Here is a 71,506-nt window from a genome sequence, read left to right on the forward strand (position 1 = left end):
GTAGGAGGAGAAAAAGAAGAGGGGGGAGATGAAGGGAAAGGGTAGGGAGATGGGGAGGAAGGAGAGAGAGGGAAAGAGAGAGCAACTGAGACAGGGACATATGGCCTAAGATCCTTAACCATCAAACTATTGTATTTAGGGTGGTTTAGTCCTGGGGAAGTGATACACACAGAATCCATTGCTGATGACTGGTATCAGGGGACTTGCCTATGACAGTTCTTCAAAGCAGAGGACTCTGGACAATCAGGGGAAAGGGAGTGTCTACTATAGGAAAGAGATTCAAGTCTGGATCAAAAGGCATATTCTCCTTTAGTTTTTGTGTAGGCTTCATTTGAACTCAGACCTAGGGTGCCAGGTTGTACTGGTGTGTGGTCAACAGTCAGGACTTTGTCCTGGTTCCTCCTCAGAGTCAGATTAACATGAGGTGGCACTGGGTGAATGTCCATGACGTGGCTCATGGGTCCCAAGTCTAACTAGATTTTCCTGCTTCCACCCCCTGAGTTTACGCAACTCAGCTGCTTGTGTTTCCAGCCTCACAGCCTTGAAAATGAAAGACTCCAGTCCTCCTCCAACTTTCTCCCTAAGTTATCTGTTCATTGCCACTCTCCTTCTGCCTTACTGCTGTTTCCCCTTGGCCATCCTTTCCCTCTCCAACTCATCCCACTTTTGATTCATATGGGGGAGGGAAAGTGGGACAATAAGGAACCCAAGGCTGAAGTTTTTCTTTTAAATCATTTTAATTTTTATTCTGAATTGAATAAATACTAAATAGAATGGACATGTACATATGTGCAGTAGAAGAAAAAGAGGCCAGGTCTTAGTTCGGTGCAACTTGCTTTCCTGGCTGAGGTTATAGGGTGCTGATGTGACTGAGCAATACTCGGCAAACTGTGTGCCTACTATGTGCTTAGTACAAATAGAAATATTCCATCCAATGACAGACTATTTTTGGCTCACTCCTGGTTCAAATTCTTCTTCTTTTTTTTGCTTGCAGGGCAATGCGGGTTAAGTGACTTGCCCAGGGTCACACAGCTAGTAAATGTCAAGTGTCTGAGGATGGATTTGAACTCAGGTCCTCCTGAATCCAGAGCCAGTGCTCTATCCACTGTGTCACCTAGCTGCCCCCCTGGTTCAATTCTAAGAACCGTGCTAGACTCTTGAGACTCTCAGTCTTCAGTTTAACCAAGATACCACAGAAATCAGTGTCAAAGAACGTCAGAGCTTGAAGATGCCTTAGGGATCACCTCGTCCAAATCCTTCATTTTACTGGAGCAAACTTTGTCCCAGAGAACTCAAGTGACTTACTCATGGTCACATAGCAGGTTGCAGGCAGAGACAGGCTCTGGAAACCATTTCCTGACACCTGGGTCAGTGTTCTTTACACCACAGCATACTACCATCTTCCACACACCTTCTATCCCTTCAGTTCCAACAATGAACTGTTCCTTAGTCGCCATACTCCCTTCAGTTCTACCCTTACATGCATATTCTCAAGCCCAAAGATCCTTTCCTCCATGGGTTGGAGCAGAAGGAAGCAACTTCCTGGTTGAGAAGCAAACATATAACCCCTTCCTGGCAATACCTGGGGTGACTACACTACTTACCCCACCCCAACTATTGTTCTACAGCTAAGCCTTCAAAACTCCTTTAAACCCATTAATAATTCTCAATTGTAGGACTGGGCTGGGAGGCCTCATGTTATTTTGTCCTTGTCAAATCACTTGATCTCTATTAGTGACTTCCATGCTGGTTTGGCTAGCAGTTCCCACTATATTATTTCTTTTTCTTTTTTTTTTCACCATCACCTACTTTCACAAATCCTACTCTTCACCATTAGAAACAGTGGGAAGGACACATTCAAATTTAGCACACCAAGTTGGGTCTTCTACTCCAGGGTCCTCCTGGGAAACTGGCTTTTTTGCTTCTACAAGTCACAATGATTGAAAAAAAAACCCAAAAACCCTAAAAGGGTCACTTTCTGTCAGAGAGAAAGCACATTTTAGAGACTGAAGGTAGACAAATCTGCAAATTTGAAGTAAATCAGTTTTTGTCCACACAACTCAGTCAACTACAGCTTTCTCAGAACCATGGTTACTTGGGGCTCAGTTGAGGTGCATCAAGGCCAACCACACTAAAAGCTTTTAGTGTCATAGAAAGAGCACTGAATGGAAAGTCAGAGGACCAGGGTTCCAATCCTAGATCTAGTCATTATGTCCTTTTGTCAGTTCAAGTAATTTTCCCTCCTTAGCCTCAGTTTGCTCATTTATAAAGTAGGACATTGGGCTACATGACTTCTAACATATTTTTCAGTTCTATCTACTACTTGTCAAACTACCCCAGGAAAGAAAAAATAAATAAAAGAAGTTAACTATTCAGAAATCAATTATACTAAGAAATTAACTATTTAGTTGGAGAGACAAAACATCTGTGAAAGTGAAGAACAGTTTTACAGGTAGCTCATCAACAAATGCAAACTACTTTGGGATACTAAGTATGAAAGAATGAACAGTTGAGGGGGAAGGTTGGTAATAGAAGGCCATCTAGAAAAACTGATCTCTGAAGATGAGGAATGTACAGTAGGGGGAGAAATTTGGGATGCTTGGAAAGCTAAGGCAAGTAATTTTGATTTTAAGATGGGCAGGAAAGAAGCTACTGAGCTACTAGAAGTCAATGATGAGTGAATGAATTGAGAAGACGTTATGCAGGCAACGTGTATCTGTAGGTTGGGTTGATATTTGGGACTGTAATAATAAACCAGGTTCAGGGAGTTGTGGGGCTAAAATAGGGCAGCTGTTAAAGCAATAAACTTGTTTGTTTGTCCTTCGTTTTGAAGAGAACCAAGGACTCAAGCATGAGTTGGATTTAAGGGAGGCAGAATTGCACACCATCATTAGCCTCTCTCTCTTCCAGAGTCACCCAAATCCAATGGCATGACAAAAGTCTGGCTGACTGGTGACAGCCCAGGATGTAGTAGATGAACTTGGCATCTTCAATGTCTGACCAAGCTCTACAGAGCCTGCTTCAATCATCTTCATGGCTGTTGAAACAGATTGTTCTCGTCTACCCATTCTGCTGGGGGAAATTTTCACATGTTTGAGGTTGACAACTCCTAACCCACTGACAGGCTTGAGGCCTGTTGGTTACCCCTCAACCTGGTTTAGCCTGTCTGCTGAGATGGTTTCACTGGGGTGTGGCTGCTGCACATGTTACAGCTTCTTGGTGCCACAGGTGAGAGTTGGGTGAAGGTGGACACCAAAGGTGGATGAGTAGCCCTGAAAAAGGCTTAGCAAGCTCTCACAGCATAGGTGCTAGTCCTCCCTGAACTCCCCATATACCCCGAGAGGCATTACAAAGAACAAATTCAACTCCTTTGGCAATAAAATGGATATCAGAGATGAAAAGGGAGTGTAGTTGAAAAATAGTGGAGAGAGAAGAGTCAAATTCCCCTAAAAAAAATCCTTCTCCAAACAGACCTATAAAGTGCAACACACTCAATCCTGATGGGAAAATCCAGAAGAAGTCACAGTGAGTCATTTTTCCAGTCCAAGTCAGCATAGGGAAATCAGTCAGAGGTCTGTGGACAATTGGGAACAGAGTCAGGTGAGGAGCTGGGCCAGGCTCACAGAATCCTCCAGAGCCAGAAAGAAGTTGTGAACCTGGCAACCAGAGGTTGCCCCCTATCAGGGACCCTGTAACAAACACAGGCGCTGAATAGTAGTTTTATGGCCCACTATCTAGTTCTAGGTCACAGATCCAGAGTGGACTGAAAAGGGGACCTGGTTCTAGGGGTGGTGTTCACTGATAGAGAGACCCTGGGCAGTCACTGAGAAAGGAAAAAGTTCAGAAGCAAGCAGCACCAGTATGACTCAGACTCCCCAAGAGCAGAGTGGGGTTCCAGCATCTAACTCAGTCTAAAACCTGCAGAGAAATAACTAGGTTAGGAATCCCAGAACAAGGGGAAGCCTACAATTATATCACTCTGAACCAAGAGAGTTTTCCAGTTGGCTGATGTGAGCTGAATTCAGCAGTGATTTACTGTTGCTAAGCCCCAAACCCAGGTAAGGAAATTGCAGAGCTCAGACAGAAGGGGAGGGGTAGGGCAGCAGACTATGCCATAGATCATACTTTAAGAGCAATTAAGTTTGCAGGTCCCCATCCTAAGCAGTTCCTGAGATCCTGGAACAATACAATGCACTCACTACTCCAAGAAAGCAGTAACAGGAGCAATCCACATCTTCCCCACAGAATTTTGGCAGAGCCCAGTCCTAACATTAAGTCCAAAATCAGGAAGCAGGATGGAATAATGAGCAAACAAAAGAAGAATCCCACAATAAAGGGCTTCTGTGGTGACAGGGATGCTCAAGACACAAGCCTAGTGGAAGAGGATGACTTCAAAACATCTATAAGCAAAGCCTCAGAAAAAGATACAACCTGAGTACAAACTCAACTTTTAGTCCTGGAAGAGATGAAGCAAAGATTTAAAAAAAGTTAAAAAAAATTTTTTTAAATGAAATGAGAGTACTTAAGGGAAAAATAGGAAATGAGAGCAGTGGAAGAAAGAATTGAAAAGGGAATTAACAGCTTGGCACTGAAGCACAAAACCTTCAACAAGCAACAAACTCCCTGAAAATTTGAATGGATCAAATAGAAGCCAATGATTCCATGAAACAAGAAATTAAATTAAATCAGAGTCAAAAGACTGAAAAAAGTAGATGAAAATGTAAGGTATCTCTTAGAAAAAAACGACTGGGGGCAGCTAGGTGGCGCAATGGATAAAGCACTGGCCCTGGATTCAGGAGGACCTGAGTTCAAATTCGGCCTCAGACACTTGACACTAGCTGTGTGACCCTGGGCAAGTCACTGAACCCTTATTGACCCACCAAAAAAAAATCTTAAACAAAAACTAGCCAGATCCCTTCAAACCAGAGGACTAAGTAGAAATGGAAAGAATCCATTGGTTACCTCCTGAAAGAAACCCCAAAATGAAAACTTCTGGGAATTTTAGCTAAAATCCAGAGCTTCCAGGTAAAAGAAAAAAAATACTACAAGAAGCCAGAAAGAAAGAATTCAAGGATTGAGGAGCCACAGTCAGTAGTATACCACTATAAAGGAATTCTGGAATACAATATTCCAGAAGTCAATTGATATAGGCTTATAGCCAATAATAATTTGCCCAACAGAACTGAGTATAATACTACAAGGTGAAAAAATAAAACTTTAATGAAATAGAGGACTTCTAAGCATTCCTGATGAAAAGCTCGGAGCTATGTAGAAACTTTGACATTCAAACATGGGAGTTTAAGAGAAAAATAAAAAGGTAAACATGAATGAGCAATGATAAGGAACTAAACAAGGATAACTTGCTTATACTCAAATATGGAGAAATGATGCATGTGTCCTCTCTGAACATTATCACCATCAGAGGTCATAGAGGGAATCTAATTAAACAACCAATAGTTATCCAACATCTTTTCTGTTAGCACTGTGCTAGAGACTGATGGAAAAGCAGGATCCCTACATAAGGATCCCTAAGGGCTACATAGTGACTTAGAAAACCACTTTTTTTGGGGGGGGGGGCAATGAGGGTTAAGTGACTTGCCCAGGGTCACACAGCTAGTAAGTGTCAAGTGTCTGAGGCTGCACTTGAACTCAGGTCTTCCTGAATCCAGGGGCCAGTGCTCTATCCACTGTGCCACCTAGCTGCCCCCCTTTCTTTAAAAAAATTTTTTTTTAACATATAACTTTCAAAGTTATCCTGCTTGTTTGTGTTTCCTTCTGGCCTTCTTCCTATTTTCTTCTGTGATTTTCTACAATGCCTCAATGATCCTTTCTTCATTTTGGCCGCCCTGTTGGCATCCTCCTTTTCCCTACAACATTCCCCTCTGGCAACAGAAAAAGAAAACAACTTTGGTAATCAATATACATAGTCAAACAAAAGAAATGCCAACATTGGCCTCATCTAAAAATTTGTTTCTCTGTACCTTGAGTCCATCATCTCTGTCAGGAGGTGGGTAGCATATGTCACCATCCAACCTGTGATATCATGGTCAAAATTCTTCAGTCTTTCAAAGTTACTGGAATAGTAGCCTTATTAGACTAAGCAACAAACCACTGAAGTCTGGCAGTGGGGATTAAAGGGGAGAAAGCAGAGGCAGCAAGACTAATTAGGAGGCTACTTTTAATAGCATAGATGAATGAGAATGAGAATGCTAGCCAAGATAATAGGGAGAGGAGGACAATTGAGATTCTGTAAAGGTACAACAGATAAGATCTGGTAACAATGGTTTCTACCACAGATCAGTTGCTGAATGGTATTATTACCCTAATAGTGAAACCACAATAAAGGAAAACAATATTGAGAGATACTAGAACTCTAATCAATGCAATTCAGGGCTCCAGAGGATTGACAATGAAATGTGTCTCCTTTTTTCTTCTGGCAGAGAGGTAGAGGACTACAGGTGCAGAATGAGGCATACCAAGTCAGGGAGATTGTGATGTTTTATTTAACTGTTTCTGGAGAGAATTCTGTTGGGGTGGGGATAGAAAAAGTGGAATGGACTTTGGGGAAGCCATGATATAGTAGAGTACTGGACTTGGAGTCAGGAAGACCTGTATTCAATTCCCAAATCAGACACTAGTTATGTCACCCTGGGCAAGTCATGTTAATTTCGATGGACTTCAGTTTTGAGTCACTGAGAATTGACAAGTGATGGTTATTTTTTACAAATATTTTTTATCCTCCCATTACATGTTTAAACAATTTTTTTTTAACATTTTAAAAAAAGTTTTGAGGTCCAAACTCTATTCCTCTCTCCTTCCCTCCCCCTCCCTGAGACAGTAAGCAATCAGATATATGTTATACATGTGCAATCGTGTAAAACATCTCCATATTAGTCATTTTGTATAAGAAGACTAATAAAAGAAAAAGAATGAAAGTAAAAATAGCATGCTTCAGTCTGCATTCAAACACTATCAACTTCCTCTGAAGGCAGATAGTATGCAACATTATTAATCCTTTGAGATATTCTTGGATCACTGTATTGCCGAGTTGCTATAAATATTTTTTGTACATATAGGTCCTTTCCCCTTTTTTTGATGTCTTTAGGATATAGACCAAGCAGTGGCATTGCTGGATTAAAGGATATGTACCATTTTATAGCCCTTTGGGCATAGTTCCAAATTGCTCTTCAGAATGGTTGTATCAGTTCACAACTCTACCACAGTGCGTTAGTATCCCAGTTTTCCCTTATTGCATCTGTTATGGGCCCATAGCACCCCAGAAGTTCTCTGGGGCACATCAAAGAACCTTCTCCTTGAGAAACTAATCCAAAGGACAAACACATCTAAAGAGACAAGTGGAACCAGATCGGACTGAGTTAGCTTCGGGATCTCTACCCTTCATTCTAGTCTCCCTCAACCCAGGGGAGATAAGATTAGGTGTGGCTGCTTCCTTTGTGTCCTGAGGAGATGGCTGGAGATCTGCAACCACCCAATTCCTCCAGCCAACACCAGTGAGGGATGGTCCTCCTTCACTAAAGGAACTTTCCACAGTCAGATGGTCACCCCCATCAGTCCTCTATAAAAGTACCTGCCAGTCTCTTGCTCAAGGAGATTGGTATCTCAGAGCCACACTCTGTGCCATGCCTTCTCCCCATGAGAAGTCCAAGAACTTCTTTCATGGTTTCCCTTCCCTTCCCCTTCCTCTAAATAAACTACCATCTTATTCTAACTACTTTTGTGTGCAAGAGGGTGTAATTCTTTAAAGAGGAATACCTAAGGACCCCAAACCCCAAACCCCTACCCCTACTCTATTTTCCCCATGACACCCTCCATTTATCATTTTCCTTTTTTGTTGTATTAGCCAATCTGATAGGTATGAGGTGGTACCTCAGAGTTGTCTTAATTTGCCTTTCTCTAATTAATCATGATTTAGAGGATTTTTTTCATGTGACTATAGATAACTTTGATTTGTCTGAAAACTGCCTGTTCATATCCTTTGACCATTTATCAATTGGGGAAACATTTGTATTTTTATAAATAAATTAGATTCAGTTCTCTATATATTTGAGGAGTAAGGCCTGTTTAAAAAGGATCAACACAACTTTTTTTAAAAGAAAAAAATACTTGTCATAAGGAGGAAAAGATTTAGGAGATTAAGTCTTGGATGAATCGAGTGTGAGGTGCTGGTTAAATTATGTAGATGTGGAACTTGGGAAAATATCCTACTGCTTGAATAATCGTCCTAATCTATCACCAAGATCATGTCACTTTTCTGTTCAAAAACCTTCATTTACTTTCCATCACTTCCTAAAGAGTCAGATTTTCCTTATCCTGATACTTTAGGCCTTTCACAATCCTCCTCTCACCCACCTATCCATTCTTACCTTACACAACTGCCTTTCACCTTATACATCCATGAAACTGTATTACTTTGTCTCTACCCACTTGTCATTATGCCCTCTTCCTTTCTCTTTCCTTTGCATGAATGAAATGAAACCATCCTTTCTATCTAGGTTCATAATCTACTGAAGCCTCTCCCTTTCTACAAGGCCTAACGCAGAACTCACTTCCTCCAACTTTGACCTTCCACTAACCCAGATTTCTTCCTCTTCAAATAATCCAAAGTACTTTGTCTGGATCTCTCCTTTGAATTTATCCTATTCTTCCTTATATCAGTTATCTTTACCCATTATGAGAAGCTTCCCTAAGATCCTAGAGAGCAGATTCTGTATCATATGAAACATCATGGTATAATGGAAAGAGTGCTGAAATTTGAAATTAGAGGACCAGTGCTCCAAAGCAAGCTTGGTTACTGTGATCTTGGGCAAATTACTTAATCTCCACAGGTTTTGATTTCCTCAACTATAAAAAGAGGGAAAGGGACTGGATAGTTTCTTAATGTACTTTAGAGCTCTTAGTCTATGATCCCCATTACCTTCTAAGGGTAAGCAATTAAGATGTATTTGTTCAAAATGAAATAGATATTAGGGATTGTCAAGGTGAAAAAAAATGTATAAAGGGGGCGGGATAAGGCCAGGACTGGCAGAAACAGAGTAGATGTTGGATAGTTATTTGTTGGAATTGAAGTATAAGGAATGGTAGGCCATCAAACCCCTTAAAAGTTTATTTAGCAAGGTAATTGGATATGTCTAGTTTTTACAGACATCAGGTAAATTGTGTTTTCTCAGAGACAACAGAAAGGACTGTATCGAGAGTCAGAAGATCTGGATTTCAAGAGTCAGCAAAAGGAAGGAGGTAAATAAGGAGATAGTATGGTATACTGGAAAGAACTCGGGGTTCGAATTTTGACTCTACTTAATATCTGTGTGACCCTGGGCAAGTCATTCCCTCTCCTCTGGTCTTACCCGCAAAAATTAAGAGGTTCGTTTAGGTCATGGGTCTTTTTTTGTGTCATGGACGCTTTTGGCAGTCTGGTGAAGCCCTTTCTCAGAGTAACGTATTTTAAATAACTGAAGGAAATGCTAACTTTCGGAGAGAGGTTAGTGAAAATAGCAATGTCAATTCCCCAGCCCGGGTTCACCCACCCGTGGATAGCTATGTCCGGGTCTGTGGACGCCGGGTCATGTCCCTTCCAGTTCTAATTCCTCTAACTAAGCCGAGAAGCAGGAGTAAAAACAGAACGACATGGATGGCTTCCACCGAGGCCGAGCTGCAGTCCTCCTCCCGCGAACAGATGCCCTTCAAGGGCCTGCGGCTCCGGCCCCCCGGCACGGGCTTGGGGACCAGCAGCATCAGGCTTGACGAGAAAGGACTTCCGAGAAACGGAGTCGGCCGGCCGCCGGACACCTCGAGGCCCAATGCAAGCGGCCCACGGCATCGCGGGGCCCACGTGGGCGAAGGCATTGCCTCCTCGGGCTTCCGAATCCATCCCCTTCCCTCTCCTCCCAAACTTCCCAAGGCAGGAATCTCACGGACCACACGCTCACCGGAAGTCACCTCATTGACACTTCTTTCGCTACAGGGTGGGGATGAGGGGAGGAGTCCGTGACGATTACGGAGACGCGGTCCAGTCAGAATCCAACACGAGGGGTTTCCTGAGCGCAAGCGCCACTCGATACTTCAACTAGGTCTCTCCCTTACCTCACCCTCCCCATTGCCACGTTCTACAAGGAAACGGTAAAGGGCGCGTGCGCCTACTAGCCAATCAAACCCTTCAATATCCGGGTTCCCCCCCGAACGTGACAGCCAATCAAGAAAGAGAAGGTGCCGGTGAGAACTACCAGTCAGAAGTAGGGAAAGAGAAAGTTCTCTCTTTAAGCCAATAAGAAATGTGGGCAGGGCATGAGCGTGATAGTCTTAACCAATTACAAGCGGATAAGGGCCAGTTCCACTTTGCAGCCATTCAGAGGCAGACCATAGACCTAACGTAGCAACCAATCCGAGGAAGGAAATGGCAGGTGCCGGAGTCAGGTTGCCAATCGGTGCAGGGTGAGGGGCGGAGCAAGCGCGCGCGCGGAAGCCAGTGAGAAGTGGGAGGTAGCCGGGCGCGCACTCTGGGGGACGGGATCTATAAAGGCAAGGCCCCAAGACCGAACGCGCGCTTCAGTCCTTTTCTCCGTCCCAGCGAGGTAACCGTAGCACCTCCGGCCCCATACTCCCCTTCGCGCCCGACCCTTCCGCGTGCCTACGGCCTACAGCCGCTCGCCGGGCCCGAAGAGAGACATGCTGTGCCGTGCCCTGCTCTGCCTAGCCCTGGCCGTCACGGCCGGGGTCCGCGCTGATGCCCCTGAGGAGGAGGACGATGTCCTGGTTCTGAAGAAGAGCAACTTCGAGGAGGCGCTGGCGACCCACGAGTATCTCCTGGTGGAGTTCTGTGAGTGCCTACCCCCCCGGCCCGGCCTTGCCCCGCCGGCCCCGGCCCCCGGAAAGCGAGCGGGAGTCCCTGTCTCCCGAGGCTGTCGGGGAACCGGCAGGCCAAGGGCGCTCGTGTGACCCCCGGGGGCCTCACTCTGGGGTGGGCGGGGGTGGCTGGGTAGGTGTAGGTGGCCGCGTTCACATCCGTTGAGATTAGCAGGAGTGGGGGACCCCGGGTTCTCTGTGAATGAGGTTGTCTTGGCCGCAGTGGGCGCCGTGCTGCTGTCCCCGTCCTCTTCTCGATCTTGAGCTGGAAGGGTCTGCATGGATAAGCCTTCCCGGCTAGGTCTAGTTCTTCGAGGACTCGGGAATTGACCCCGTCCTCCCCGAGGTCTTTGTTTCTGTGGCTTGGTGGTTGGGTGGGGGAAGAGGGGTTATCATCCCTTTAGAAACCCCGAACTTCCAAGTGTACATGAGATCTTGGGTGTTACAGGTCCTTCATTTATAGTTGGAGATGTCTTCGGTCTTCAGGCCACCTCTGGGGGAAAAGGAAAAGTCACACAAAAGCCACTTTTTTGGCGGGGGTGGGATAGGGGGGAGAGCAAGAAGCATCAGTCCTCCCTTAAAGGAGTGTTTAAACTTAAAGCCTTCTTTTTCTGCCAGCTACAGTTTATTCTTAATGACGAAATTGTTGCATTCAATAACTTTTAAGGTTGACTGATGGGCCAAGTTAAGTGTCTTTCTCCATGAAGCCCACATGACAAACTTCCTCTGTAAGCACAAAAAGAAAGAGGATTAACTTGTTTAGGGAAAAGCAAATAGAAAAGAATTGTTCTATGGTTTATGCTCCAGTCTCACCTGGATGCTTCTGCCCATGTTAATTTACGATGTCTATCTTAATAGTGAAAACCAGAACCTGAAAGTTTGTGTTGTCATTTGAGCATTTAGCAATCTCTTCAGCAGCAATCCAGCGTAAATAGTTGCTAACTTTGGATACAAAACAATGAAACAAAGTGTGAGGGTAATAAACTTGAATACTATGCCAAAATTAGAGTTTCAAGATAATTATTTCTATTGGGTGTTACATAAAACCAATGAGGAACTCTGAAAAAGAATAGGAATAAAAGATGTCATCAAAGAAATATATGATAGTCAGGTGGCAAGGGAATACTAGGTGGACAATTGGAGCTCTAGTGGTGCCCTCACAATGTCCGAGGAAGTCCTTTGGTATGTTAAGTAGACCCCCTGTGGTGAATTTATGGGAAGCTGTGGACAAGAGTTTCACAGAATGTAACAGAATTGGATGAGTTGGGATCACAGATTAACCTCAAATATCATGGCTCATTTGAGCACTACTGGGTAGTGAACAATTGGTGTTGATGACTGAATTTTTTAGGGAATGGCAGTGATTCTAGGTATAATTTTTCTTTAATCACCTGTTGATTGAGGTTCAAGTGTTGCCTCTGGCACATACTGGCTCAGACCTGGGCAAATCACCTAACCTCTCAAGTCTTAAAAGACAATAAATTGCGGAGCAGACACAGAACTGCATTGGTATTCTCACCCAGAGTCATGGGGAGGTGGGGGGAGTGTCCACAGGTTTGGAAAGACAAAACAACAAACCTACTGGTTAAAAGCTGGTAATGGTTATTAATTAGTTAAGGTTTAAAAAGTCACCAGGAGGCTTCAGTAACAAAGCAGATTAATAGTGTAATTTTGTTTATGGTTTTTATTTCATGTGAAAAGCTAATGTCCTTATACTGGCTGAAGGACTCTAAGAAGTCATTTATCAGTGTGTTAGATTTCTGGTGAGTTTCTATGAAGGATAATCTGAGTGGTTAGGGGCGCTGTCAAAAGAAACAGAACTAGATCAGGTGCCTCCTACTTAATGCTTTATTTTTCTTTTCAGATGCTCCTTGGTGTGGCCACTGTAAAGCTCTAGCACCTGAGTATGCCAAGGCAGCTGGAAAATTGAAGGCTGAAGGTTCTAAAATCAGACTGGCCAAAGTAGATGCCACTGAAGAGTCTGATCTGGCACAGAAATTTGGGGTTCGGGGGTACCCCACTATCAAGTTCTTTAAAAATGGAGATACAGCTTCTCCTAAAGAGTATACAGGTAGGTCCTCTTCCTAGAACTTCTTTCAGCTAGGGGTAGATATGCAAGAGAAAAAATAACCGAGGATATAATGCCTTCAATTTGTTTGGTATAGGAATAACTTTTCTTTTCTTTCTTTCTTTCTTTTTTTTTTTTTAGTGAGGCAGTTGGGGTTAAGTGACTTGCGCAGGGTCACACAGCTAGTAAGTGTTAAGGGAATAACTTTTCAAAGTATTTTGGATATTTAATTTTGTTCTTCCAACAACTTGGTGAAGTAGGGCAGGAATAATACCTTACCTATGTATATATTAGCCACTACTGAGGAATTCAAAGTAAGTACTTCATAGATCTGATCTTTACTATAGCCCTGTGAGGTTAAAAGTCTAGGTTGATATTAGCCCCACTTGACAGCTGGGGAAAGTCTTAAGTCAAGAGGTTGACTTGCCCAAGACTCTGTGATCTGGTGACAGGAACTGCAAGTTACTTTTGGACTAGGCCTAGGCTTTGCTGATCCTTGTATCCTTTCCCCTCCTTTCCTACTTAGGAAGTTCATTGTTGGCACTCCACAAATGCTTGTTTAACAAATGAACCTTCCCAGATGCCAAAGTAAATCTGAACTTTTTTGGGGGTGGGGGATACAGCTGGCAGAGAAGCTGAAGACATTGTGAACTGGCTGAAGAAACGCACTAGTCCAGCGGTCACTGTCCTGGCAGATATCGCTGCTGCTGAGTCCTTGGTGGATTCCAGTGAAGTTGCTGTTATTGGCTTATTCAAGGTAGATCTTTTAAAATTCTTTGCACAGCTAGAGCAAGTTGATTGCATCTTATCCTGTTGTTCAGGGCACTGGCACATGCTACACAAGGAGCCTTCATTGTGTATGGACCACAGGATCTGATGCCTTAATTGTTTATAAGTACATACTGGCTGTGCCGAGCCAGTAAGTCAGTAACCCTTCTCATTTCAATCTTCCTCTCCTAGGATTTGGAGTCAGAACTCGTCAAACAGTTCACATTGGCTGCAGAGTCCATTGATGATATACCATTTGGAATCTCTTCCAACAGTGACGTGTACTCCAAATACCAATTTGATAAAGATGGCATTATCCTCTTTAAAAAGGTGAGTTGTTTGACTTGTTGAACTCTAAAATGACATGCAGTTCAGCTTTGGTCTGAGTCCCCCAAATCCAATTAGCCATTTTCTTCATGAAATAAAACTACACCACAATTTTTTTTTTTAAAGCCCTTAGTGTGGGGGGCAACTAGGTGGCGAAGTGGATAGAGCACCAGCCCTGGAATCAGGAGTACCTGAGTTCAAATCCGGCCTCAGACACTTAACACTTACTAGCTGTGTGACCTTGGGCAAGTCACTTAACCCCAATTGCCTCACTTTAAAAAAAAAAAGCCTTAGTGTGATGCTTATTATTACATAGCTGCTATTTCCTGTGCCATACCCTTCCCTCATGAGAACCATCCCTTTGTAACAAAATTCTGGTTAAGCAAACCACTGACACGGTCCAACAGCATGGGCTTTGTTGTAGATGTACTTGTAGTTGACCACTTTTCTCATAATATGTGTTATGTAAATTTTACTTTACTAAAGAATTCTGAAAGAAATCTGCATTCCAAAAAACCTCCCTATTTTAACTTTACAGTACTGTGCTTCCCCTTCCCTCCAGAAAAAAAACAAAACCAAAATAATTCCAAGTGAAAGCAGAAGGGACTTGCAAAGTCCTCACAACTTGAGGACTTGACTTCAGGACTCCCCTCAGGGGCTGAGAGGAGACATTTGCCCCTATCAGGTCTTGTCTCCCAGCAGTCCAAACTCCAGTACCACCAAGTATCTGTCCCCATGACAGGGCTTAGCCTCTCCTGTCTGTGTCCAGGCCCCACGTGTCTGCCACCTCCACGTGTTTTGCTCTGTTTGGTCAGGCAGGCCCCTATGTACTTGGCCCAGTCCACGTGTTCCTTCTCCTGCTCTTGCTTCTCTGTCCCCTGTCCCATGTGTCCTTGAACCATGTGCCTCCCCCAAAACAGACGTGGTCCCCTTCCTGTATCTTTCTTGAAAATTCGAATTACATTTTTAAAAATCACTCTGTAGAATGATTGCTCCACTTTGGTAAAGCAAGAACTGTCTGTAGTATTAAATTAGACATAGAAAGATTTATTTGGGTGAGTTTCAAAAGAAATAAAAGTTCTTTGAACACTTTGAAGTATCTGGTTTGGAGAGCTTTCTCCATTGACCAAAGTTGGAGGAAAAAGTACTGAAGTTGACTGAAAAGGATAAGCAATTTTAAAGTAGATATAATTATCGTTCATTAATGAAAAGGGGAAGTCCTTGTGTGATTCGAGAAGGAAAAGTTTTGGTTGCAGGTAGAATCTAGATCTAGGATTTTTTTTTTAATTTTAAATTTAAATTTAAATTTAAATTTTATTTTTTTTGTGTGTGGGGCAATGGGGGTTAAATGACTTGCCCCAGGGTCACACAGCTAGTAAGTGTCAAGTGTCTGAGGCCAGATTTGAACTCAGGCACTCCTGAATCCAGGGCCGGTGCTTTACCCACTGCGACACCTAGCTGCCCCTAGGATTTTTTTTTAAGTGGCATAATGGGGGCTAAATGAAGTAAATTTTTTTCATAATCGAGATTTTGAGCATATAAAAAGTATATTAACACAGGCACTCTGAATAGAATTTTGTGGCACAAAAGAGTGTAAGGTATGGTCCTTCCTAAAAGTACCATAGAAGCTATTTACAATAAGAATGAATTTTTTGTGATTTGAAGACAATTTGGTTTAGTAGTCCTACTATAATTTTTGTATTTCTGTTAGACCACTTTCTTAAGGAGTTCTGATATTATTGTAGAGACAAACAGACAAGACTCATGGCCTTCCTAGAAGACATTGCTTGATATAGCTACTGATTGTTGGGAGAAGAGTGTTTAGGAAACATAAATGGAATTTAAATACTTAAGTCTAAGAGGTATACTAAGTACCAGTTAAAGAATTTGGACTGCAGTGTGGTATTAAAGTCTCCCCTTATGGATGGAGTAAGGAATTGTGAGGAGAGATCAGTATGATTCAATGATGTTTTTAAATTTAACAGGACAAAATACTTTGGAGGTCAAAAGATTCTTCTAAAGTCTAGATTGATTCTACTGTTTGAATTCTTGAAAAAAAAATATGGCCTATCTTTATATAGGTATAATGGAAACATTAAGAATTATGATTTCTTCAGAAAAGTCTAGTGAAAATTTCCTGTGTTACTTAACCTGACTCATTTCTTTTAGCGTCTAATCACTGACTTAGATTTTCTGTTTTGTGTTTACAAATCTCCTTAAGGAGATTGTAAGCTCTTTTTTTTTTTTTTTTTGCAGGGCAATTGGGGTTAAGTGACTTGCCCAGGGTCACACAGCTAGTAAGTGTTAAGTGTCTGAGGCTGGATTCGAACTCAGGTACTCCTGAATCCAGGGCCGGTGCTCTATCCACTGCACCATCTAGCTGCCCCTGATTGTAAGCTCTTTTAAGGCAGGGACCATTTTTTGATGCTCTTTCCCATCTGGGCCTAACAATGTAAAAAACACGATAGGCTCTTGATAAATATTGTATCTAATTCTGAGACTGACCACTCTTCGGGTATGATCATGAGGTTAATTAGTAAAAACTGCTTTCAATTCATGTTAGCAGATGACTGAATTACAGATAGCTGACTTTGTCCATGAACCATGAAACAAACAGCATTGCCTCTTGGCAGCATTTTTCAAAAGGATCTGGGCCATAAACTAGTTCCAGTGAACTTTGTCTGCTTAATTAGTTAAGATATCTTGGGGGCAATAGGAAAACAGACCTAAGGTCAAATTTTCTTCCTGTAGGAAAGAAGTTTAAAATTTTGAAGGGCATATAATAGTAGCTAAATTACTGTTTCATATGTTCTTCCAACTGTAAGTATTTCTCTACCAATATAATCAGATTTTAGATCTTGTTTTGTAGGTGTGGCTAAGAATGCTAATATGAAATAACAACAACAATAATAGCATTTATATAGTGCTTTAAGGTATACAAGCACTTCTGTTTGTGATTTATTTTCTTTTATACCTGCCTATGCCCTATTGGCCCTCTTATTTATTCTCTGTCAATCACGTACTGTTTTTAGTTTACTCTGGTTTCCTTAACCTATTTATTTAGCTCAGGGATTTCGTGGGTCAGGACTTCAGTTGACACACCTTCATTCATTGAGTCCCCAGATCCAATTAGCCATTTTCTTCATGAAATAAAACTACACTACAATATTTTTTTTAAAAGCCTTAGTGTGTGGGGCAGCTAGATGGCGCAGTGGTAAAGCACCAGCCCTGGATTCAGGAGTACCTGAGTTCAAATCTGGCCTCAGACACTTGACACTTATTAGCTGTGTGACCCTGGGCAAGTCACTTAACCCTCATTGCCCTGCAAAAAACAAACAAACAAAAAAACCCAAAAGCCTTAGTGTGATGCTTATTATTACATAGCTGCTATTTCCCTATGCTATACCTTTCCCTCATGAGACCCATCCCTTTGTAACAAAATTATGGTTAAACAAACCACTGACACAGTCCTACAACATGGACCTTGTTCTTATAGATGTACTTGTAGTTGACTACTTTTCATTTGAGAGAAAAGAGCTGTGTTTCATCATTCCTTTGGAATCAGGATTGGGCATTGCATTGATGGAGAGTTCTTTTGCCATTTGGTGGTGGTGTTTTTCCTCTGTCATATTATTGTAATATTTCTTATTTATGCTATTGTAATTGTTTTATATGTGTGTTGCTCTGCATCAATTAATACAAGCTTTTCCAAGTTTTCCAAATTTTTCATATTCATCACTTGTAATGTAATAATACTCCATTGCATTTATATTCTACTGTTTTGTCAGCCATTTCCCCAATTGGACAGAAGCATTTGTTTCCATTTTCTTGCTACTGCTAGAGATGTTTTGGTAATAAAGACAGGAAGAACCTTTCTTTGATCACTTTAGTATTGCTATCAGTGGGCCAAAGGGGATGAAGTTTAGTTACTTTTCTAACATGATACTAAATTTGTTGTCTAGAATGCTTAGTCAAATTCCTGGTTCTATCAACATTATATTTGTCAATGTTGGAGACACTGAGAAAACAAATGTAATAGTTTCATCTTTTATTACATTTGCCATGTTGATGAGACTATACTTACAATTCATAATAACTGTAACTGTAATCTTCAGAGCTGCTTGGAATAAAATATTTTTTAAAATCTTTTTTATTTTTTATTATATTCCACGAAGTGGCTCTTTCAGTTCACTCTCATTCTTCACACTTTCAGCAGATAACTAACCCCCTTTTTACTGAAAGGCGGGAGGGGAAGAGAAGTAGAAAAGCACTTATGAAGTACCTACTGTGTGCCAGGCATTGTGCTAAGTACTTTACAAATATCACATTTGGTCTTCACAACAGCCCTGTAAGGTAGGTGCTGCTATTATCCCCATTTTAGAGTTAAGGAAACTAGCAGCCAAGTTAAGTGACTTGCCTAGGGTCACACAGTTAGAAAGTATCTTAAGGTTGGATTTGAAATTGGCTTCTTAACTCCAAGCCCAGTTCTCCATCTACTGTACTACCAGCTTCCCTATAGGAATTCTATAGCTTCCTCCTTTTGTAATTTAGAATCTCTCTTATCTTCCCATCTCAGAGGAAGAAGTGGTCCACCTTGTTGGCCTCTATGCTTGGTTTTTTTGGCATATGTTTTCTCTTGTTCCATCACTCCAACTCCCTTTGTTTTCATTCTATCTCTACCAGCTTCTTCCCTTCTGTATTCAAATATACTCAAATATAACTTATTCTGTAAGACTTTTATTTTGATCCTTTTACAGGTTCAAGCAAGATTCTTTTTTTCTCCCAGATTCCAGTGCTGCCTCCCCAATTGCCTTGTATCTATTTTGTTTATTCATATCTCTACACACACAAATACATGTTTGTGCATATATGTTCATATCATATGTGTACATACACATGTACACACATTTATTGTGTTTCCCTGGTTAGAATATAAATGCCTTGAAAGAGCGGGGTCTTTCTGTCTTTGTATCTCTAATGCTAAGCAGGCGCTTCAAGCAATGCTTGCTACTCTATTGATATGTTCCCTAATTTACTTCTTCCAAGAGTAGTCTATCCACTATTGTTTCAGTGCCTGTCAGTCTGGCTTTTGCCCTTATAATTCTATAGATATTGGTCTCATTAAGGTATTCCCTAATTGCCAAATCCGATTATTGTAGTTCTCTTTCTTGCACCTCTTTGCAGTATTTGACCTTAAGAATTAGCTACTCCTGGGGCAGCTAGGTGGCGCAGTGGATAGAGCACCAGCCCTGGAGTCAGGAGGACCTGAGTTCAAATGTGGCCTCAGACATTTAACACTTACTAGCTGTGTGACCCTGGGCAAGTCACTTAACTCCAATTGCCCCCCCCCCCCCCCCAAGAATTAGCTACTCCTTGGAATTATCTTACCATAGTTTTCATTACCTGACACTGCGGTGGTTATTGTCATTCTTGTTGATATTGCTAGAGACCTGGTCTGCTTTGTAGAAGTAATCCAATTCTATCTTCATTTGCTGGCTTTTCTTTATCATCTAAATATAAGTTTTCCAAGATTTTGCTTTCTACATTTTCTCTTTACTTTCTACTCAGTTTCTTGGCAATTCCATACAGTCCTATAATTTAAACTATTGTCTCTCTAAAGATAACTTTAGAGGTTTTTTTTCTACACATGACCTCATCTAAGCTCCTGTCCCACATTGCTAGCTTGCCTGTTGGATGTGATCATTGAGATGACCTGAAGCTGAAGTTAGCATTCCTTTCTACTGGTCCTTAAAACTATTTCCTTATTTTCCCTTTTCTGTTAATGGCATCGATATCTTACCTGCCACTTTGGTTTTCTGGCCTCAGTACCTTTATGCGTATTCTCTTTGCCTGGGTGTTCTTTCTTGTCGAAATCCTGTCTGACCACACATCCAATTAGTTGCCAACTCTTGTTATTTCTGCTTTCACCTCTCATCTGAGATTCTATTCATATAGCCACCACCTTAGTTCAGGCCTTCATCACCTCTTGCCTAGATTATTGCAGCTACTTCCCAGTTTGTCTCCCTGCTCCAGTCATTTCTACATACTGCTGCCAAAGTGGTTTTCCTTAAATGGAAATTTGACCATATCACTTCTCTACTCAACCAACTCCAGTGACTTTCCATTGTATTTCAGATACAATAGAAATTCCTTTGTTTGGGTTTTAAAATCTTTCACAGTCTGGCTCCAACCTGTCTTTCCAGCCTCACCATCCAGTCACATTGGCCTTCTCTGTTCCTCCATCTCTATCTTTATACTGGCTGGCCCCTGTGCTTGGAATGTACTCCTTCCTTGTGTTTGTCTTGTAGTCTTTCTTTTTTTTTTTTTTTTTTGCAGGGCAATGAGGGTTAAGTGAGTAGCCAGGGTCACACAGCTAGTAAATGTCAAGTGTTTGAATATTTATTTTTAAGACTATTTAGAATTTTTATTTTCCCAAATTACATGTAAAAACAAATTTTGATATCAGTTTTTTAAAACTTTGTGTTCCAAATTCTCCCCCCACCTAAGAACTCTCAAGAAATTCAATATAAGTTATACATGAGTAGTCATGCAAAACATTTCCACATTAGTCAGGTTGTGAAGAAAAACAGACAAAAACAAAACTTCAGATAAAGGAACGGACAAAAAAATTATGCTTCAATGTATATTTAGATACCATCCATTCTTTCTCTGTAGCTGGATTGCATTTTTCATAAGTCCTTCAGAATTGTCTTAGATCATTACATTGCTGAAAATAACCAAGTCCTTCACAGCAAATCATCTTACAATGTTGTTATTTTGTATACAGTGTAAGGGCTAAAATTCTAGCTAGTCTGTCTAAAATATCTAATGAGTAGTCGCCAATAAATTATGTTTTAGCAAGAGTTTAGACTTTTAAGCATTTATGAAGGAGAATAAGAATTAGGTGAAGAGAGAGAGAGGGAGACCTAGATTCAGCTGTCTTATGTCAATGAGCTAATGTCTCCTGCTCCTCTCCCCACTGAGGTCCTCCAGAAAGAGTTCGAACCACACCTTCCTCAATCCCACAAGCCTCTTGTGAAAACTGGAAATGTCCTGTCCCCATACACATAGCTCCAAGCTAATTGGTTGATAGCTTTGACCAACAGTACCCACAAGCAAATGTCACTTCCTGATGCCAGGGACCTGACCCCATGGCTTGCCCTCAGACTCCTCATGGTGGAGCTTTCCTACAGTAGCCATCCAGCAGGTGGCGTCATTCCAATCATTACAACAGTAAAATGCCAAGTGTTTGAGGCTGGATTTGAACTCAGGTCCTCCTGAATCCAGGGCCAGTGCTTTATCCACTGAGTCACCTAGCTGCTGTAGTCTTCCTTTAAGATGCAGCTCACATACCATCTTTTTCCTGATTTCTCAGAATTTCCCAGTTTCAGCTACGTACAAACTACATTGTGCTTTAAGTGCTTTGTATCTGTTTTTATTTTTTAATTTTATATTTATGCTACAAATATTTTTATATGCAGTTGTTTTCCCTGATGGAATTCTCATTGGCACAAAGTAGCCATTTAATGTTTATCGAGAAGCCCTTTGAGGCCTACCCTTATTTCTCCTTCTACCTGAATGCAGTTGTTTTTGTTTGTTTGTTTTTGGGTTTTGAGGCAATTGGAGTTAAGCGACTTGCCCAGGGTCACACAGCTGGTAAGTGTCAAGTGTCTGAGGTCGGATTTGAACTTAGGTCCTCCTGACTGCAGGGCTGGTGCTCTATCCACTTAGCTACCTAGCTGCCCCATGAATGTAGTTTTTTGGGGGGGAGGGGAGACCCTTATAGCACTTTGTATCTCTTGGGTGAACTTTGTTTTGTACTTTTACTGATTAGGGTGCTTAAAAAGCCCTGGCCTTCTGGGAATGAACACCATCTTGAACAGGTGTTTGGTAAATGTTTATTGAATTGAATTGAATTACTGCCAGACTCCCCCTTCACCAGATAAACTTCCTATCCTTGCTGCAGCCTCCAGTTCTCATAATCCTTGGCATCAGCTCCAGGTGTCCATGAGGTTCTTCAGGGTTCCACTGAGAGCAATAGGGGGCAGAGTTGGACTGTCTTCACAGTGCAGGCCTTACATCATCCCATGATTTTAAGTCTTCAGGTAGTATTAGTAATGAGTATTAGTAACAAGAAGAATGGCCAACTTCTGTAAACACTATTGGAGCATGGGCCAGTTGTGAAGTGGCATTATAGAATTGTTTTGAAGGGGAATGGGATGGGGTTGATTAATTCCAGTGACTAAAGTAGTTGTCCAGCATCTCTCATATTTTATCAAGCAGTGTTAATAAAGAAAGTTGTTAGTTTTCCTTGGTTTATCTGGTTGTTTTAGTCAACAGATTATGTTCTTCTTTGTTATCTTTGACATGATTTATTTTACTAAACTTTTTTCCTAGTTTTTATTGAGGCCATTTCTGAGGCCAGAGGCATGGGGATTCAGACCTAGCAGTGTTTCACAGCAGTAGTTTCTAACTGCATTCTTTTATCCCAGTTCATAACTATGCTTCAAGGGTCTCATAAGTTGCTCAAAAATTTGGATAGAATGACTCTACCTTATTTCTACAACTTCTTGAGATTTCCTCTCAGTTGGTAGAGTTCTCTTTTTTAAATGCCTTACCTAAGTGCAATCATACCATATTTATATGTTCATTCTTTGTTTTTTTTTGGTGGGGCAATGGGGGTTAAGTGACTTGCCCAGGGTTACACAGCTAGTAAGTGTCAAGTGTCTGAGTCTGGATTTGAACTCAGGTACTCCTGAATCCAGGGCCAGTGCTGTATCCACTGCGCCACCTAGCTCCCCTATATGTTCGTTCTTTTTTTTTTTTTTTTTAGTGAGGCAATTGGGGTTAAGTGACTTGCCCAGGGTCACACAGCTAGTAAGTGTTAAGTGTCCGAGGCCGGATTTGAACTCAGGTACTCCTGACTCCAGGGCCAGTGCTCTATCCACTGTGCCACCTAGCTGCCCCTATATGTTCATTCTTGATGAAAGTATGACCACTCTATTCTTGTACCTTTTCCATAGGAAATTGTAGAAAATGGTACATAATGTAGGTTTTTTTTTCTTTTTTCTTTTTGCAGGGCAGTGAGGGTTAAGTGACTTGCCCAGGGTCATACAACTAGTGTCAAGTGTTGTTTTTTTTTTTTTTAGTGAGGCAATTGGGGTTAAGTGACTTGCCCAGGGTCACACAGCTAGTAAGTGTTAAGTGTCCGAGGCTGGATTTGAACTCAGGTCCTCCTGAATCCAAGGCTGGTGCTTTATCCACTTCAACACCTAGCTGCCCCCTACACAATGTATTTTTGAGGCATAAGAAAGGAGGCAGTCTGTGTTTCAGTAGCTGCTTGCTGTTAAACCTGCAAAGAGGTGGTGGCCAAAAGGCTGTTTTGACACTGTAGGAAGGAAAATTTCTCTGGAGCCATAGTGGTTTTATAAATACCAGTCTCAAATTAGTCACCAGATCAGCATTTTTTAAAGAAACACTCTTTTGCTTTTTTGCCTTGTTTTTCTCATTCTTTTTACAAATAAAAAGGTTTGAAAAGAATATTTTTGGATTTAGAAGATTTGGTTTCCTGGGAGTTGAGTAGGTAATGACAGTTATCTCAGTGGGTTCCTGACCCAATCAGGGCCATGTGTATATATGGTTTTATTGACTCCTTTTGTCTTTGCATTATATATAATATATATCTCCATCCACATGGAGCTCTCCTTTGTTACAAAGAAAAATAACTAAGCAAAAATATCTGATACATAGACAGTGTCTAACAGTAAATATAATATTCTTTGCTTGTAGTCCCCCAGCTGTCTGCCAACAGATTGCATTTTTGGTCACTTCTCCCAAATTACTGGTGTCGTCCCCTCTGCCTTCAAACAGACTGAAATCTCCTCCTATCCTTAAAAAACCTTCACAAAATCCTATTACCCTTCAGACTATCCTGCTATATCCCTTCTCCCTTTCTTAGCCAAACTTTGAGGGGGAAAAACTGGTGTCTGCACTGCCAGTTTTCTTGATTTCACTTTTCTTCAACCTTCTGGAATTTGGCTTCCAACCTCATTAGCCAAGTGGAACTACTCACACCCAGATTGCTAGTGGTCTCTCAGTTGCCCAGTCTGTTCTTGCTCAGTAGTCAGATCCCTTGGTCTTCCTGCAGCATTTGACACTGTTGACTACATTCTAGATTCCGGGTTTTGGGATCCTCTTTTCTCCTGGTCCTCCTCTTTCCCCTTGTCTCTCCCATTAGAATATAAGCGCCTTGTGAGTAGTAATCATTTCATGCATTTACTTGTAGAGCCAGTGCCTGACACATAGTGAGAGCTTAATAAATACTTTCTTTTTTTTTGTTTTTTCAGTGAGGCAATTGGGGTTATGTGACTTGCCCAGGGTCACACAGCTAGTAAGTGTTAAGTGTCTGAGGCCGGATTTGAACTCAGGTACTCCTGACTCCAGGGCCAGTGCTTTATCCACTGCGCCACCTAGCTGCCCCAATAAATACTTGTTAACTGAATGATTGCATACCGCAGAGTGACTTTTCTCACACAGCCCTTGCAGCATTGTAGTTTTTCATCTTTTCTTCGCCTTTGCCAATTTCTATGAAGTGAAGCTAAACCTGAGCTGTTTTCTTTTTATTTCTCTTACAGTTGGTGACTTGACATATTTTCATGTGGTCATTTGTAGTTTCAAATCTACTCCTGAGAACTGTTTAAATCCTAATTACTTTTTAGGAATGAATTTTTTTTTTGTTAGTGAGGCAGTTGGGGTTAAGTGACTTGCCCAGGGTCACACAGCTAGTAAGTGTGTGTTAAGTGTCTGAGGCCAGATTTAAACTCAGGTACTCCTGACTCCAGGGCCGGTGCTCTATCCACTGCACCACCTAGCTGCCCCAGGAATTAATATTTTAAAATTTATTTTTGGTTTCTAGCAAGTGTGTAAGCAGGAACAGGATACCTCTGTAACTATCTGTTAATTTTGCCTAAACTAGAAATTAAGATGCATCCATGTATGTGCCCAAAGCAGTTGTACCTTTCCAAAAAGAGAAATAGCAAGTTGGTTTATCCACTGCACCACCTAGCTGCCCCCATGAGACCTCCTTTTTAAAGGACCATTTTTCTTAGTACCAGCATTTTACTAAAAATGAAAGAATAACTCTGATTTTTAGTTTTTTTCCCAGACTGAGAGTCCAGCAATGTGGAATATGTTGCTGAACTACTTGTGTTTTAGAAATAGAACTCTGGCCCATGCCCTAAATAAAAACCTTTGGGATAAATGGATGGCATACATTTGAACCCTACTGCACCAATGTCTTTTCTTCCTGGCAACATAGAAAATAAAGGTTCCCAGAATTGAGGGCAAAAATAGGTGTTGTTTTATTATGAAATGGGCCTTGGCATTAGGTTGAAGCTTATCTCCAGTGAACATCTATGCTTTTATCCCTGATGCCACCTTATACCCTGTGGGGACAAAATGCTTTCATAAGTAAACTATTTGTCAGCAAATGAAGTATCAGCTGTGTTTCAGTACACCTCTTTCTTTGGATACTTTCCTGGTAAATGGGAAGCACGTCTTCATCACTTCTTATTGTTTTCTTATTTCCCAGAATAACACTTTCTTCTCCATCTTCCCACTGACTTTTATTTGGGGAGACTATTCATTGACTGGCTTGAGACTTGCAAGCATATAGTGAGGCAGCATTGCTAGGCGGATGGCCTTTTTGTCATCATGACTATTTTTCTAGTTCAGTAGAACAGTGTCAAGGATTGAGTTCTACAACTTTCTCTGTCACACCTCTGTTTGATTGTCAGATTAGTTCTTTTTATATATATAATAAAAGTATTTTGTTATTTTCTAGTTACATGTAGAGATAGTTTTCAACATTTGTTTTTATAAGATTTCTAATTTCAAATTTTTCTCCCTCCCTCCCCTGCCTTTCCCCCTCCCCAAGACAGCAGGTAGGTAATCTGATACAGGTTATATATGTATAATAACATTAAACATATTTCTGCATTAGTCATGTTATAAGAGAAGAATCAGAGCAAAAGCACCAAAAACAAAAGAAATAGTATGGTTCAATCCACATCCATATTCCACAGTTCTTTTTTTTTTCCTGGATTTGGAGAGCCTTTTCCATCATGAGTCCTTTGGAACTTTCTTGTATTGGTGAGAAGAATCAAGTCTAACACAGTTGATCAACACATAATGTTGATGATATTGTGTACAATGTTCTTCTAGTTCTGCTCATCTCACTCATCAGTTCATGCAAGTCCTTCCAGGTTTCTTACAACACAATAGAATTCCATTACATTTATATACCACAACTTGTTCAGCCATTCCCCAATTGAGGTAGCCCCTCAATTTCCAATTCCTTGCCACCAAAAAAAGAACAGCTATAAATATTTTTGTTCATGTGGGTCCTTTTCCCTTTTTTATGATCTCTCTGGGGAAAAGACCTAAAAGTGGTATTTCTGGGTCAAAGGGTATACACAGCTTTATAGCCCTTTGGGCATAATTCCTAATTGCTCTCCAGAATGGTTGGATCAGTTCACAAGCTCCACCAACAATGCATTAGTGTTCCAATTTTTCCACAGCTTCTCCAACATTTATTATTTTCCTTTTTTGTCATATTAGCCAATCTGGTAGGTGTCAGGTGGTACCTCAGAGTTGTTTTAATTTAGATTATTTCTTTACATCTGTGAAATACTTGAATTTGAGTTTGGCTAGAGTGGTTGTTATGAAAATTCCTTGTTAAGTTGTTGCAAAGAATCCAGGGCGAGGTATTATTCGGAAAATGTGGCTGTTAACTGTACAATCCTTTTTTCTTTTTTGCTAGGATCTGTAGGACATGCAAGACCACTAGGCAGAGATGCTGCCAAACTGTCCTACTGGAGAGAGCTCAGAATGGCTTAACTTGTAACCCTTCTCTTTTCAGTTCGATGAAGGTCGAAACAACTTTGAAGGAGAAATTACCAAGGAGAACCTGCTGACTTTTGTTAATTATCACCGGCTGCCCTTGGTCATTGAGTTCACTGAGCAGGTATGAGGCTTTTTGTTCATACTAATATACTAACTCAATGAGGGAGAGTTTAAGAATTGGGAAGTAGGAAGGACCTGTGGTTCTGTTCCAGCAGAACATTTATTGCTTTGGGAATCCGTTCACCTGCCAAGACCTCCAAGTACCAGGAGTGCCCTGCATCCTCCCCTCAGACTCCTCTCATATGTCTCTCAGACTATTTTCTTCCATCCTAATCCCTGTGATGATGTATTGCTGACTGCCTAAGAGCAAGCCATCCTATTTCAAGCTTCTACTACTATACTCTCACCCAGGAAGCTGAACCTTGCCCATCTAGTATCCCACTTTACTCCTACCTTCCCCTTCCATTATCGCCCTAGAATTCTCATTCCTTAACTGACAAGGCTCCCTGTGTTTTAGCCCTCTTTCCTCTATCTTCTGCCACTTGGGGATTTGGCTTAGTAACCCACAGATTACTCTGTCTTTTCAATTCCCATGACCTGGTTTTCTTCTTCCACCTCAGCTACACATAGGGATAGATGATCATACTCTTGACTTTGTCATTATTCACGTCTTCCTTTTCTGTGTTCAAACCCTCCAAAATTCCTTTATAATAACTTCTTGTCCATCATCTCATGCTATGCCTTAGCCTTCTTAAAGCCATTTTTTTTTGTACTCATGGGACCTTTCAGGCCATCATTCCTACTGTAACTTCACTTTTCTCTCACCCCAATCTTAACCCATAGTTAACTAATTTAACTCTATACTGTCTTCTGCTCTCAAAGCTCTTGTCTCTATGTCTATCACCACTGAGTCTTGCCAGACCCCAACCTTTTGTTACTCCCATCACCTGCCTCCTAAATTCCTATTCTGGTACTCATGAATGGAGTTAGAGGAAATCATGACCCCAGGTTGAGAGATTTATGTCCTATAGAGCCCTCATAGCAGAAAGGCAACCCTTTTAATCCTCATTTTTTTGGGAGTAGGGGGGCAATGAGGGTTAAGTGATTTGCCCAGGGTCACACAGCTAGTAAATGTCAAGTGTCTGAGGCCAGGTTTGAACTCAGGTCCTCCTAACTCCAGGGCTGGTACTTTATCCACTGTGCCACCTAGCTGCCTCTAATCCTCACTATTCATTCTCTATTGCACTCCTCACAGATCAGGTTCCAAACCTTTTCTGGTCTCTTTAAACCTCACAAACCATCTTCTTCTCTCCACCCTCAGCTAAGGACTTTGCCTCATATTCTATTGAAAAATTAGAAACTATTCACCATGAGCTCATTCTTCTTTACTTTACTTCTCACAATCCTTTGTCCTGATTCTTCTATTCCATTCTTTCCTTTTACTCCAGCCTCTGAAAAATGTGACCTTACTTGCCAAAGTCAACCCATCTATATTTACCCTTGATCTCATCCCTTCTTGCCTTTTCTATCAATTTGCCCCCTCTAATAATCCCTTTTTTCTAATATTCTAATCTTTTCCTTCTACCTACAAACCATGTCCCTCCATGTCCCTCCATCCTTAAACCTAACTAGATTCTGCCATCTTTGTATATCTCTGCTCCCATTCCCTTGTCATGCCCCTAGAAAAAGCTGTTTACACTTATTGCCTTCATTTCCCTACTGTCACTTTTCAACCCTGAGCAATCTGACTGTCTCAATTGCTGAATCAAAATTGTTCTCTATAAAGTAGCAGTTTCTTAAATGAGAAATCTGACCTTTCTGAAGCCTGAGACTTCTGACCTTTTATTACAGTAGTTTACACTGTTGACTCTCCTCTGGGTTTTTCATGCTAACTGCTTACTTGGCTCTCCTTTCCATTGGATCAAATCATCATCTGTATCATGTCCCCTAATATTTGATGTACCCTCAACAGTCTATCGTTGGCCCTCTTCTCTTTCTGCATTTTTACCTGTTAACCTCATTAGCTCCCATGGAGTCAGTGATCTCTAGTCAGATGATTTCTAGAGCTCTATATCTAGCCCTAATATGTCTAATGAACTCTAGTTAAACATTTCTTTTTTTTCCCTTTTTTGGGGGGGGGGCAGGGCAATGAGGGTTAAGTGACTTGCCCAGGGTCACACAGTTATTTAAGTGCCAAGTGTCTGAGGCCAGATTTTAACTCAGGTCCTCCTGAATCCAGGACTGGTGCTTTATCCACTATGCCACCTAGCTGCCCTAAATATATTTCTAATTGAATATCCCACAGGCCTCTCATACCCCACCCCTTTTCCCTTGGCTTAGTTATGTTATAAACACTACCATCCTTTTAGTCTCCCTAGTTTTTAACCTCAGCACTGTCCTTACTCTCCTTCACCCTGGTTAATAATTATTAAATAATACCTACTGTGTGCCAGGCAATGATGATACAGACAAAATTCATGTATCCAGTCACCAAGTCTTAGCATCACTGCCGTCTCAAATCTGACTTCTCTTTTACCACCACCCTGTGTCAGGCCCTTATTACCTTTCTCCTGGATTATGCAGCAGTCTCCTAATTGGAGTCCTTGCCTCAAGTCTGTTTTTCAGTTGATCTCTATATTGCTGCTATAATGATTTAACAAATGTACACGTCTGTGAGAATTGGAGTGGCGCCCCCTGCTGGAGGGATGTTGGGGGGGCCTCCACCTTGAAGGGAGAGCTTGTGATTTGGAAGACATGTGATTTTTGCATCCAGGAACTTGCATCTGTAGAGCTGCTTGTTCAGTCAAAGTTACCAGCCAATTAGCTTGGAGGGGTGTGTGTGTGTGTGTGTGTACATGTACATGTACGTGTACGGCCCTGTTTCCTGTTGGAGAGGAGGCTTCTGGGAGGAGGAAGGAAGTGTTGGGGCTCTTAGGTTGGAGAGGTCGGATGATGGGGTCTCTTAGAAATAGTTAAATCTATTACCTCTCTCCTCACCTACCCCTGATTGCTCTTTAATAAAGTCTTAAAAATCTAAACTCTTGCTAAAGATTCTAATTTATGGCGACCACTCATTAGATTTTTAGACAGTCTAGCTAGAATTTTAGCCCCTTACAGATAGCAGCTATACAAGTCTGACCATATAATTCCCTTATTCTGTAAACTCTATTGTGCCCTATTATCTATCTCTAGGATCAAATGCAAACTCTTCTGTTTGACATTTAAAAGTCCTTTACAGGGGCAGCTAGGTGGCGTAGTGGATAAAGCACCAGCCCTGGATTCAGGAGTACCTGAGTTCAAATCTGGCCTCAGAAACTTGACACTTACTAGCTGTGTGACCCTAGACAAGTCACTTAACCCCAATTGCCTCACTAAAAAAAAAAAAAAGTCCTTTACAACTTTATTCCAACCTACTTTCCCAGTCTCATTGTACACCTCTCCTTCCTATACTCTTCAGTCAGCCCAAACTGTCCTCTGCTTTTCATACTTGGCACTCCATCTCTCATCTCCGTGCCTTATAACTGGCTGTCCCTCATACATACAGTATACTCCTTCCTCACTTCTGCCTTTCAGAATTCCTTGTTTCCATCAAAACTTGGCAGAGCCCTACCTATTTCATGAAACTTTTCTTGACCACCTTCCCCAAATTATCTTGTATTTATTTTACATGTGTCTATTTATGTAGGTGTTGGCTCCTACTTCAATAAAATATAAGACAATTGAGGTCAGGAACTGTTATTCTTTGTGTCCTCTGGGGCTTATCATGTATTAGTTGCATAATGAATTCTTGATTGAGTCCATGTCATTGGTAAGTCAGAACTGATTGCTGAGTAACTTGTGGTTTTCTAAATGTGTGAATGACAGAAGGATCTGAATGGGAAGTGCATTTGAGTCGTTCTACTTGATCATTTTCTTTAACATGTATTTCTGTGTTAACCAGACGGCCCCCAAAATTTTTGGAGGTGATATCAAGACTCATATCCTGCTGTTCCTGCCAAAGAGCGTTTCTGACTATGATGACAAACTGAGTAACTTCAAAAAAGCTGCAGAAAGCTTCAAGGGGAAGGTATGTGACCTTAAACACTGATATTGGAGAGTGAAAGTAAATTCTTAGGGGAAAATGACAAAATAAAGAAGTCTGGGTTTAGAAAAATGGCTCCTCACAATGATGATCTTTCCTTCCATTCTGGCTCAGTCATAAATGCTCGTCCCTGCCTGCTAGTGTCCAAAGGGAGAGAGTCAAGATGTGACGGAGAACTAAGGGAGAATCCCAAAAGGAGTTCTTTGAGATTGTCAGTTAAAGCAATTCCTGTTCAAGATGAATCTGAGTCCCAAAAGACAGCAAGGAAGGATAATCTGGGGAGTTTACACAAAAGGAGGATAAGCAGAAGTGATTAACCAAGGATGCCTACTTTACCTCTGATTCAGCTGAATAACATCCTATCCCAAATTTCCTGATGGTTGTCCCTACTACCTCTCTTGTACAATTCAGAGGAACAGTTTTATAGATGTACCTTATAAATAGAAGTTTTTAGTGACTCTAGATTAATTTTTAGGAAGGAAGGAATCCTACCTTGCCTGAGGTAAAATCGTGTTAAGGCTTATTTTTCTTTTTTCTGTCTTTTTTTATTTGGCGGGGCAATGAGGGTTAAGTGACTTGCCCAGGGTCACACAGCTAGTAAGTGTCAAGTGTCTGAGGCTGGACTTGAACTCAAGTCCTCCTGAATTCAGGGCCAGTGCTTTATCCACTGCACCACCTAGCTGGCCCCAAGGCTTATTTTTCTGTACAGATAAATGGAAGATTGACTAAGGGGAAGGCATTGGCTGTCTTATGCATAGGTTTAACATTCCATAGGCAGTTTTTATATCATGTTAAAGAAAGTATAACTGATCACAATTTGGAGTCATGACTGAATTTCAAAGATCTTAACTTTTCAATTATTGTTTTCTGTATCCATTTTGTCAGTGGAATTGTTTCCTAAAAAAAATTGGTCTTTGCTGCTATCTTTCCTAATTGACCCCCACCCCCCAAAAAAAGAAAGAAAAAAGATGTTTAATAGTTGTTAAGGAGCACTAATTGTGAGTGGCTTAATGCCTGTGCTAGGCTATCTTGCTCCTACCTCTGCTAGGGAAATCTTAACAGAGAATCAATAAAAATTCCCCTAAAAAGGATTGTGCAGGGGGCAGCTAGATGGCGCAGTGGTTAAAGCACTGGCCCTGGAGTCAGGAGTACCTGAGTTCAAATCCGGCCTCAGACACTTAACACTTACTAGCTGTGTGACCCTGGGCAAGTCACTTAACCCCCATTGTCTAAAAAAAAAAAAAAAGAGGATTGTGCAGGCACTTATTATCTATTGTATATTCCTTTTTTTTTTTTTTTTTTTTTTTTTAGTGAGGCAATGGGGGTTAAGTGACTTGCCCAGGGTCACACAGCTAGTAAGTGTTAAGTGTCTGAGGCCGGATTTGAACTCAGGTACTCCTGACTCCAGGGCCGGTGCTCTATCCACTGCGCCACCTAGCCGCCCCTTATTGTATATTTCTTTGTTCTTTTTTTAGTAAGGCAATTGGGGTTAAGTGACTTGCCCAGGGTCACACAGATAGTAAGTGTCAAGGGTCTGAGGCCGGATTTGAACTCAGGTACTCCTGAATCCAGGGCCGGTGCTCTATCCACTGAGCCATCTAGCTGCCCCTTATTGTATATTTTTTTTTTTTTTCTTTTTTCTTCTTTTTTTTTTTGGTTTTTTGCAAGGCAATGAGGGTTAAGTGACTTGCCCAGGGTCACACAGCTAGTAAGTGTCAAGTGTCTGAGGCCAGATTTGAACTCAGTTACTCCTGAATCCAGGGCTGGTGTTTTACCACTGTGCCATCTAGCTGCCCCTGTTGTATATTTCTTAATAGTGGAGGGATAAAAGGGAATATGTGGTTCTTTAGTACCTTTATATGCTTTCCATTTGGTGTGGTCTGGGAATATCTGATCCAAAGTTTAAACTAGGGAATATAATAGCATGAACTTGACGGGGAAATAGAATAGCTCAGATCTTTCTAATGTCAAAAATCTTTCTTTTCTTCCCAAGATCCTGTTTATCTTCATTGATAGTGACCACACTGACAACCAGAGGATCCTTGAGTTCTTTGGCCTAAAGAAAGAGGAATGCCCAGCTGTCCGCCTCATCACTTTGGAAGAGGAGATGACCAAATACAAGCCTGAGTCAGATGAATTAACAGCAGAAAAGATAAAAGAATTCTGTGACCGATTTTTGGAGGGCAAAGTCAAGGTATTAGAGCTGAAAGGAATTTTTACAGATGAGGAAACTGAAACCTAGGTTTCTTGATGACTTAACTTAAAAAGCATAAGCATGAACCGTATGTACCACTTCTCAGCGCACCACAGCCTTTTGAGCTATCTTTATCTCAGACCCCCTGCAGCTTTTTGTAGCGTATCTAGCAAACAGTACACAGAGTGGCCAAAGAGCATAGCTCATGAGACTAGATGCAGCAATGCCAGCACAAAAATAACTTATCTTTTATTATACAGTAGCCACAATCTCTCCTGCTATGGGGTTGTTCAGGCATACATCAAAGCCAGTTGTATTTTAACCAGTGTTCCCATATTTTCAGAAGACAGAAGGTTTTGTTGTGTCTCCCTTTGTTTTTCTGGGAAAATCTCTGCCCCAGTTGTCATCCTTGTAATTTGTGGTAGTTTTTTGGGCTTTCACCTCAGTGATCAGGCTTCCTTTTTGTGTAGGACTTAAGAAGCTGAGTTAGCTGAACAGTAGCATCATGGTTTAATCCCCCAGTTAAACTTCAGTTGCTCCTTGCTGAAGCTGTTTCTTTGTGAAAGAGGAATAAACAAAGATGGAGAGAAGAATCTCATTTAACCCACTGAGCAGTAATTCTGCTAGTTTAGGCCCGGTAGCCTTCTAGAGCACTTTTTCATTGATTTCCTTGTGTTTGATTTTTAGCCCCATTTAATGAGCCAGGACCTACCTGATGACTGGGACAAACAGCCTGTTAAAGTACTAGTTGGAAAGAACTTTGAAGAAGTTGCTTTTGATGAAAAAAAGAATGTCTTTGTGGAATTCTGTAAGTAGATTTGTAATGTTTTCCTTTTGCAAAATAGAAAGGCCTAGTTGGCATAGCAGAGCACTCTGTTTATAGGATAAGGGTCAGGGAGCAGTGGTCTCCTTGTGCTGACTGTGACTTGTCACCTCTTCAGACGCTCCCTGGTGTGGTCACTGCAAACAGTTGGCTCCCATTTGGGACAAATTGGGAGAGACGTATAAGGATCATGAAAGTATCGTCATCGCCAAGATGGACTCAACGGCTAATGAAGTAGAGGCAGTTAAGGTCCACAGTTTTCCCACGTTAAAGTTCTTCCCTGCAAGTGGTGACAGAACGGTGAGGATTTCACATCAGAAAGGAGTGGGGGAGGGGAAGGGAAGGACAACTGCAGTGGGATGGCTTTGTCCATGACTTTGACATTAATGTGGGGTGGGGGGTGGGGAAGAAAAGGGAAGAGCTGCTTTTTATCTTTGAAGCTAAGCTGTTTCTGAGATTTGGGGGGAGGGTGGGATTGATCATGGGCTGGTTAAGACTTGCTTCCATGCAAATGATGCTAGCGTGTACTCTTCTCATAACCTGCCTTCCCAATGCCACTGCCTTCCCTCAAGTCCACTTGAGAGCCTCTCTATGGGATCTGTCATCCAGGGAGCCAGGAGCTAGGAAGGATCGGGTTGGGGCTGCTTTAGCGCAGAGGTAAGGGAGCTGGGAAGGGGCCATTTGTTGGTGGGGAAGGAGTGGAAGAGCTGTAAGTGGGGGTGTGGCTTTTGGTTTTGGTACCCCACAGCAGAAGCTCTTTTCCCTTGTGGGTTAATGGAAATGCACATTTCCTGAGCTCCCTGACTTTGTGTAGGAAGGGAGAGGTTTTGGGGGTGAAAATTGTCATAGATGGGCTGCACGGTATAGAGGGCATGGGTTTCACCTCCCCCTTTTTTTTCCCTCCCCACCTCCTACAGGTAATTGATTACAATGGAGAGAGAACACTAGAAGGTTTTAAAAAGTTCCTGGAGAGTGGTGGACTAGATGGGGCAGGAGATGATGATGTAAGTGTTTCTTCTTTTGAATACTACTATAGATCCATAGATTTCTTTAGTGAGAAAAAAAATCTTCTGAATTTTGACAAATGTGTAGTGGAATGCATACTCTGATAGATTCTATCCTTGCACACTCTACTCCGTTCCCAGCAAACTTAATATTATTGCTTACCATGTCCCTGGCTGTGCCATAAACAGAGCTAAGAGGATGAACACAGGTAGGTAGAACACAGAAGGTTTTACATAGGTTTGGGTGAAGGGCCCTGAATGTTGGCATATTCTTTTGGCCTTTGCCATTCAAAGTGCTTACCACGTACATAGCTCTAGATGCTATGTTTACTTGCCTCTTGATGGGCTGGATCCTCCTGAGTTTGACAGTGAAATTTTGACCCTACCACCTTGCTAAGGGGCTTCTTCCTTGTTTATTCTTAACTTTTTATCTTCCTCCCAATCTGTTGAAAAGGCAAGAAAACATGTATAGTCTGAATGTATGACTTTTAAAACCATCTAATTATTCTTTGAGCCCCTTCTAGAGTAGGCCTTCCTCATCCCACCCATTCCAGGTAACTCATGGTTCCAAATATTCATCTCTGCTTTCTTCTGTCACTTGTGTCTTTGTACACCTTAGACTATGCTTATCCTAACTCGGTTAGATTGTGACCTTATTTTGGGGGGAGGGTGGCAGTGGGGGTTAAGTGACTTGCCCAGGGTCACAAAGCTTGTAAGTGTCAAGTGTCTCAGACTGGATTTGAACTCAGGTACTCCTGAATCCAGGGTCGGTGCTTTATCCACTGTGCCACCTAGCTGACCCAGATTGTGACCTTCTTAAAGACACAAGTGGATGAAAAACTCTTTATTTTGTGCCAAATCTTCTAGAAATAGATTTTTATAGACTTATTATTGAAATAATTCTGGGCCCCTCTCCTTAGAGCAAGAGTTCTTAAGCTGGGGTCTTATGAACTTGGATGGGGGGAAAGTCCTATCTTTATTTTCACTTATCTAACTGGAAACTTAGCATTTTCTTCAATTATTTAAAAATGCTTTGAAGAGGTCTCCATAGGTTTCACTGAACTGCTAAAGGGGTCCATGACACAAAACGGTTAAAAACCTTTTGGCTGAGAGAGAACCTAAGGGGGCAGAAATTCATCTTGCCTTTGAAAATGCCTCTGCCCTAGCCTTTTTTCCATACATAATTTACAGAGTTCAAGAACAAAGTTAAAAATTCCATAATAAGATTAAATAAAAGGACAGTATCTAAGCAACACTTTTGATTCATCAAACAGAATAATGGTCACCCTGGAGAATCATTCTTCTGAAACTATTTCTTCCTTATTTAAACACTCCTAAAAATTCGCCTTTTTTTCCTGGTCAAAGGTAAACTCCAGAGACTATCTTCTATTAACTCAGTTAAAGACATCTCTTACTTAGTCTAATCAGTACTTTAATTAATTTCAAAAAGAAGTCCATCCTTGGATGTTCTGACATCTCCATTAAAAACTGATTAGTTCTTTAATAAGAACATGTAAGAAGGATTTTAGATCACAGCACTTTTATTTGCATTTTCTTCTATTCAAGAGAAAACTATTTAGTTCTTTCACTCGAGTAAAATGAAGATTTTTAGAACAAGATTATGAAAAAATACTTTCTCACTATCCCTAAAAGAGGATAAGAATGGCGGGGAGGAGATAGTTTTAATTTTCTTTGCAGCTCCCTAGATATTTGGGAAATCTATTTTATATTGATCAGTTACTGAATAGGTCAAGTTGCAATCATTGCCTGTGGCTTTTAAAGTCCTTGGCAACCTGACCCACTCTTTTTTTCCCCAGCTTTATTATATATTCCTCCTATTCCTTGCCTTTTGAAATTGGCCTTCTCTGTTTCTCACACACAGCACTTCCCCTCTTTTCTCTTTGTCTTTGCATTGGCTTTCTTCCCTCCTCATTTTTACCTCACTTCCTTCAAGATGCAACTCAAACACTACCTTCTACAGGCAGCTTTTCCTGATGTCTCTCCTCCTCAACTGCTCATGCACTTCCTGTTTTGTATTTATTCAGTAAACGCTTATCTGTACCACACACCCCACCCCATAGATTGTAAGTTCCTGGAGGTCAGGGACAATTTCATTTTTGTCTTTGTATATCCAAGTACTTGGCACCGCACTTAGCTTATTTGGCTGATTGTCTTTGAACATTATATGTCCTGTGTACTGTTCTTTGAAAATAAATCAAAGACCATGGACATGTCATTGGGGTTCCTGAAGTTTGAGGAACTTGGTTTTTCTCCTGTTTTATGTATAAATAGCCTCATTTCCCATCCCTTTGACAGAGGTTGGTGGGGGTTGGTAAGGGGGAAACCGCCTGATTTCTGTAGCTAATACCTGTGAACTACGTTCATGAATTATTCAAAGACCTGAAAGATTGTTTTCAATGGTTTAATAAGTGGCAGTGGAAGTGAGCTCCTCAGGTAACAAGAATAACCAGTCTTCTTGCTTGAATAAAGGAGCAGGTGTGTTGAGTTGGAGTATTGGATGTTTAGAAAGGCTCAGTGTTGAACTGACAAGTAATCAAAACCTTTTATTTAACCATAGGATCTAGAAGACTTGGAAGAAGCTGAAGAGCCAGATATGGAAGAAGATGATGATCAAGTAGCTCCAAAAGATGAACTATAAAGAGGAGAACTAAGGTGATAAGTCCCCAAAACAAGACACTACATAATGGGCTGCTCCAACCAAGCAGCAAATGCATCTGGAAACTTGTAAGATTCACAACTGAAGGAGAGTGTTGATTGAAAATCCAGGGATTTTAAAAAAAGTAATACTTCATTCTAACATGTGTGTAAATTCAAATGTCCTTTCCTTTTTGCTTTTCAATTTTGGAAAAGTGAGTTACCTTTAATAGCCCAGATCATTTTGGAGAGCCTCCTGTTCTTTCAGGGGAAGGGGTGGGGGTGGGGTGTGATGTACTTTTTTTGTACTTTTTTTTTGGTCACACGTTTTTTTTTTTGTTTGTTTGTTTGAAGCGGGTTGTAAAATTAAGAGCATGAGTGCTGTTGTCATTACTAAGCCATTTTATTGTCCACCACGCTCATATATCCTACGAAAGTTCATGTCATCCCTTTTTAAAAATCCTGCCTGTAGGGTTTTTAAACACATTTGATAATTCAACATGTCGGGGTGTCAAGCAGCAGTGTCATTCACTTTTTAGCTAGTCCTCCCTAGAATCAACCATTCCTCAGTCTGGGGAGGGGCGACCACTAAGCTAAATGCAAGGACTCTCCCCTTCTCACCAGTGTTACCATGGCTGAATGTCCTTGTATTTTGCTTTTTTTTTTTTTAATGCTCTGGAGGTGGAAAGGACTATGCCATCATTTGTATTTTGTGACAACAATCATTGGTGAAGGGGAAGATAGTTTCTGGCTCCCCTACTTAGACTAGATCGAGAAGTAATATCACCTTCCCTGTTATGATACAGGGTTTTGCTTCACAACTTTCTGGTGCATTGCTCTGTGAATGTTGGATCCTTTTCCAAGTGTACAAGTTGGTTTCCAAGACCTACTTGATGCAGTAAACCAGGACATTTATGATTATTGGGAATTGGGGAGGGCACTTGTGTGGGATGAGCCAAGGATGTTTGAGCTCGATCAGACTTGATAACACTTTAAACATTTCCACCATAATGTTGGAACTGAACACATTGGCCAAATAAAGTTGAAATTTTAATATTTGGTGTTGCCTTTATCTTACTAACTTTATTTTTCAAACCCATATGTAATTGAGCCCCCAGAATCAAGGATCTTAATTAAGAGTGCATGTGTGTGTGTTTGTGTGTGTTTGTTACTGTAAAAACTAATATGCAGGAAGTTACTCTGTGGATTTAATGGTTCCTAAGTGGGACTGAAGACCCCCTTAGTACAGTTAATGTCATTTCCCTTAATACTAGGTTGTTTTTTTTTTTTCAGCTCTCGAAGTAGGATGGATACATAGTCTCACCCCTCAACTCTTTTCAGTTTGACTTCTTTCCTTATCTGAACTCTACTGAAACTTCTCTTACTGAAGTTACTGACATTCTTTTAATTTGTTACTCTGGTCTTTTCTGTTTTCATTCTTCTTGATCTCTCTGCTTTATGACAGTGTTGATCACCTCCTGGATACTCTTTCCTCTTTATAGTTTCATGACACTGATTTCTCTTGGTTCATTCATCCGACTGCTTCTTCTTAGTCCTTTGGATTCATCTTCTGTATTGTGCCCCCTGACTGGGGGTGGAGTCTGTTGGTGGGGTTGTGGGGGTGGGGGTTCTTAACTACATGTGGTGACCCTATGAGTTCCCTTGGGTTTACTGATAAGAGTTCTGCATTCTTTATCTAGGGCCAGTATCCCCTAAGCTCCAGCACTGGGTATTAGCATTTCCTATTGCTCATCTCAGATTAATATGTGTAAATCAGAGTTTAGCTTTACCTCTTTGAATTTGTCCTCACTACTAAACTACCCTGTTGTGGGCAACATCACCCTTCAGGTCTCCCATGTTTGCAACCTAGTGTTTTCCTTGACTAACTTTCTTTCACTCCACATACCTGATAAGTTACTAAATCTTCCTATTTCTACCTTCACCAAATCTCTTGAATCTGTTTCCCTTCTCTTCCCATAGCCACCACCCTGGTTCAGATATTCATCATTTTTCACGTAGGTTATTACAATAGCTTCCTGATTTGGTATTCCTGCCCCTTAAATCTCTCCCCACTCTATTCATCCTCCACATAAGTGATGTAAAACTCAAATGAAAACGTGGGCCACTTATCTGTATATAAGGATCCCTATAGATTGCATGTTTTATTGTATTTTTGGGGGTGTGGGGCAATGGGGGTTAAGTGACTTGCCCAGGGTCACACAGCTAGTAAGTGTCAAGTGTCTGAGGTCAGATTTGAACTCGGATCCTCCTGAATCCAGGGCCGGTGCTCTATCCACTATACCACCTAGCTGCCCCTTATTGTATTTTTTGTTTTTTGGCGAGGCAATTGGGGTTAAGTGACTTGCCTAGGGTCACACAGCTAGTAAGTGTTAAGTGTCTGAGGGCCGAATTTGAACTCAGGTCCACTGTGCCACCTAGCTGCACCACTTTATTGTATTTTTAAAATGTTGTATTGTATTTTTATTTGTTTTGTTAAATATTTCCCAATTATATTTTAATCTGGCTTGGGAGAGTACCCTAGAGAGTCTTGGTGGTCACATGTGGCCTGTGGGCTACATGTTTGACACCTCTGCTCTATCGACATTGCTGCCAAAATGATTTCCCTGCTTTACTACTGAAGACCCTACCTTGGCTTCCTACTGCCTTTAGGCTATGAAGGATTTAAAAAGCCAATCTTTCCAGCCTCATTACATATTACCTTTCCACACTATGGTTCAGCCAACCTGATCTCTGTCTTTCACTCATGTGTCTGTGCCTTTGTACTGGGGGTCCTCATCCTGAATGTCCTGTGTCCTTCCACCTTATATAATCTATTCCTTCAAGATACCACTCAAGTACCAACTATGTGAAGCTTTAAATATTGCCCCCAACTGCTAGTATCCTCGATAACTACTTTGCATTTGTCCTGTATGTATTTGTTTGGTGTGTATATGTCCATGTCTAATAGAATGGAAGCTCCTTGTGAGCAGGGATTTTTTTTTTTTGGTCTTATTTAACCTGATACAGATTAAGAGTTTAATAAATACCTACTGATTTCAAACTTGACTCGGTAATCACAATGTCGAATAGCCACAGCTAACTTATCCAATAGTTTCTCGTAATGCTTGTTAATAATAGGAGAGAGATGCCAGAGGTCATGACTTTGAGGCTGAATGCCAGAGCCCAGCAGACGCTGGGAGAGAGTTCCTTTACGAGAAGCCACAGTAAATGAACTTGAAGCCTGAGAATGCTGAAAAAAAACATGCCAGGGAAAATGAGTAAACAAGACACCAAACAATAAATCATGGATTCAAAGGAAACCAGGAGATTATGCAGATGAAAAGTAGGTAACTCTAGAAGTATAGAACTGTGGAGTAAAAATAATAACCATAGGGACTGCATTAATGGCTGGAAGAAATGAAACAATATAAATGTAATTGGAAATAAATAAACTTTGGAGGGAAAAAAATGGAAAGGGTAATAAATACCTTTAAAGAGAAAGTAGAAAATCTTACCTAAGTAATGGACTCCTAAAAAATAAAATGGAACGATGGTTATTCAATTACTTAGACAATAAGAAATATTTCAACAAAGTAAAATGATTTTTAAAATAGAAATTGCACAGTATCCAAAATGCCTGACCTGGAAAACAAGTCAAAATAATTTGAGTCATCAGACCCACTGAAAACCAAACCAAAAAGAAAAACTTGACTACCATAGTTCAAGAAAATTAAAAGAAACCAGCTCAGCTCTATTAGTACCAAAGGGCAAAGTAAAAATAGGATCTATTTGTCACCTGAAAGGAACTCAAAATAGAAGACACTCCAGGAATGTCAGTCAAATTCTGGAGCTTCTAAGTCAAAGGACCACAAGGAAGTACCAAGGATCTTGCAGCCACTATACAAGCCACTATACAGCCACTAAACAAGACTGTTTCAAGTACTACAAAAGAGGAGAAATCTTGGAATACAATAAATATTCCACAAGCCTAAAAGAAAAAGGGTGCTTCTATAGGGAGTGGGGAGGGCCTTTAATAGAACAGGATTTTCAAGCATTCCTGATGAAAACATCAGTGCTGCCATGTAAAAACTTTGAAATGCAAACACTAGAGTCAAGAAAAATCTAGGAAGCTACATTTGAGCAAAGGGAAGAGGCTGTTTTGTCCTTTATTCTTGAAGAGAACCATTATATCAGGAGGTGATATCATCATGACTTACAGTGAATTGGATTTAAGTGAGGGAGGGATGCATGAGGTCACCAACTCCACTTCTCCAGAGCCATCTGAGTCCATTGGCAAGATATATATCAGGACAACTGGAGATGGCCCCAGATGTTTAAGGCAATTGGTGTTAAGTGACTTGCCCAAGGGCATACAGTACATATCTGAGGTGATATTTGAACTGGATCCTCCCAATTTTGGGGCAAGTGCTGTGCCACCCAGCTGCCAAAGGGAGAGCCTAAATATTGAAGAAATGCTTGTGTTCTAATGGAATTGAGATAAATGTTCTTTCAGAATCTCTCTGTCTTAAAGGGACACTGAAAAAGTTAAGAAATAACACAAGGCCTAATATTGGTTTTGTTGGTTTTAAGAAAGAGGAAAAGGATGAAGAAGGAATACATTAGGAAAAAAATGAGGGAGAGGAACTTAATTATTTTCATAACTGGGGTGCATGACGAATAGCAAATATGGAGGAAATGGGCATGTCATACTCTAAACTACATAAAGGAGAGTTGAATAAATCTATAAAAGTGTTTGGTGGAGAAAGATACAAACCTCAACAAAGAAACAAGTGGGAACAGGGGTGATGGGAGTTTAATAGAATCAATGGATTAGAAAAAAGTTTAAGAAGCAGAGGTCACCTTTCTGCTAGACAGAAGGGGCAGAGATGTAGGAAGAGGCCATTTTAATCTTAGATTACTATTATTGATCATATTCCTTTTTCCACCTTCTTTGCAGGGAAGAGTGGGCAGAGAAAAGTGGAATGATGAGAGTAAACATACTTAATACTTAACCATGAATGTGAATGGGATAAACTCCCCCAAAAGATGAAAAGTGGTAGAACGTATTGTTTGAAGTTTACAATGTTGTTTACAAGAAACACTTGATACTAAAGACTGTCCCTGAGTTAAAACAAAAAGGCTGGAACACCTTATTTTGCAGGGTTAGCAATCATGTTTTCAGACAAGGCAATAATAAAAAAAAATTATGGTTAAATTAGATGAAGAGAAACTACATTATGTTTAAAGGAACTGAATTGTAGGTAATGAAATATCAATCCTCAATATACTGCACCAAATAGGATAGCATCTAAGTTTTTAAAGGAACAGTTAATCAAATTACATGAAGAAACAAAACAAAACTATTGTAGTTGGGGACTCAACAGACCTTGTTTGGAAACAGACAAACCTTACAAACAGATAAGAAAAATTAAGGAGCTAAACAGAATTTTAGAAAAGTTATGTGATAGGTTTCTGGTGATTACAGAATGGGAATAGAAAGGAATATATTTCTCAGCTGTGTATGCAACTTTTACCAAAATCAGTCATGTGCTAGGGCATAAAAACAAATGCAGAAGTACTAAACATCCTTTATTGACCATAATAAATTATGGTAAAAAAAAAAAGACCTTTGAAAAAAATTAAAACTTAAATGGTGACTAAATACTTTAATCCTTATGAATTGCTGGGTCAAAAAATAAAGGATAATTTCATCAAAACATGACATTAATGAAATAGCATACTTTTGGTATGCAGCCAAAGAAGTCCTTAGGGGAAAATTTATATGTCAACATTTTAATCAACAAAAGAGGGAATGAACAGATCAATAAATTGGACATGTGTAACCCAGGGTATGATGGAAATTGATTTACTATTTACTAGTGCCACAGAAACACCAATTAGACTTACCCTTTTTAATGTATGCTATCAAATTTTATTAATCAATACATGCAAACATCACCCTTCTAGGAACAAACTATCAACTTGATTCCTAGAGGTCCTATGTTTCATACTTGTACTCAGAGTCAGGTTCCTTCTCTGCCTAGCTATAAGCCTTGTGTCTCTGTCTGAGGTAGTGTTTTAGCAAATCTCTATCAGCACTGCTCTCAAGCAAACATGGAATGCTTGAATCTCAAAGTTCAGGGAACACAGGAATAAATTTGTGCAGCCACCTAGAAGCACGGTGATGTCTGGGGCCTCTGGTGGGTTTTTATGGTTTAAAGATGACTAAAAAGCGCATCTAAGTTCTTACTAGGGGCAGCTAGGTGGCACAGTGGATAAAGCACTGGTTATGGATTCAGGAGGATCTGAGTTCAAATCTCACCTCAGACACTTACTAGCTGTGTGATCCTGGACAAGTCACTTAACCCCAATTGCCTTAAACACTGAGGCCATCTCCAGTCTTCCTGGTGTATATCTTGCCACTGGACCCAGATGGCTCTGAAGGTGACCTTGTGCATCCCTCCCTCACTTAAATCCAATTTACTGCAAGTCATGACATCACCTCCCGATGTCACGGCCCTCTGAGATCGAAGGACCAACAACAACCTTAGCTTATGAGGAAACTATTAATCAAAGCTTCCATTTCCTAACACCATTAATAAATGTTTATGAGTTATTTATCAAATTTTGGGGACACATCATTGCTAGTTGTTTACTAAATTTGGGGGGTTATATTAATGCCAAACCAGAAACATGTTGATAGAAAAACAACTTATATGATAACTTAGTCACAAAGTGGAGGCTTCAAACAAAATGGAATTGCTCACCTTAAGTTAACATACTTTTCCCCACTACAGCATGCAACTAAAAAATGCTAGAAAAGCAACATCAAAAATCTTCAGTTAAAAACAAAAATAGAAATTCTGAAAATAAAAAAGAGATAATCAAAACAATTGGCTTAGGAAATAGAGCACTGGAACTAAAGTCAGATAGGCTTGAATTCATATCCACACTCATGTATGTTAGCTGTGTGACCCTGGATAAATCACATGAACTCTCTCGGCCTCAGTTTCCTCAAGTGGAATGGAGATAATAGCATGGGCTTATCAGAGTTGTTGTGAGAACAAAATTAGACAATATTTGTAAGGCACATTAAAAACTATTAAAGTGTTATATAAATGCTAGCTATTAATTGAATTTATAAAAGTGGGACCTGTTGTAACAGCAACATTGTGTGATGATCAACTGTGATAGACAGTTCTTCTTAGCAATATAATGATCTACAAACAAAACAAAAAAACAAAAAAAAACAATGATCTAAGACAATTCCAAAGGACTCATGATGGAAAATGCTCTCCACATCCAGAAAAAAAGAACTGTGGAATCTGAATTCAGATTGAACCATACTGTTTCTACATTATTATTATTTTTTAGATTTTTCCCTTTTGTTCTGAGTCTTCTTTCACAACATGACTAACGCAGAAATATGTTTAATGTGATTGTACATGTATAACCTTTATCAGATCTCTCTTTCTTGGAGAGGAGGGAGGGAGAAAAATTTGAAACTCAAAATGTTATAAAAAACAAATGTTGAAAACTATCTTTACATGTAACTGGAAAATACTAAAATACTTTAATGATTTATATATGTATATGTTTGTGTTTATATGTGTATATATAAATGGGATCTGTTATTTAAAGGAAAAACTAATAGATAAGCTGATCAACAAAATAAGGAAAGCCAAATTTCCAAGATCAATAATGAAAAAGGAAAAATAAATCAATATTAAGTGCTTACTATGTGTCAGGTGCTGTTGTTAGATGCTGAGGATATGAAAAGAGACAAAAGACAATCCCTGCCTTCAAGATGCTTATAATCAAATGGCGGAGACAACATATAGACAGATATATGCCAAGTAAGCCGTACATAGGATAAATAGGAAATCACAGAAGGAAGGCACAGGAATTAAGTAGGATTGGGGAAAATTCATGGGATGTGAAAAAAAGCCATGAAAACCAGGTGGAGATGAGGAGGGAGAGCATTCTAGGCATGGGGGACAGCCGGAGAAAATGCCTAGAGTTGAGAGATGGACTGTCTTGTTCATGGGACAACTAGGAGGCCAGTGTCACTAGATGGAAGAGTACATGTCTAGGAATAGGGTATCAGAAGACTGAAAAGATAAGAGGGGGCTTTGAAAACCAAACGGAGCATTTTATATTGTATTTGTTTCTGGAGGCAATAGGAAGTCACTGAAGTCATTGAGTACATGGTGAATGAAAAGTGCCTACTTTTTGACCTAGCAATACAGTTACTAGGCATATACCCTACAAAGAGATAAAAGAAAGAGAGGAAAGAAAGGATCTATATGCACAAAAAATGCTTATAGCAGCACTTTTTTTTATAGCAAAGAGCTGAACACTAAGGGGGGTGCATAACTTAAGAAATGGCTGATTAAGTTATGGTATATGGATGTAATAGAATATTATTGTCCTGTAAGAATGATGAAAAGGGAATTAAGAGAAACTTATGAGGACTTGTATGAGCTAATGAAGAAGAGCAATTTTATACAGTGTTCCCCCTTTTTTGAACAACTGTGAAAGACTATAATCTATGCAATAACCAATTACAACTCCAGAAGACTGCTGATGAATCATGCTTCCCACCTCTTGGCAGAGAGGTGAGAAACTAGAGGTTCAGAATAATATATATAATCTCGAAGAACATGGCCAAGGTGTAGATTTTCTTTTTGCTTGACTATACTTTTGTTATAGGAATGATTTTTATCTTGCCAAGGAGAGGTGCGTGGTTTGTGTGTCTGTGTGAGAGGAAAATAGGGGAATAGTGGGGAAAAAAAGAAAAAAGGAAAGCAGTGTGATGGAATCATTAAAAAAAAAAAAACATTTTAAAAATACATAGATGAGGGGCAGCTAGGTGGCGCAGTGGATAGAGCACTGGCCCTGGATTCAGGAGGACCTGAGTTCAAAACCAGCCTCAGACACTTGACACTTACTAGCTGTGTAACCCTGGGCAAGTCACTTAACCCCTATTGCCTCCCTAAAATAAATAAATGAAAAATAAAAATACATAGACGAGAAATGAAACAAGTCCAGGAGAGTATACAACAAAAGGGCAATGTTGTACCTACCATCTTAAATGGTAATTTAAATAATTATATACTTTTAAAACATCAAGCTATACATGTCTTCCATTGTTTTGTATACTTCTCTTTTTCCAGTCTTTAAATAAACTAATATTCATGTTTGTCAAAATTATAATAATAATAAGGAACATGTGAGAAACAATTAGAGCTTTTGTTGTACAGTAACTAGATGGAGCTTTTAAAAATATCACTCCTACTATTTAGTTGTTGGAGGAGCTGTGGGAGGACAGGTTAGTCCTATTAACTGCACTATTACTGGAGTTGTGAATTGCTCCAACCATTAAATTTTTTTTTTTTTTTTGCGGGGGCAATGAGGGTTAAGTGATTTGCCCAGGATCACACAGCTAATAAGTGTCATGTGTCTGAGGCTGGATTTGAACTCAGGTTCTACTGAATCCAGGGCTGGTGCTTTATCCACTGCACCACCTAGCTGCCCCTCTCCCACTATTTAAATTATAGGGATGCCGGTTTAAGAAAATCTAATACATAAAAATTCAAACTTTTAAAATAAGCTTTTCACTTCAGGTATTTAAAAACAAACATATACACATAGGCATACAGAGACACATACATGTGTGTACATATACATACATGAGTATATGTGTATGGATGTATATATGTATGTATTTTAATAGTTATAGCACTGATGCTTTAATATGTCCTAAAATTGCTACTTAATGTTTCAAGGGATATTCTCTACTTCTTATGTTCTTGTTCTAGTTAAGGAAGTGCATACCTTTTATGTATCCTTCTGGAGCTTTCTACAGCTTTGACAATTTTGAATACTCTCTTTTTCTTAATAGTCTCTTCTCTCTGGGTTTTTGTGATACTACTCCTGGTTTTCCTCCTTCCTGTCTGCTCCTGATTCTCCCTTGCTGCATCTTCTTCCAGGCGCCATTCATTATTGGCTAACTGACAAGTCTCTTTCTGTTTTAGATCCTCTTCTCTTCTCCCTCTATACTATTTTGTTTGGTGATCTCATCTAATCCTCTGGATTCAGTTATCATCTTCATGACAATGATTCACATATCTATTTATCTAACCTTATTTCTCACTTGACCTCCAGTCTTAAATCTCTCAGTCTTAAATCTCTCACTGACTATTTGACATCTTAAACTGAATGTTCTGTGCACACCTCAAACTCAAAATGTCCAAAACAACTCATATTTTACCCAAACTCTCCCCTCTTTCTAATTACTGTTACTTGCTAATTGTGTCTTCTTTCTTTCTTCTTTGTTTTTTGTTTTTTTGCAGGGCAGTGAGGATTAATTGACTTGCCCAGGGTCACACAACTAGTAAGTGTCAAGTGTCTGAGGCCAGATTTGAACTCAGGTTCTCCTGAATCCAGGGCCAGTGCTTTATCCACTGTGTCACCTAGCTGCCCCTAGTGTTTCTTCTTTCTTATTACTGTTGAGGGTACCACTATCACTTCATGCCTCCACTATTGCAACAGCATTGTGGTTGGCCTCTCTGCCTCAAATCTCTCCTTACTACAAACTATTCTTCACTCAGCTGTTAGATTGATCTTCCTAAATCATAGATCTGACTACGTCTCTTCCCCCATTCAATAAACTTCAGTGGCTCCCTATTTCGTCCAGGATCAAATATAAAACACTCTCTTTGGCTTTTTTTTTTTTTTTTTAGTGAGGCAATTGGGGTTAAGTGACTTGCCCAGGGGTCACACAGCTAGTAAGTGTTAAGTGTCTGAGGCCGGATTTGAACTCAGGTACTCCTGACTCCAGGGCTGGTGCTCTATCCACTGCGCCACCTAGCTGCCCCCTCTCTTTGGCTTTTAAAGCCCTTCATAACCTAAACCCTTCTTACCTTTCCAGTCTTTTTACACCTTATTATGAAATCTGTGATCTAGTGACATTGTTTTCCTTGCTTTACCTTGTACAGGACATTTCACCTTCCCATATTCCATCTTCTAACTCTGAGCATTTTTTTTCCAGGGTAATGAGGGTTAAGTGACATGGCCAAGGTCACATAGCTAGTAAGTGTCAAATGTCTGAGGCTGGATTTGAACTCAGGTCCTCCTGAATCCAGGGCCAGTGCTTTATCCACTACATCACCTAGCTTGCCCCCGACTCTGAGCATTTTTACTGGTTATCCTCTATGCCTGGAATTTTCTCTCTTCATCTCTGCCTCCTGATTACCCTGTGTTCTTTCAAGGCTCATCTAAGGCTCATATCCTACCCTCTACAAAAAGCCTCTCTCCATCTCCCTTATTATTAGTGCTATCCATCTCCTGATTTCCTCATATGTATGTATGTATGTATGGTTATGCACGTATGTGTAGTATACACACAAACAAGATATCTATGTGTGTGTGTGTGTGTGTGTATATATATATATATGTATATACACATATCTGTGTGTTTAATTGTCAGCTAAGATATAAAACTGGGTGTGTGGGGTAGGAAATGTTAATTTGATATTGGACACTAGTGCCATACATTGGCAATTCCAGTTGTGGTTTGATATCCTTGAATTCTAATGGTGTACCCTAAAGGTTACTTAAAGCTCTAGGCTACCATTTATGTTTAGCATACAAATGCCAATGTAATGCAGAAGGGTTCTCAGTAAATGTTAACTGTTGGGGGCCGCTAGGTGGCACAGTGGATAGAGCACTGGCCCTGGATTCAGGAGTACCTGAGTTCAAATCCGGCCTCAGACACTTGACATTCACTAGCTATGTGACCCTGGGCAAGTCACTTAACCCCCATTGCCCTGCAAAAAAAAACAAAAACCTGTTAGCTGTTGCTTTGTATTTTTTAAGCCCTTTGGATTTTTATACCATAGTCATTTCCCAATTTGTTCTCTCCTCCTCCCAATATTCCTCTTTCTTGAAACAAAGAAAATAATTTTAAAATTAAAATTTTATTAATTCACAAAAATCTATCTTCTCATCCTCACACTCCTCCATCCCATGAAAAAGAAAAAGAAAACCAGAATCCTTCTAACAAATATGCACAGTCAAACAAAATAAATCCCTTCACTGGTCTTGTTATAATACACACACATAACATGCACACATATGTTTCATTATGCACCATGAATCTTTCACCTCGTTGTTGGCAGGTGGGTAGCATGCTTCATCATCACTCCTTTGGAATCATGGATGGTCATTGCATTGATCAGAATTCTTAAAGCTTTCAAATTGCAATTTGTCTTTACAGTATTATTTTTACATAAATTGTTCCCTTGGTTCTCCTCATTTCATGCTTCATCAGGTTATAAAAGTCTTCAAAATTGTTCATTTTTATAATATGGGTGTGAATATAAATTGTTCTTCTGCTTCTGCTTACTTTATTCTGCATTATTTCATACAAATCTTTCCATATCTCTTTGAAACCATCCATTGGCTCATTAAAGCAAGTAATAATGTAAATCCCACTTATATGGTGTTATAGCAGATGCAACATTCTATACCTGTTGTTCCCTCACTCCTCTACCAATAAGAGGGAAGGGCATTTCATTCCCCATTCTCCAGTACCAAGATTGGTCATTGAATTTAATCTGTCTAGTTTCCTTTTATTATCTTTACTTATATCATCTTTGCATTTATTTTAACCTGAAATCTGATGAAATTTCAAGGTGACCTGGTTCTTGCCCTCTCCTTTTGATTTAGAATGGGTTGATAATTTAGAATGGTTTGATTTAAAATGGCTAGCTATCTTTAAGTGGTGGCAAGGAATTGGAAGTTGAGGGGATGCCCATCAACTGGGGAATGGCTGGACAAGTTGTGGTATATGAATAATATGGAATACTATTGTGCTGTAAGAAACGATGAGCAGGAGGAGTTCAGAGAAACTTGGAGGGTCTTGCGTGGGCTGATGATGAGTGAGATGAGCAGAACCAGAAGAACACTGTACACAGTATCATGAACATTGAGTGCTGATCTACTGTAATGGACTATATTCTTCTCACCAATGCAATGGTACAGAAGAGTTCCAGGGAACTCATGATAGAAGAGGATCTCCACATCCAGGGGAAAAAAAAAAAAGAACTGTGGAGTATAGATGCTGAATGAACCATTCTATTTCTTTTGTTTTTGGTGCTGATGTTTTTCTATTTTGAGGTTTTTTATCATTGCTCTGATTTTTCTCTTATAACATGACTAATGCAGAAATATGTTTAATGTTATTACGTGTATACATAACCTATATCAGATTACCTGCTGTCTCGGGGAGGGGAGAACTATCTTTACATGTAACAGGAAAAAAATAAAATACTTTATTAAAAAATAAATAAAATGGCTAGCTAGGCTCCTTAGCACATTCACTCAACTGCCTAAGAAAGATGGTCACAGTTTAGCAGACAATATCAAAAGATGCTTAAGGTCTATCTTGCTCTTGGTTTCTCAGCTATTTCTGTGCTAGGACTGTATTCTAGCTAGCCTAGAATAAAAAAGGCTCATTTATTTCACTCTTGTCTCAGTGAGAATTGTGCTTAACTTAAAATCTAGCTAGAGTTTAAGATTTTCAAAAGCAGGTGCTTTCCTAATGGAAGGTGAGCACCCCTAGGTTCACTACTATGGCTACTACCACCACTACCATCACCACCACCACCACTATTACTAGCAAATATTTTTATGTAATATTTTATTTTTCTCCAATTATATGTTAAAACAATTTAAAGAACATTTTAAAAAAAAGTTTTGAGTTCCAAATTCTATCCCTCTCTCCCTGTCTTTCTCCCCTCCCTTCTCCCTGAGACCTTAAGCAATCCAATAAAATTTATATATGTGCAATCATGTAAAGCATTTCCATATTAGTCATTTTGTACAAGAAGACTCAAATTTTAAAAATGAAGGAAAAAAGAAAGTGAAAAACAGCATGCCTCAGTCTATATTCAGGTAGTATCAGGTCTTTTTTGGGAGGTAGATAGTATGCTTCATCATTAGTCCTTTGGATCTAATTTTTTGGATTAGTCTTGGATCACTGTATTGCTGAGAATAGCTAAGTTATTCATAATTTTTTATCTTACTGTTACTAAGTACAATATTCTCCTGGTTCTACTCACTTCACTATGCATCAGTTCATCTAAGTCTTTTCAGATTTTTCTGAAATCATCCTACTTGTCATTTTTTAAATAGTATGGTAATATTCCATCACAATCATATCCATGGTTTGTTTTAGCCACTCCCCAGTTGATGGGCATCTCCTCAACCTCTAGTTCTTAGCCACCACAGAAAGAGCTGCTATAAATATTTTTGTACAAATAGGTCCTTTTCCCTTTTTTTTGTCTCTGGGATATAGACCTAGGTAACATTTATAAAGCACTTTAAGGACTGCAAAGCACTTTACAAATGTCATCTCATTTCATCCTCACAACATTCCTGAGTGCTATTATTATCCCGATTTTCCATTTGAGGAAACCTGAGGCTGAGAAAGAGGTTAAATGACTTTCCCAAGGTTACAGTGAGCCAGTAAGTGTCTGAGGTCAAATTTGAACTCAAGTGTCCTCATTCCACTTCCTCTATTCACTAAACCACCTAGCTGTTGGTATATTTGCCTACGAGGTATTTGTTCTTTGGGGGGAGAAATTTAAATGAGCATAAACATTTAAATTATTAATAGTTAAATATTGTAGGCACAAGGGGCTACCCATTACTTAGGATAGGGACTGGACCTGTGACTTCATTGGTGCAAATGCCATCTGCAATGATGAAGTAGTAGTAGTAGTTGTTGTAGCAGCAGCAGCAGCAGTAGTAGTAGTAGTACCCTGTGGTATGTGTTTGTTTGTGTTTTAATAACAGCTTACATTTATATAGAGCTTGTTACCTGTCACTGTGCTAAGTGCTTTACAATTATAATTTCATTTGATCCTCACCTGGGAGGTGGGTGCTATTATTATCCCCATTTTACAATTGCGGTAACTGAGGCAAAGAGAAGTTGTGTGACATGCCCAGGATCACATAGCTAGTAAGGATGAGAGATCAGATTTGAACTTGTCTTTCAGACCCCAGGCCTGGAGATCTATATGCTGTGTCAACTAGCTGTCCCAGCAACTCAGGGTATTTGTGATAAAGGGAAAAAAATTGTCACTGGTATCTCTTCCCTTTGCAGAAGAAGTGAGTTTGCTTCACCTCCTTGTGTTGGATTTTTCTGGTAGTTTGTGGATTGCTAGCCAAAATCTGTTTGGTCTAGCTGGAGAATTAGTGCATTAAACCAAAAGATTGCTGTGTAGAGGGATAGGTCTTATGTATTAAGTTTTCACTTTTTTCACTGTCCTGACAACAGAAAGAAAAAAAAAAACCCTGTAGACTTTAGCTACACAATATTATTTTTGCCTATCCCATATGTGGTATTATGGGAAGAATGAATGAGGTCCTAACAGCCAATACATCTGGATTTTTGTCCTGGCTCTGACATTAATATAGAGAATAGACTTATAAAAAGATTAACATTTAAGTTTTTTAAATTGAATATGCTAGTCTATTTTTGTTTTAAAATTATTTATGTAAAATGATGTAAGCTAAATTACATCAGAAGCTTATGCATTTTGGGCATAGTCAATGGGGGAATTTTTTTTTTTTTTGCTTGCCTGTTCCTATTTGCTATTAGGGTTTTTTTTTCTTTTTTCTGTGGCGCTGGGAAGGAGAGAAAATAAATGTTCATTAATTGAAAAAATAATAAAATTTTAAAAGAAGTTTATGCATATAGAGATCAAAGCTTCAAAAATACCGATTTTGTTTACTTACAAGCTGGTAGCATAGATCCTTTATGGAGGAAAAAGAAATCCCAATATGATACTGTATTTTTCTTCTGATCATGTTCATGTTTTGGAAAACATTTGTTCAAATCGCCTGGACTAGAATGAAACATGATGGCATCTGGGGGGGGCGGTGAGAGATTAATTTCTCTTCTTAGGGCCAAAGGTAGTTTAAAATGCCAAAAAGTATTTGCATTACAATTCCCAGCATAACCCAAAGTGCTCCTCTGCTCCCCAGTTGTCCTTAAGTCTAGCCAACAAATAGGTTAAAATGAGATATGTCCAGAGAAGAGAAATTCCTTCTATTTGCAAAATTAACCATCTTTTGTATTTCAACCTTTTATTGTATCTCATTTGATCCTCCCAACTCCTCCCGTGAGGTAGATAGGGCAGAGAGTTAAGTTTCCACAACTATAGGAAAAAAGAATAAAAATACTATCTTCACATCAAAGGGTTTTGTTTCAAGTATACAATGTGCAACTTTAGTCTCCATGCTCAATGTAATACTAGCACAAGCAGTCCCCAAATAAGAAACCCCTGACTTCCAGGAAACCAGTAGACAGACTCGTCAATTCTATATTTCCCAAACCATTTTCTTTTGTTACTCAGAGACACTCACTATACCATTAGAGCTGGCCAGGTTCCTAGTGCGGGATGAATCCACATTACCAGGGCCATTTGGGGCGGGCTGGGGTTTGGTGATTCCTGCTCCTGAGGCTAGGACTACACGAGGAAGGAAACTTGGCACCGAGAGCTACATTTCCCCGTCTCTACAGTAGTATCCGCGTAGCTGGATTACAAGTTATTTGGGGACAGGAAGCTTTATTTAAACGAGTATAACAGAGCTTTGCTGCGCATGCCCAAATCACGGAAGACCGAGGAACCGGTGCGGGAGAGGATGGGTGACCTGCCTCTGGGAGGAGACAACCCCGTTCCCCTAGCAGATAGGTGCGAATAGCCTCTGTCCGTTGGCTGCGGGCCAGAACAGACAGTGTCTTTAAAACTCTCTAAATAGGACAGTCACTTTCTCTTTCCGGCCGCCTCCCGGAGCTGAAGGTCCTTTTCACCCACAGCATGGGCACCTTGTGTTGAGCTGAATGTGGGTTGAAGAGCTACCGTTCCTTCCCTCCGTTTTCGGCCGTGTGACCCCAAGAAATAGGCTTGAGGTTTCGGTCTATTTCAGTTGTCCTTTTCAGTTCTGAGTTTAGGCAGTGGAATTCGAATCATGGGAATCTTTGAAGGCACGATTCCGGTCCAGAAGCTGTAACAAGCATCTAGAAAATTGCAGAGCATAGACTGCTGGGCCTGGAGTCAGAAAGACCTGCGTTCAAATTTGGCCGCGGTGACCCTGGGCAAGTCACTTAACCCTGTTTGCCTCAGTTTTCTCAACTGTAAAACGGGGATAATAATAGCACGTACCTCTCTCAGCGTTGTTGTGAGGGTCAAGTCGGAAAACATTTCTAAAGCTTAGCATGGTGACTGGCACATAGTAGGTACTTTAACAAATGCTTGTTTCCTTCTTTCCTACCAGCCTATCTGGGAAGCCCTGAGAAACCAGCTTACTGGGTGGGACTCAAGCTCAGAAGGGGACGTTGGAGCTGGGTGGGATTCTGCTATATAGGAACTGAGTTCAATTGTGAACCTAAACCCTTTCTTCTCCCCAGAGATTCACTACCCAGAGGTAGTATAAGTGGGGAACTATGTTCCCTCGGTGATGAGAAAGAAAGTATATTTGTTCTTGCTAAACATTTGGAATAAATATTCCTTTTGAAAAAGCTAATCTGAAAAAAAAAACATGAAAAAGCTAATCTGACTGTTAAGAGGTTAAATGAAACTGGAGTACAAAGGACACCCCCCCCCAAAAAAAAAATTGAAGGACACAATTGGTGGGAGTTTGAGCCAATGGCACAGAGAATAGATAATCCTCAATTCCTGTAAAGGTACCAGAGAACCCTGGAGGAAGAGAGAAATGTAACATACCTCAGCTCTCAGGCCTCCTTAACAAACAATTATTTATTGGTAGCTTAATATGTACCAGGCATTCTGCTAGGGTCTGGGCAAAAAAATGGGGGGGGGGGATCCATGCTCTTACAAATGCATGAGGAGTATAGAGAAATCCCAGGTGAGGAAACTCTACTAGTACAGGTGGACAGGGACCCTTTCTGCAATTTATAGTCTTTGGAGTAGGGGATCTTATTGACCTTTATTTGTCATGAACTCCTTTGGCAATCTAGTGAAGTCTATAAACCTTTTTTTTTTTTAACCTTTTCTCAGAATAATCCAACCCAATTCAACCTAATAAACATTTATCCTACTTTGTTCCAGGCACTGGGCTAAGCTCTAGTGATAAGATTAATAAAAAGATTGTAGATGTCCTCAGGAAGCTTACATTCTAAGGAGGAGACAATACCCAAAAGGAGGCAGGAAAGCAGAATGTCTTTTAAGTGCATAGATAAGATACATAGTATGACAAAGGAAACCAATTATATTGATATGATTTATTCATGTTTTTAAAAATAAGTTCACAGACCCCCAGTTAAAAACTCCTGCTTCCAATTTATCTAAACTCTAGATTCTAGAGCATTGAGAGCATATGTAAGTATATATAAAATGTATACATGTATGCATATATGTATATATGTATGTGTATACAGGGCAGGCCAAAAGTCATGAAGGAGTTTCAATATTTAAGAACTTTATTTTTTGTTTTTAATTTACAATACCATAGCATCATATACAGTATATATAGGAAATGAACTTACATTATGTGTGAAAAATCAAATCTCATGAATGATGAGAAATAAAGGAAAAATAATTTTCAAAGAGTTATTAAAACATCGTGACTTTTGGCCCACCTTGTATGTATATATGTGTACACACACACACACACACACACACACACACACATACACACACAGGACAGCTAGGTGGCTTGGTGGATAGAGTGCCAATCCTGGAGTCGGGAGGACCTGAGTTGAAATCTGGCCTCAGATACTTCCTAGATGTGTGACCTTGGGCAAGTCACTAAACCTTTGCTTCAGTTTCTCATCTATAAAATGAGCTAGAGAAGGAAATAGCAAACCACCCTAGTAGTATCTTTACCAAAAAAAAACCCATAGGGGATCACAGAGAGTTAGACACTACTGAAAGGACTCAACAACAACATATATACATATGTGTATATGTGTGTATTGTAATGATTGGAATGACGCCACCTGTTGGAGACTTACTGTAGGAAAGCTCCAACATGAGGAGAGGGCCTCTGAGGGCAGGACCATGCGGCTTTTCTTGGGTGTCAGGAAGTGATGTTGGCTTGTGGGAGGAAGAAGGGGAAAGCTGGCGCTCTGACTCACTCTCTTTCCTGAGGACTCTGGTGGAGAAGGGAGCTAGAAATGTGCTCTCCCTTTAATAGATAGATGAATCTAGGTCTTTCTCTCTCCCTTTACCAAATTCTTATCCTTAATAAATGCTTAAAAGTCTAACTCTTGGGCAGCTAGGTGGTGCACTGGATAGAGCACCGGCCCTGGAGTCAGGAGTACCTGAGTTCAAATCTGGCCTCAGACACTTAACACTTACTAGCTGTGTGACCCTGGGCAAGTCACTTAACCCCAATTGCCTCACTTAAAAAAAAAAAGTCTAACTCTTGCTAAAGCTTATAATTTATTGGCAACCACTCATTAGATATTTTAGACAGTATAGCTAGAATTTTAGCCCCTTACAGTATGTGTATATATATATATATATATATACACACACACACACGCGTGCACATATATTTGTATATACACATACACACAATGTATCCCCCTTAACAAGTATTTATTGATTTGACTTTTCATGAATAAGAGCAACCTGGTTAGTATATAAGTGCAGGTCTTCCAGCCTGCCTTTCTTTTTGGAGGGTTCTACTTTAGCTCAGAGAGCAGTCTAGCAAGTTCCTGGTTCCAGAACAGGAGAGACTGTCTTAGTGTGAGAGATTAGTTTCTCTTCCTCTCTACTAAATCCTTCAGTCTCAGCAGGGACTGGGATCAAGAACAGCAAACGGAGCTTGTCACTTTTCACATTAGTCGCTTAATAAACCCAGGCTGACTCTGAGCCAAACCTGAAAGTTATTGAGAAGGAAGCCAAGCCTGAATTGCCTGCAGCAACAACCACACTGATAAGCAATCTGCCCTGTCACCAGCCTCTCTCCTTGCTGTAGCCTCCTTCTTTTAACCACTTTGTTTCTCAAAAACAAAGAAACACAAACTTGTTATTTCCCAAGGTCATAGCTATGTTGCTTTACTGTCTCTCCTCCATCTCCCCTCTTAATAAGGAGAGAGCAGAATCATTTGTTCTAACCTCCACACTTGCTCCTTGGTTATTTCTCACAGTTCGAAGGGGCTGGAGGCCAATCCACGTGCATGAGGCAGTGTAGGGCAGAAGAACTCTAGATTTAGAATGGGGGGGGGGGGCCTGGGTCAGCATCCCAGTTCTTTGATCATGGACAAGGTACTTCATCCCTGAGTTATGCTTTATTATTCTGTAAAAATTAAATGATTGAATGATGTGATCTTTAGTCCCCTTCTGAGCATTTTGTAGAATTCCAGGATGTCATATTTTCTCCAAATCCCAGTCTACTCGTTCATTTAACATGTATTTATTGAGTCCATAATAGGTATCCTATACAATGTAGAATATAAAAAATGAGTTTCTTTTCCCCTTAGAATCTTACTGCCCAGTTGGGGAAAGAAGATATGCACACAAATCTGAAACATTTTTATAACCAAAGTCTCTGAGAAATGCCAAACTCAGTGCTTACATGAAGACAGAGAGATGACTAGGGGTCTTGAATTACTGGGAAAGGTTTTTTCAATCTTATTTTTATTGATACACCTTCATTTTTTCAATAGTTCCTTCCCCAAAACAAAGATTTAAAGAGAGTGAGAGAGAGAAAGCAGTAAAGTAAGAGTAGCCTCATCAACTGTGTCTAACTATATGCAACACCCTACACCCAAGGTCCACCCTTTGCCACCTTGGCACAGAAGGGAGGGTAGTGAATTTTCTCAACTCTTCTCTGGGCCAAGCTTGGTCATTAACAATGAAAGAGTTGTTTCTTTTTTTGGTTCTTTCCATTTACATCGTTGTAGCAATTGTGTGTGTTGCTTTCCTAGTTCTAATTCAGCATTTGCCTTTCCATGCTTTTTTGAATCCTTAGGTTCATATTTCTTATGGAACAGTAATATTTGCTAGAATAGTTTGGTTTATAAGGTACATTCCTTAGGGGTATACACCACCAGTGTGATGGCCAGGTCAAAGAGTGTATGTACATTTTAGTCACTTTATTGTAAATATTATCGCATAATTACAATTTTCTCTCCAAAATGGTTTTATTGATTCACAATTCCTCCAACAATGCACCAATGTTTCTTCCCACAACCTCTCCAACATTGACTATGTTTTCTATCTTTAAAATTTTTTTCTTAATTTCATTCTCACCTTTATTAAACAGTCTTGGTGATCCAAAAGCACAACTATTTTGTGTTTTTTAAAAATTATTTTATTTTTAATTTATGGACTGTGTAAAATTATTCTATATGTACTTTTATTTATCAGTTCTTTCTCTGGATGCAGATGACATCTTTCATCATATGTCCTTTATTGTTAATTTGGGTATTTGTAATAGTTAAAATGAGTTAATCACTCAAAGTCTTCTTAAAACAATATTGCTTACCACTTTTGGGTCTTTTTCCCAAAGAAATCATGGAAAAGGGAAAGGGACCCACATGTACAAAAATATTTATAGCTGCTCTTTATGTGGTGGCAAGGAATTGGAAGTTGAGGGGGTGCCCATCAATTGGGGAATGGCTGGACAAGTTGTAGTATATGAATACAATGGAATACTATTGTGCTGTAAGAAATGATGAGCAGGAGGAGTTCAGAGAAACCTGGAGGGTCTTGTGTGAGCTGATGATGAGTGAGATGAGCAGAACCAGAAGAACATTGTACACAGTATCAAGAACATTGAGTGCTGATCTACTGTGATGGACTATATTCTTCTCACCAATGCAGTGGTACAGAAGAGTTCCAGGGAACTCATGATAGAAGAGGATCTCCAAACCCAAGAAAAAAAAAACAAAACTGTGGAGTATAGATGCTGAATGAACCATACTATTTCTTTTGTTTTTGGTGCTGTTGTTTTTTTCTATTTTGAGGTTTTTCATCATTGCTCTGATTTTTTCTCTTATGACTAATGCAGAAATAGGATTAGTGTCATTATATATATATATATATATATATATATATCAAAAACCTATATCAGATTACCTGCTGTCTAGGGGAGGGGGGAGGGAGGAGAGGGAGGGAGAAAAATCTGAAATTGTAAAGCTTGTATAAACAAAAGTTGAGAACTATCTTTACATGTAACAGGAAAAAAATAAAATACTTTATTAATTTAAAAAAACACACCAATATTGCTGAGGGCAGCTAGGTGCTACACTGGATAAAGCACTGGCCCTGGATTCAGGAGAACCTGAGTTCAAATCCAGCCTCAGACACTTGACACCAGCTGTGTGACCCTGGGCAAGTCACTTAACCCTCATTGCCCTGCAAAAAAGAAAAAAAACTCCTAAAACAATATTGCTGTTACTGTATACAATGTTCTCTTGATTCTACTCATTTCACTCTTCATTATTTCGTGCAAGTCTTTCCATGTTTTTCTAAGATTATTGAGCTGATCAGTTCTTATAGCACAGTAGTATTCCATCACAATCATTTACCACAACTATGCTTTCTTTTCTTTTCTTTTCTTGCAGGGCAATGAGGGTTAAGTGACTTATCCAGGGTCACACAGCTAGTAAGTGTCAAGTGTCTGAGGTCAGATTTGAACTCAGGTCCTCCTGAATCCAGGGCCCACTTAGCTGCACACCACAACTATGCTTTCAAGAATTGGGCAGCTAGGTAGCACAGTGGATAGAGCACCAGCCCTGGATTCAGGAGGACCTGAGTCCGAATCTGGCCTCAGACACTTGACACTTACTAGCTGTGTGACCCTGGGCAAGTCACTTAACCCTCATTGCCTCACCAAAAAAGAAAAAAAAAGAATGGTTGGATCACAAGACAATTCCAAAGAACTCATGATAGAAAATGCTCTCCATTATCCAGAAAAAAAGGGACTGTGGATTCTGAAATGCAGATTGAACCTTACTGTTTCTATTTTTATGGTTGGTGGTTTTTTACTTTTTTGAGGTTTCCCCCCTTGTGTTCTGATTCTTCTTTCACAAGGAGAGGTTTTTTGGGTTTTTTTTTTGGTGAGGCAATTGGGGTTAAGTGACTTGCCCAGGGTCACACAGCTAGTAAGTGTGTAAAGTGTCTGAGGCCATATTTGAACTCAGGTCCTCCTGAATCCAGGGCCGGTGCTCTATCCACTGCGCCACCTAGCTGCCCTGATTCTTCTTTCACAACATGACTAATGCAGAAATATGTTTAATGTAATTGTACATATGTAACCTATATCAGATTGCTTTATGTCTTGGGGAGGGAGGAGGGAAGGAGAAAAATTTGCAACTAAAAATCTTATGAAAACAAATGTTGAAAACTATCTTTACATGTAACTGGAAAATAATCAAATACTTTTATGATAAAAACAAATGGTTGGATGAATTCACAGCTCCACCGTATGTTTCAGCATGCCTTTCTAGGAAAGGTTTACTGAATGAGTTTGGGTTTGAGCTGGATCTTAAAGAATAAGTTGACTTCAGAGAGATGTAGAATTCATTCCAAGCAAGGGGAAATAGAAATAGGAATAAAATCGGCATATGGAGGGGACAGTGCGATGGCACCAGCTATCCTGGAGAAGAAAGTTCACATATCAGAAAGAGAAATGAGGCAAGAAAGTTAGATTTGAGATTTCTTGGGTGAATCTCAAATGCTTCTCTGAGGAGTTTTGACCTATAGGCAGTAGACTGCCACTCAAGACTTTTGAGCAGGAAAATGACATGACAGAAGTGTTTTAGGAATATTGGTCTGGCATCTGAGGGCAGGATGGAATGGGGGTAGAAAAGGAGACCTAAGGTGGAAAGCCCAGTGGATCTAAGTCTGCTGGAACACCCCTTCCTTTTCAGGGCCTTTGCTTTTCTCCTCCCGGAAGTGAACTGGGGGATACTGGCAGCAGCAAGTGCCAGGGCTGGGAGAATAGTTAATAAGAATTTATTAGGAGCTTTCTATGTGTCAGGCATTGTACTAAATGTTGGGGATACAAAGAAAAGAAAAAAAAATGGTCCCTGCTCTCAAAAAGCTTATGGTCTAATAAGAGAAACAACATACAAACAATTTTGTACAAACAAGATATATGATGGGTAAATTGGAGTTAGTTAATAAGAGAGAGGGCACTAGCATTAAGGGGGGAGATCAGGAAATGCTTTTTATAGAAGATGGGATTTTATTTGGGACTTGAAGAAAGACAGACAATAGTGGATGGGGTGCTGGTAGTTCTCATTTCATCATCTCTTGCCTAAGAACCAGCTCATCGAATTGGAATTACTGGGGCTTTGAGGTATTAATAATCCTTCATGGTTATTTTTGGATCTTGTTTCCCCCTTGAATAGCTGCTAGTTTGACTAACTTGACCGAGTCAGCAATCACAAGTCTTCCCAGTCGACTCATTCCCTAACATGATTCTCATTGCATTTCAGTGGGCCTAGCTTTAAGTGCCTAGGTCCAGCTGTGGGGCTGTGAGCCGGTAGCCAGGAAGAAGCTGACCCTTTTGGCTGCCTGCAGGGACAGGTGGAATGAAAGCTGAGACTCTACAACATGATCTTGAGCACGGGGAGGGAGGTGGTTCAATTACAGTCTCTCTCGGCAAACAGCATGACTTGCTCACTTTATATAGCCTGGGAAGCTCTATATAAAGCTGAAATGTCCAGGGCTAGAGAGGAACATTAGTGTAACTGCTGCTGCTATCATCAGTACCATCCTTGTATTATCGGAACTTCTCTTAAAGACCAAAGCTCTGTCTGTGCTTTGCACATTCTTTAGCTTGTACTTACCACTTCCCTAGACCCTCCAAGTCTTTTAGAGGCACTTGGGGAAGAGTTTGCTCTCTCCCACCAACTGCTAGGATGCGTTACTCAGTGCCAACCACCCCTGCCCACCGTAGTCGCTATAATCAGCGGCGTCTACACGCGGAACGCTGTGTCAGATTTCCCAATGATGTCCTGTTTTTGGATCACATCCGACAGGGTGACCTGCGGCAGGTAGGGCGCTTCATCCGGACTCGAAAAGTCACCCTGGACACCATCTATCCCTCAGGTGAGCAAAAGAGGTTCCCCTCTTTCACACTCCTTCAAAAAGTTAGCTATTGTTTCAAAACTGATTTCCTTTTGCTGTCCTACCCCCACCATACCGTCGAAGAGAATTTTAGAACCCTAAAGGAAGTGAAGGGACCTGAAGCTACATCTACACAAGAAGACCTTAGACTTGTTATAAACAAACTGGTGTGTGTGTGTGTGTGTGTGTGTGTGTGTGTGTGTGTGTGTGTGTGTGAGAGAGAGAGAGAGAGAGAGAGAGAGAGAGAGAGAGAGAGAGAGAGAGAGAGAGAGAGAACAGGTGCTCAAAGAGTTCTGAAGGGGCAGAGGAGGAGATAACAAATCTGTACTTGGATTAGGGAGAGATTGCTCTGGGAATAACTGTCACTGATTAGCGGTTTAGCCTGGCTCATAGGAGCACCAATTTAGAGCTGGAAGGAACCTTAGGGGTCATCTAACTCAACCTGCTCTTTTTACAGATGAGGAGAATGAGGTCTAGAGAGGTGACTTACCCAAGATCACACAACTACTAAATGCCATACTTGGTTTCCCCTAGGGTAGGCAGGGAGAAAACATGGAGTAGGGAGTTTGCTCTCAGCCCCAGCTCCTTTCCAATCAACCTAACTGTTAACTTCTTTAATGTTTCCTCCTCCAGGTCTGGCTGCCCTGCATGAAGCAGTACTTTCTGGAAACCTGGACTGTGTGAAGTTGCTCGTCAAGTATGGGGCTGACATCCACCAGCGAGATGAAACAGGATGGACTGCATTGCACATGGCCTGCAGTGATGGCTACCCAGACATTGCCAGGTGAGGGGCCCAGGCAGGGGTAGGGGCTCCGATCTCCTTTTGGCTGCCAATGGCAGACCGGGGACATGGTAATTCACCCAAGGTCATCCTTTGGAGGGAGGAGCAGAATCTCAAATTAAAACTCTAGAGTCCAGCCTCCATAACCCTAAGTTCCATTTCCCTACTCCTAGGAAAAGAGTGGGATGATCTCTAAATGATAGGACACTATGAATTTAAAGCTAGCTCCGAGGGGACCTTAAAGGTCCGACCCTATTTGGGAAACTATTAAGAAAATTAAAGTCCTTGAAGACAAGGGCTACTTTTAATTTTATTTTTGACAATAAATGCTTGAATTGAACTGAACTGAGGCCCAGAGAGGTCAAGGTGACACAGATCATCAATGGTGGACCTGGCATTTTAACCTAAGTGCACATTCAAGCACTCATCCCACCCATCTCTGGTGGTTGATACCAGGACATGAGGCTGTGTCCAGGGATTTAGACCACTTCATGCCTCTTCCTTTACTTAGAAAAAAGACAAACTGTAGGCTGTACCACTAGGCCTCTGGTTCCTCCCAGCCCTTTACCGTTTTCCTCCCCACCTTAGATACCTCATCTCCCTGGGGGCTGACATAGACGTCGCCAATGACGACGGTGACTTGCCCTCCGACCTCATCGACCCCGACTACACGGATCTGGTGGAGCTATTCAAAGGGGCCACGATGGACTGACTGACCATCCATCCTCTTGGGGCCCACATCCCTATGCAGAGCCCTCATTGTTCCCCCTCCTCCCCACCTTCTCCTCTCCTCCTGGAGACCCTGAACTTGCTGCGGGGGGTTGGCGGGGAGGAGCTGGAGCTGGAGTTGTGAAGTGTGTTGGGAAGTTAAGCTATTGATTAAGCTCTTAATGGGTGCCTCTTCCCCAAGTACCGCCCCTCCCAGGTCAGCCTGGCCGGAGGGCCCCCCGCACGCACGGAGGGGTGAACTCGATTATTCGGCTGCGGGTAACCCCACCCCAGCCCCCTGCCCCGGGCTTGGGCGTCCTGCCCGCGCGCCTCGGCCCTGGCGGGAGGGACCCCCGACGGGGAGGCCAATGTCTTGGAGGTTCCGGGCTCCACAGTGGTTGGGAGTGGGGTGGGTGTGGGCATGGGGGCTGTGCTCGCAGATTCCTGCTCCGCCCGGACCTGGGGAAGAGGGCTGTGGATTCCCCTCGGCCCCTCCCCGCCCCGGGTCCCGCTTTTCTCTGCTGCCCGGCCGGGAGCTTGGCTTTTGTAAAGGACATTTTCGTGTTTTGGTTTTTTTTAATCGTTGAACACTTTTTACTTTTTCAATAAATGTGATTTCCACAGACCACTGTTGCCTCTTTGCCCCGCCCCACTTTTCCTGTCTCCTGAGGCCCGGGGGCTGGGAAGGTGGCCGTCCTAGACGGCCCGCCGCGGTCCCTTTCCCCAACCTAGTTCTCTCCTTCCGCTCTCTACCCCAAGGGGTCGGGGATGCGCGGGACAGGGGGCGGAGCCTTTGGGTGGGTGTAATCATTGGGCGGGGCCTCGGGCACGGTCACGCCCCCTCCAGCAACCCTCGGGGCCGAGGTTACCGTGGGGCTACTGGTAGAGAGGCGCGCCCGGGCCGAACAATCACATGGGGGCTCTCCCTCCATCCTGCGCCTGCGCGGCCCCTCTGTCTCGTCACTTCCGGCCCGGGCCTCCCAGCTGGAAGCGGCTGCGGCGGTGGCGGTGTCTGAAACTGGGCGAGGTGAGGCGCCAGGGGGCGGCTAGGGGCCCGGGGCTGGGGGGCGGGACTGGGCTCGCGCCGGAAACCTGTGGGGATCGCCCCGCCCCTGACGCGGCCTGGGCCACGCCTCCTCCCTTTCCCCCCACCCCCTTCATGTCACGATACGACCCCCCCCACCGTTCTGTCGCGATGCGACCGGCACGGCACGTCGTGAGGTGGGCCCCTCCCCCTCCTGCTGGAGGATTCTTACCCCGTGACCTATCCGAGTGTACCTGTCATGTTGTATAACCCCTAACTGGGGAACAGGGGACCCTCACCCTGGGACGAGGTACCCATATCTCGACACCTGGGTTTAGGTGATGTTGGTGGGGTGGGTTTTCCAGTGATTTAGGTCGAAGGCCAGAAGTAGGACTGGCTCACTACAAGCTGGTGTGTGGAAAGGAACAGATCCACCTGGGGATCCTATCCATTTGGTTCTCCTCTCCCCCAGCCAGGTATTAGGACCCTTTTTCTGTCAATATCACCGGTTCCCTCCTGCCGGTGGTGATGTGGGAGGGAGAGCCGGCGGGACCCTCTTCTCCCTGACGGTGAGGTGCTAATCTCCACACTTAGCCACCGCTGCTGGGCTTTTCAGAATAGTGCAGAAGAAGGTGGGGGTATGGGGGAGGCTTGGCCTCCCTTTTAGGGGTTCATGAAACCTGCCAGCAATAGCAGGTAATCTCTGAAGCCTGGGAGTGCGTTTCTGTTGAAAGCCAGTGCCTTTCAACTCTTCTGAGGTGGAAGAGCCCCAAATTGTACTTGTCTTCTGCAGGTATTATTCACTGAGGGAGAGGAATAACCAATAAATATGAATTTGGTACCAGTTTGATCTTAGAAGGGACCTTAGACATCATCTAGACCAAATCCTTTTTACAGATGGGGAAAATAAAGCTCAAGTGACTTTGCTGAGAGAAATCCAGCTCTAATCCAGTGCTTTTTTTCTTACACTATGGGCAAACCCTGCTTTATCTGCTCTTGTATTTATATGGTTTCTGTTGTCATGGTCCCCAGGTAGTTTGACAGGTATGCCCTTTAAACTTCCTCATACCAAAGGGAGATTTATCAGTGCTAGGTTAGTGATAGAGCTGGAACTGGAACTTTTAGTATTTAGTTGTTCAGATACCCTATTGGACTGTCACCCCTCCTCCCCCTTGGTTTCAGGAGGAAGCAACAAGAAGTTGAGAAATTTTCGAGTTTTACTTAAGGATCTCCAAGTGGCTCCCGATTCAGTATCAGCTTTCTGATAAAGTTAAGAAGCCCTGTTGTTGCTGGAGTCTGAAGATCACCTAGATTTAATCTGACTAGTTCAAACTGGAATGTTCAGAGGCCTGGAGACAGAATGATTTTATATCTGTTTATATCATATTACAAACCCTAAATTGTATAAATATGTGTGTAAAAATATGTGTGTATAAAAAGGTGTACAACTATATGTGTATATATATATATACGTAGTTATTATATATGTGATTTAAGGTTTGTAATGTACTTTACATACATTACTTCATTTGGTGATAATAGCTAACATTTTATCATTTGCAAAGGGATATACATTCATTTGATCCTCAGAACAACCCTGGGAGGTAGGTGCCTTATTATTCCCATTTTACACATGAGGAAACTGAAGCAGGTAAGAGGTTAACTGACTTGCCTAGGATCATATAGTTGGTAAATATCTGAGGCAAGATTTGAATCCAGGACTATTTGGATACTACTAAGTCCCTTGATCTATCTATCCATTGTACCAACTACCTTCGTGTTTGATCCTCACAACAACTTTGTGAGGTAAGTACTAAAAATGTTATCCATTTTACATTGAAGAACCTGAGACCTAGAGAGATTAAATGACTTGCTAGGTCACACATAGCTAGAAGGTATCAGACAGGATTCAAATCCATGTCTCTCCAGTCTCTAGGGCTTGCTTTCTTCCCACTTTACCACTGCTCCCTTCTACTTATCAAATATGAGAATCAAAGCATGAATAATTTTGGCGGGAATCAGGAAACACTACTTCTACTTCCAAGACTATCCTACTCCTCCTTCTGCCAAGCAGAAGATCCTTATTTTATTCTTACGAAGCATTTTTTAATATGATTCAAGTTAATTGGGTTTATCTCCCTGTTGTGATCTTACTCACTGTGGGATCTTGAAAATATTGCTTAATTACTTTGTACTTATTTCCCCAGTAAAGTTGGAACAGACCCCAATTACTTCTTTCTTTCTTTTTTTTCTTTTCTTTTCTTTTCTTTTTTTTTTTTTAGTGAGGCAATTGGGGTTAAGTGACTTGCCCAGGCTCACACAGCTAGTAAGTGTTAAGTGTCTGAGGCTGGATTTGAACTCAGGTACTCCTGACTCTAGGGCTGGTGCTCTATCCACTGCGCCACCTAGTTGCCCCCACTTCTTTCTTTCTTAGGAGATCTTGAGGTTGTGAGAATAAATATATATATATGAAGGCCTTTGAATGTGTCAATTCAGCAAATATTGCCAAGTTTTTATTAGGGCCAAGACGCTTTGCTAGGTGCCAGAAGAATTTTTTTTTTGAAACGAAATCAAACATAGCTCCTGAGCCCAAGAAGATTATAGTTTTATAAGGGAGATGAGATGTATATACAAATAACTATAATGTAAATTAATATGGGTTAGTGTACATCCTTGTTTAGTTCTAAGAAAAGTTTGAAGAGGGAAAGGTTGTTCTCTCTAGGGGGATTAGGGGAAGCTTCTTGGAGCCAGACCTGAAAATTTTCAGTGGGAAGGAATCGGTGGGAAAGAGAGTCCATTTCAGGTATTAGGGGGAGGATGTAGTATGAGCCAAGATAGGTAAGAGCAGAAAGAGAGTGGAGGCTTCTGAGTACTTCATTTTGGCTGGAGCCTAGAGTTTGTGAAGGAGAGTAGTGTTGATGAGACAGAAGAGGTAGATTGGATTCATTGTGGAGAGCTTTGAATGCTGGTAAATTTTATTCTGAAAGCAAAAGGCAACAAGCACTGAAAGTAATGGAGCAAGGTGTGATGTGACCAGAATAGAACTGCTTTAGGAAAGTCGGGTGGGTGTTAGGATCATGGATACTTGGGAGAGGGGATGACAGGAAGACCAGTTGGGAAGCTCTCATACAGGTTCATAAATTTAAAGTTGGAAGAAACCATCTAGTCCAACCCCCTCGTTTTATAGATGTGGTAACTGAGGTCCAGAGAGCCCAAGTGAATTGTAAATCACACAGGGAATAAGTATCAGAGGTAGGATTACAGAGGTATGTGCATGAGCAGTAAAAGTAATAAGGGCCTGAACTTGGATGGTAGCAGTAGGAATGAAAAGGAGGTGACAGATTTGAGAAGTATTTCAAAGGTGGAACTGAATAAGGACTATTTTGATGATGAAGTGAAGGAAAGAGAAAAGGCATAGAGATTCTGCAGCTTAGGACTTGGGTGACAGTAAAATGTAAGCTCCTTGAAGGCAGGGATTGTTTTTGTCTTTTGTCCTTGCTTACGTGATAAGTACTTGAAAGTGCTTTTTGAACTGAACCAATATGATGGTGGTACATCAAAAGAAAGAAAGATATTGGGAAGTTAAGGTTAGGAGGGAAGATACTGAGTTCATTTTTGAACATGTTGAGTTTGAAATGTGGTTGGATGTCAGTTGAAGATAGATATCTAGTAGGCAGCGGGAATTTTAGGATGGAAACTCGGCGGAAAGTATTGGATAAATTCATTTTATTGGATAAATTTATTTCCGGATTGGTGTAACATCTACATAGTCACACTGATGTAAGTGGGTCTCAGTACCTGAAGACCTGAAGAGTGCTATAAAAAAAGGTATAGTGAGGGATCAAGCTGTGCAAAGAGAGGCAGAGGTTTCTTAGCAATTTTTGTTTGTTTGTTAAGATGTGGTTGTATACAAGCTACTGTAATTCTCTGAGCCTTCTTTTTGTTTTTAATTTTACATTTTTTTATTGTGAAATTAATTATCAAGGATCCCAGCTCTTGAGCTGGGCCAGATTTGAGAGGCCATCTAGTGCAACCCCTTCATTTTACAGGTGAGGAAACTGAGGCACAGAGAGATTAAACCCCATATTCAAGGTCATACAGCCAGTAAGGAACAGAGCCAGTTCTAGAACCTCTGATCCATGATTGGCTAAGGGCCGACAGCCCTACATGCTCCTCTCCAAGACTTGCCCTGAGTGACACTGTAAAAGTCTGAGGAACATTTGAACACCAGTCTTCCTCATTCCTGGTCAAGTCACTTTGTTAGGACCAGGTCACGAGTGTAGGTCCTCTCCATACCAGGAAGTGTCAAGTGGCTGGGGCAGGATTTGAACTCAGGTCCCCTTGAATCCAGGGCTGGTGCTTTATCCACTACATCACCTAGCTGCCCCTGTGAAATTAATTATCAAATATTTCACTATACAAAGACTATAAGGCTTGTATAAGAAACAACTTGTGTACAGTTTATTTTTTTAAATAATTATTTTTTGAATTGGCAAAATTGCTTTGTTTCCCCTTATGCATTTTTTGTTTTTTAAAGTTTTATTATTCCTCTTTTAAAAATATTTTAAAATGTTAAGTGCTAAGTACTGGGAATTCAAATACAAAGTGAAAAACACTTCCCTCATGGAGCTTATTGTCTATGGAAGGGCATGATTGAAAGCTTTGTTTTAGGAAGATTAATCTGATAGCATCACTGAGGTGGTGGGAGTAAGAATGAGCCAGGAGACTGTGGATAAAGATAATGCTGAAGGAAGACTTTTAGTGCTTGATGAAGACTGGGTGTAGAGGGCAAGGAAGAGGGGGAAAACTGGCTCCATGGTTTTGAATCTTGGTGACTAGGAGAATGGTGGTACCATAGTGGAGTTGGGAGCTGGTTTGGGAAGGAGGTCAACTTTAGACGTGATTTTTTACCTTTTTATTTTGTTTTTAAATGTTTTAAAAATTAACAAAATCTACCTTCCTTCCCACCCCCCCCACTGGGATAAAAAGGAAAATCAAATATTTTTAACAATGCATAGTCAAGCAAAATAAATTCCTGTATTGCCTATGTTCAAAAAATTTGTCTCATTCTGCAGTCTGAGTCCATCCCCTGTCAGGAGGTCGGCTTCATCATGGATCCCTCTGGAACCATAGTTTATCATCCCATTGATCAGATTATTATTATTATTATTATTTTTTTTTTAGTGAGGCAGTTGGGGTTAAGTGACTTGCCCAGGGTCACACAGCTAGTAAGTGTCAAGTGTCTGAGGCCGGATTTGAACTCAGGTCCTCCTGAATTCAAGGCCAGTGCTTTATCCACTGCACCACCTAGCTGCCCCCATTGATCAGATTCTTAAGGCAGAATTGTTTGTTTTTATAGTGGTGGTGTTATTGTATAAATTATTTTCCTTTTTCTGCTTATTTCACTCCATATCAGTTTATACTAATCTTCCCAGGTTTCACCAAAACTGTCCTTCAGCAAATAGTATATTATACTCATATACCATAATTTGTTCAGCCATGCCCTAATTAATGGGCAGCTCTTGGCTTCCAGTTCTTTACTATCACAAAAAGAGCTGCTATAATTATTTTGGTACATAGGTCTCTTTTTCTTTCTTTGCTTTTTTTTTTTAGGGTATAGCTGTGGTAAGTGTTAACTCTGAGCAAAAGGGTACACTTAGTTTATCAATTTGGGGGTGTAGTTCTAAACTGCTTTCCAGAATGTATCAATTCACAGCTCCAACAGATGCTTCAGTGTGTCTGTTTTCTTTCAGTTCCTCTAACATTTGTCATTTTCCTTTATAAACAGATCAGTTTGGGAGAGAGAGCACCTAGTTCAGTGCCTTAATGCAGGTGGAAATATCCACTGGGCAGTTGACAGCATAATACCCTATAAAAATTTGGGAGTTAACTGCACTGAATTGATATTTGAAACTGTGGGAGTGTTAGGACATTTGTGAAAAGAAAACCAGATAATTTATTCTAGCCTGTTTTGCCTTTCTCTCCTACATATGATACCAACTAGTTAGAGAAACCTGTCTGTGTCCTGAGAAAACCCAGTGAGTGATTGTGAAGAAAGTAAGAGAGTTTGTCTTCAGTAATTTCTGTGACACTAAGCTTAGGACACTGAGGCCAGCTGGCTTGTGGTTTCTGGATAGTAAAAGAGTATGAGGAATAATGCATTCCAGTGCTTTCACTGAAGACTGG

At 40.8% G+C, this 71,506-nt stretch overlaps 3 protein-coding genes across 4 annotated transcripts in view; all 3 read left to right on the forward strand.

The window, feature by feature from the left end:
* Positions 1-10,488: 10,488 nt before the first annotated feature.
* On the forward strand, positions 10,489-38,737 carry P4HB (prolyl 4-hydroxylase subunit beta). Its single transcript, XM_044001353.1, has 11 exons — positions 10,489-10,834; positions 12,725-12,931; positions 13,552-13,685; positions 13,889-14,026; positions 26,943-27,047; positions 30,867-30,992; positions 33,001-33,201; positions 33,889-34,009; positions 34,143-34,324; positions 34,942-35,028; positions 37,607-38,737. Exons 1-11 carry the CDS (start codon positions 10,684-10,686, stop codon positions 37,685-37,687), a joined length of 1,533 nt encoding a protein of 510 aa, XP_043857288.1. The 5' UTR covers positions 10,489-10,683; the 3' UTR covers positions 37,688-38,737.
* A 23,675-nt stretch (positions 38,738-62,412) lies between these two features.
* Positions 62,413-64,912, forward strand: PPP1R27 (protein phosphatase 1 regulatory subunit 27). Its single transcript, XM_043962519.1, has 3 exons — positions 62,413-62,789; positions 63,441-63,591; positions 64,177-64,912. The coding sequence occupies exons 1-3, from the start codon at positions 62,600-62,602 to the stop codon at positions 64,298-64,300; spliced, it is 465 nt and encodes a 154-aa protein (XP_043818454.1). The 5' UTR covers positions 62,413-62,599; the 3' UTR covers positions 64,301-64,912.
* Positions 64,913-65,175: 263 nt separating this feature from the next.
* MCRIP1 (MAPK regulated corepressor interacting protein 1) overlaps positions 65,176-71,506 on the forward strand; it is a 16,409-nt gene continuing 10,078 nt past the window's right edge. Inside the window, exon 1 of one of the 2 annotated variants that reach the window (XM_044005191.1) lies at positions 65,176-65,323. The gene's annotated coding sequence lies outside the window, so the exon portion shown is untranslated. The remainder of the gene's footprint in view (positions 65,324-71,506) is intronic. The other variant, XM_044005192.1, reaches the window with a different exon arrangement.

The sequence above is a fragment of the Dromiciops gliroides genome, chromosome 4 (assembly GCF_019393635.1).
Source record: "Dromiciops gliroides isolate mDroGli1 chromosome 4, mDroGli1.pri, whole genome shotgun sequence".
NCBI classification, from domain to species: domain Eukaryota; kingdom Metazoa; phylum Chordata; class Mammalia; order Microbiotheria; family Microbiotheriidae; genus Dromiciops; species Dromiciops gliroides.

What these genes read in the sequence shown, in the direction of transcription:
- P4HB (XM_044001353.1), top strand. Translation starts at nt 10,684, where the DNA reads ATGCTGTGCCGTGCCCTGCTCTGCCTAGCCCTGGCCGTCACGGCCGGG. An exon ending in TTCTCCTAAAGAGTATACAG is followed by an intron (nt 12,932 to 13,551) that starts GTAGGTCCTCTT and finishes TGGGGGATACAG; the next exon opens with CTGGCAGAGAAGCTGAAGAC. An exon ending in ATGGGGCAGGAGATGATGAT is followed by an intron (nt 35,029 to 37,606) that starts GTAAGTGTTTCT and finishes ATTTAACCATAG; the next exon opens with GATCTAGAAGACTTGGAAGA.
- PPP1R27 (XM_043962519.1), top strand. Translation starts at nt 62,600, where the DNA reads ATGCGTTACTCAGTGCCAACCACCCCTGCCCACCGTAGTCGCTATAAT. An exon ending in GGACACCATCTATCCCTCAG is followed by an intron (nt 62,790 to 63,440) that starts GTGAGCAAAAGA and finishes TTCCTCCTCCAG; the next exon opens with GTCTGGCTGCCCTGCATGAA. An exon ending in GGCTACCCAGACATTGCCAG is followed by an intron (nt 63,592 to 64,176) that starts GTGAGGGGCCCA and finishes TCCCCACCTTAG; the next exon opens with ATACCTCATCTCCCTGGGGG.